At 49.5% G+C, this 70,336-nt stretch overlaps 1 protein-coding gene, 2 long non-coding RNA genes and 3 pseudogenes across 5 annotated transcripts; 3 read left to right on the forward strand and 3 right to left on the reverse strand.

The window, feature by feature from the left end:
- The first annotated feature begins 7,573 nt into the window (after positions 1 to 7,573).
- Positions 7,574 to 7,967, forward strand: LOC112317369 (RNA transcription, translation and transport factor protein pseudogene; annotated as a pseudogene).
- A 3,185-nt stretch (positions 7,968 to 11,152) lies between these two features.
- Positions 11,153 to 13,613, reverse strand: LOC112317034 (uncharacterized). The gene is made up of 3 exons (XR_011651187.1): positions 12,889 to 13,613; positions 12,479 to 12,621; positions 11,153 to 11,243 (listed from the first exon to the last, which is right to left on the reverse strand). It is a non-coding gene; the product is annotated as an uncharacterized lncRNA (long non-coding RNA).
- Positions 13,614 to 15,755: 2,142 nt separating this feature from the next.
- LOC128780869 (catenin alpha-1-like) lies at positions 15,756 to 19,913 on the forward strand (annotated as a pseudogene).
- Positions 19,612 to 37,128, reverse strand: LOC112317349 (uncharacterized). 2 transcript variants are annotated; one of them, XR_011651189.1, is made up of 6 exons: positions 36,340 to 37,128; positions 26,158 to 26,261; positions 25,593 to 25,705; positions 24,679 to 24,814; positions 23,175 to 23,308; positions 19,612 to 19,711 (listed from the first exon to the last, which is right to left on the reverse strand). It is a non-coding gene; the product is annotated as an uncharacterized lncRNA (long non-coding RNA). The 2 variants fall into 2 exon arrangements; XR_011651188.1 differs by having other exon boundaries at positions 26,158 to 26,311.
- LOC112317367 (catenin alpha-1-like) lies at positions 19,904 to 21,514 on the forward strand (annotated as a pseudogene).
- Positions 37,129 to 37,221: 93 nt separating the features above from the next.
- Positions 37,222 to 60,488, reverse strand: INCENP (inner centromere protein). 2 transcript variants are annotated; one of them, XM_045183495.2, is made up of 19 exons: positions 60,330 to 60,488; positions 57,258 to 57,408; positions 56,731 to 56,844; positions 54,848 to 55,644; positions 52,151 to 52,202; positions 51,277 to 51,331; positions 51,056 to 51,173; positions 49,898 to 49,949; positions 49,367 to 49,487; positions 49,161 to 49,295; positions 48,641 to 48,652; positions 45,175 to 45,284; positions 44,980 to 45,100; positions 44,491 to 44,613; positions 43,503 to 43,684; positions 41,849 to 41,927; positions 41,603 to 41,695; positions 40,277 to 40,427; positions 37,222 to 38,781 (listed from the first exon to the last, which is right to left on the reverse strand). In XM_045183495.2, exons 2-19 carry the CDS (start codon positions 57,395 to 57,397, stop codon positions 38,567 to 38,569), a joined length of 2,670 nt encoding a protein of 889 aa, XP_045039430.2. In that variant the 5' UTR covers positions 57,398 to 57,408; positions 60,330 to 60,488; the 3' UTR covers positions 37,222 to 38,566. The 2 variants fall into 2 exon arrangements, with proteins under 2 accessions (XP_045039430.2, XP_024429946.2); XM_024574178.3 differs by lacking the exon at positions 48,641 to 48,652.
- Between the last annotated feature and the right edge of the window lie 9,848 nt (positions 60,489 to 70,336).

Raw genomic sequence — 70,336 nt, forward strand, 5'->3', positions numbered from 1 at the left:
GTGAGAGGGCCTGAAAGATGCATCAACAGTCAATCACCTGTGGATGCATTGTTCTCTGTCGGGGTTGTTGGAGACTCATGTCTTTACACCAGTCAGCTGATCCTAAGGTGCTACAAACAGTATTGATTTAGGAAGAATATAGAAATGGAAGTCATGTTCTTACATGTGCACTTTCTCCCCGTTGACTCTTGTGGGCCATCTTCTTGACAAAGGGAAGGGAAAGACTTCCGTAAAGAAATGGAGCCTAACTCACTGAACAGGCCTTAGTGAGTGCTCTTCCCGTTGCTCAGTGGTCATGGACCTGACCTGCTGTCTGCTGTAACACTGGACCCTGTACAGGTTTAGTGCTGAGCAAAAGCAATCCCATGCATGTACAATGAAGTGTGTGTTTCTTCATCTGCGTGTCTTCTGCATAGTACACGGTGACCATTCCTGGTGCATCAAAGGACCATTACCCCACTTAGAAAACACACATTTAAAAGCAAGTGTTCTTAAGCAGAAACAAAAGAATCTGAGGGGTCTTCATGCTGGTACTGCTGGCCTAATATTTTCTCCTCCCAGAGGTATTTTGATTGAGATTCACAAATTAAATTCAGAAACGGAGGAATAAGGTAGCCTTTGGTTTCCAGGTTGGTGTGACATTTACTGACCACCTGCTATGACAAACCATGCTGTAGAGGAGAACTATTCAGATTTCACCCTGGATAGCTTGTGTCATAGGGGACAGGTACATGTGTGGTAAGTGAGAATTATATTGGGCCTGTCCCTCAGCTCATTGAAGACCTGAAGTATACTCACGGTACTACTTTGTCATTGGAGGTCATGCCAGGTGGAATAAAAGTAATAACATGAACTGAAAGCTATTTTTCCTTAGTGATTTATGCACTGGCACAAAGCCTGTGAAAGAGTTCTGAAGATGAGATGATATCTGACTTTTGTTCCTTGTAAATAGTTCCTACAAATCAGCCCCAGAGTCTTTGGGCACAAGATACTTCATGCTTTTCTTTTTCACTCATTCCGTAAACCTGGTTCTGCACATCACATCCAGGGCTGACATTAGCCTCCAGATTGGTCTTTGGACAGGAACCTCTCTATCCTTCTGATTGAGCCAACATCTAGAAGATGGGTGGGGTAGTACTTTCCCGGGCCGGAAACTGCAGGAATGGCCCTGGTCTTGGAGACATCTTGAGGGCAGAGAGATGTTTACTGATCACAGTTCCCTGTCCACTCCTAGACCAGGTGCCTCCCAGGCCTCAGGCCAATGCTGCTGTGGAGCTGTCTCAGCTGAGTCTCCTTATACAATGTGAATCACTCTGGGGTTGTGGTGAGGCCAGAGTGAGTTACAACAGGTAAGTCCTCACATGGGGGCTGAGCACAGGGCAGGCACTGCCTCCATGTCAGCTGCAAGCTATTAATTTGTAACATTGAGGAAGTTGTTCTGATCCTCGGTAGAGGACTGCTCAGACCACTAGAGACAGCTGGAACTTGCTGCTACTTCACATTTTCTACGAATCTAGAGATATTCTTGTAACATTAGGAGGAAAAACATGACCGATTAAAAGAAGCCCTACATTTTGATCCATTCTTACTTGATATTTGCCTTACCTTTTCTTGAAGAGTTTTATTGAGGAATCGTTTACACATTGCTTTTGAACATACTCTACCTGCTGGTGGCCTGTTAATCTTCTCAGATTGTAGCTCCTACCTGTGCTTCTTACTTCGAGATTTAGTAAAACACAGATGGCAAACCATTAAAGAGTAATTACTCGATGCCAGGCCTTGTGACCACCAATTTTACTCTTCACAACAACCCATTGGGCAGAGTAATGAAGATTTTATTGGCCAAACTGAGGGCACTATAGACAGTAGAAGTGGTCACAGAATGGATGGAATGCCAGGACAGTAACACAAACCAGGTGTCTCCTGTGCAAAGGGAGATGTGTGGTTTCTGACCTTTGAGGCAGGTGTATCATTTCCCACCAGTTGTACAAGGTAGGATGGAAGGGCCAAGTAACATGAGCAATAGCACACACCTAGTGGGTGGCAGAGCCGCCTAAGAAGCCAGGTGTTCTGGCCTTGGAGAGAGCTCTCAACACTATTGACCGCCTTAGTCTGACCTCTGTAAGCCTTCACTTTATGAGTCAGGTGGACTCTTGTGACCTTGAATTGCATAACTGCCCTTGTGGACCTCAGGTATATCTCTGTGCAGGTCCCACAATCTTCTGCTGAGACCACTGGTGCACCTGAAGTCTTCTCTTCCACTGTCCTTGCCTGAGTCCCTTAAGGTTAAAACTCCTCATGTTTTCTCGAGGCCACATCAGAAACTGCCTATGTCCTGTGTTGTGTTGTGGCCTTGAATCTCTGGGGATCTCTCTTCCACGACCCCATGGTTTTGTGTGTGTACCTTTCTCCTCGTGAGTGGGGCCTGACATTATGGCTCTCCTCTCTCTGTGAAGCTCCTAGAGGGCATGACCTGTGCTCTTCTGCATTTTGTGTGGCAAAGGTCACAGAGTTGGCATCTAAGTAGTTGTTGTATAACTGGTTTTCAGGACATATTTTGAGATTCTACAAAGAATTTTCTGATTACATAACATGTGTTATTTTGCAGTGTTCTTAGAAAGAGAAGCTCATTTAAAATAGAAACTTGAATAAAGGCAAGACTCCCACCCAACCCTAATCCTGGGCATGAGCCTGACGTCCTGGTGCTACTACCACGTTCTTTGTGTTTCTGGAGAGAGCTTGGACTCAGCCACCACAGGCAGGGCCAGGTGAGGAGAGAAGAGGCTGGAGCCCTGGCATCCAGGGACTGGGCCACCTCAACCCTTCTGTTCCCCAGAAGAGAACATTCACTTCATCCAACTTAACCCGGATCCAGCTGATGACTAGGGACAAGGAGCCGGATTTGGAAGCTGATTCTGGATCTGGTGTCTCTTGTAGCTATTTTCCTTGGCTCAGTCACCAAAACCCTGAACTTTACACAACTCGACGTTTCTACAAATTGCATGGTTAAATATTGAATCGGCACACACTCATGACATTCTCAGATTCATTAGATTTCTACACCAAGTCTTCTCTGTTCAGTTACTCATTTTCCCTCTGCTCATGCTCACAATTTCTTGCTAACTGTGGGCCTCCAGAGTGTGCCCTTGTGGCTGGTAGGGGCATTAACATGGAGAATATGGGAGATCTAACAATGCGTTTCCACTCTACTAGAACTGCAGTTCTCTCCTGGAGTGGATCTTCTTCCTCGTTGCACTCACCCCTGTGGACATTTGTCCATGTCCAGAGGTATTTTGGTGTCCTGACAGGGGGGATGGTGTGCTATTTGCATCAAAAGGGTGAGACCAAATGTGCCGCTAAACAAGCTGGGATGCTCAGGGATTCCACTGAACGAGAGTCTCACCTCCAATGGCAAAGAAGCCATGGTGGAGACTCCCAGAGAAGGAGAAATCTCTGTTGACTTTGTGGTGAAAGATGAGGATTGCGAGGGGGCCTCAGTGGACACTCAGTGGGCAGTGAGTGGAGCCCCAGTGCTGACTGATGCCACAGCCCAGTCAATACCTATGTTCAATACCATACCTATGCGAAAATTAATTGCTGTTTTAAGCTCCCCAACTTGGAGTAGTTTGTTACAGAAGCTATGGGAAACTAATACTTGAAAACATCTGTTTCCCTGAGCTCCCTTCACATCAGCTCAATCTGTTTCAATTTCCTCCTAGCACTTACCTCTTGTCCTCTGACTTGTTCCACACTATTCTTGACTCCTTCCCACGCACCTCCCTGGACTGCAAATTCCATCAGAGTCGTCCCTGGGTCTGTCTCACCCACTGCTGCATTTCCTGTGCCTGACCCCATACCTGCCACACAACACAGACCGATACATGAGTTATTTAGCAATTTAAATGTTGTTCTTTCCTTCCACATTGCTTATCATTATTGTACTCCAGGCAAGCATAAAAAGAAAAGGAAGAACAAAAGTCTTCTTCCCTGATGTCCTTTTACCAAATACAGCAAATGTGGTGCAGCATAGATTCCTGGTTGACCTGAGATGATGTGCAGCCTCGTAACCTCTTTTTTGCCAAATTTTATCTCCACAAATTTCAATCCTGTCCTTCCCTGCCACTTCCATCTTAAACTTCCTGTCACATATCAACATTTTTATTTAAAAGGTAATGATACAGGAGCATTGTTCCCAAAATGAAATAATGAGAAAGAACTTCCAATGAGAAGCACTAGACACCTCTCCAATCTGGTCCACCTCTGCTGCACCTGCCTCACCTGCCGCTTCTTTCATGAAGTCTCCTGGGGTTGAGCGTAGGAAAATTTTATACTCTTCTCTGTGGATTCATTATAAACGCCCATGTTCTGTCCTGTGCTGACAGGATTGCATGCCTCATCGGTCTTCATTTAGGCCTTTTTGTAGAGCATAATTCCCGCTGCCTTCTGAGAAGATCATTGGATATAAAACTATTGAAGCTTTGCAATTCTGAAACATATTTTTCTTCATGCTTAATGGCTAGCTGACTGTATAAGAATTCTACTTGTATTCAATTATAGGTCAGAGCCTCTGGATTTTCAGTATTACTTTGTGTTTTTCAGTCTTGTGTTGATTCAACTTTTATTGTCCACCGTTGCATGTGACTTGGAGTTTCCGATAGAGATAGACCTGTAAGAGACTGGGCTAGACGTGTCAAGGAGGGGCTGAGTCAGGGATGGGTTGCAGAAAACATGGTAGGTGGAAAGCGTAAATATGCTAGTGTGGCATGTGACAGATTTCCCTCCACTCAGGCTGAGACTCAGTGAGAAGGAGGCCCTGCCTGGAGTTGGCGCAGGCTGGCCATGGTGATTGACAGAGGGAGAAGCCCACCAACTCCTTTCCAGAACATGGTGGCAGGGGCTGGTGATGACCTGCCAGTCTGGCTTGGGAAAAGACTGGGATTGGCCTGGGAAGCAGAACCTTCCAGGAGCGCACAAAACATTTTGCCTGAAGATGGAAAACAGAGGGTAGGGAGAAACATGCTGGTTTTCTCCCCCTTGCTCCCTGCGTTGGGAGTCCAGAGGGCCTGCCGGCCAGTGGGCACTGCAAGCCACATGGCCAGGGGACAGGACCTGCCTCCCTGTCCCCTCAGAAGGAAGGGGCAGCTGAGCCGGTGATGGGTGCTGCCCTGTCCTACTCTTCTGGTTGCACTGATGGACCTGAGAGCTGACAGCCAGAGGGATGGGGCACAGGTGCTGCTGGGCCGCAGGGCAGCGAGTGGAAGAAGGGGCAGTGTGCTGCATGCAGGACGCTGATGACCGCCAGGCTCTAGGAGAAGACTGAGGCCCAACAGCGAAGGCGAAAGAAGCCACGTTGCCTGGAGGATTGTGCAGTGGCCACATGCAGTTTCCCAAAGGATGGTATTTTTACATGGGAGAAGGAACTCAGCGTGTACCTTGTCTCTGTCTGGCAGAGGGAAGTGGGGGTATTTCTGGGTGTTCCAGAGGGAATAGGCACTGAGGTGGATGCTTGTCATTCTTTCAATATTTCGCAGCTTTTGAATAAATGACCTCTTCACATTTTACCAAACCTCTGCCTCTGGATTTTTACCTAGAGGATGGCAGCGTGCAGCAGAACCCCTGATACTGTTCAGTGACATTTCTTCTTGAAAGAATCGCTTTTGTTTGGGGTGATGTTCCAGAAAGTCACAAAAATGTGTGGAAAGTGACCGAGCTACTCCATTTCAAAGTTTTCACTGTGGGGAAATTTTCTTAGTATATTTCTTTGGTGACTTTCTTCCCACCACAATCTGTCTCATTTCTGAATTTTTTAGTTTGATATGGTTTTCTTTTCTTCCATATTCCAGTCTTTTATATATAGGAATGTAGAAAAGTCAGCATTTGTGCTGCCTGTCACCTACCAGAAGCAATAACAGAGGCAGGGATTGAATGTTTATGGGCACTTTATTCATGATGGCGGATGAACTGAGAAGACAGTGAGTTTGTACCCTAACAGACCCTCTTCATTTCCATTTTCACCGACCTTTTCAATGAAGAGAGAAAAGTGTAAGTAAGGGGATTGGAATTCAGGGAAAATGTTAATTAGATAAAAGTTGCAGCATTCTTTCATCTGTGTTTGGTGGTGGTCTTTCCTCTGTGTCCCGGGCCATGGGCATCTCACCCAGGAGCACAAGGGCTCAGATACCATCTTCAGTGCTTGCAGTCCTCCTGTGGCACAAAGGTGGAACTGCTGATGGTCTCCTGGAGTCAGAGTGAGTCCTACCTTCAGTTCCTGGAACAATAGCTTTTTACATACATTGATTACTAAGCTTATTAGCTATCACCTGAAACTGAAATTTTCCAACATTTGAGTCCTCCATCATGTATACTGTTGTCACACTATTTTGCTTTATCTTCCATATCTATTGTGACACTTTCCTGCTGTCATGTTTTTAACTTTTCCACAACACTCTGTTTTACTGTAAATGTTTATTAACCATGAGAGAAGAACAGATGATTGTAATATGAACTTTCTGAAGATCCATAAGAGAAAGTTCTGTTCGGACCAGAGAACTTGGAATAGTGTTAAAGGAGTATATGTCAATTAAGATCTTGCTTGGCTCTCTCATCCTCACCTTGCCTTCATGGCTGAGCCTGGGAGACCAGAGCAAGAAGGCAGGCCAGGTATAGAGGCAAGCTGATGGCCCTCAACTACCATAACCCTGACCACTTCCTCTGCAAAGATGAAAAAGAACATAGAAACTCTACTGTTTGGCTTCCAGACTAGAAAACCAGACATTAAAAGATTGAAATCATGGTAATTTAAGCAATATCCAACACAATGACTGGCCCACATTTTTCAAAATTATCTCATAGGTGTCAGCTGACCTTTCAAATTTCAAGATCGACAAGAAGCAATGGAATGGTTACACTTGAATATGGACATAATGCTGAATAATATAAGGACTCAGCATCTGAAAATACAAAAAAGACCAACAGTGCAGTTAAAAATGTGGAACCATGATTCGGATCCTGGCCTGCAGGATCTTGGGTTGTGGCAGCAATAGACAAATACACATGGACTACAGAAATCCTGGGGAGAAAAACGGACGGCATGGCCACTTGAGGTGAGAGAAGGCAAGAGGGCTAGAGAGAGCCCAAGAGAGAGAGCTGACCCCTGCCTGGACAGGCTTTTATTGCTTTTCTAGGCGCCTTACATCAAGTATGGTCCTCATTTATTATGCATAGGTTGGTTTTGGGTGGTTATTTTTTACAGACAACAAAGGAGAGGATGTTGCTAAATACATCAAAGAAGGGTATTTGCAAATGTAAAGGGAGAAGTGGTTGAAACCGGTTATGCTCCATACTTGGGAGGTCTAGCTCAGATTTTAGGAAGTTAAAAGTACTCAGTAAACATTTGCTGCCTCCATTCAGGGTGAGGGAGTTTTAGCAAGAGCAAGTCTCATAGCAGTCTTGGTACAATGCAGGCCTGATTTCTTACGGGAGAACCTATCCGTGGGCGTGGGTCCTGCCTACCAACCTCCCTCTCCACTGGCTTTTCCGAGTGGGAGCTGGGCTATATTTCCCAGGCTTGTAACGGATCCCCATAGAACCACTCATCATTGTGGATGTAGATAATGCTGATTTTAAGGCTGGCATAACGACCCTGGCTGACCTTCAGATTCAAAGTCATCAGGATCACCTGGTAATGCTGAAGGCCACATGCTGGTTGATCCAGGAGCACCTGACACAGGCGCAGTTACGAAAGCAAACCAGACAACAGAAGGGTTGATTGCCAGTTGTTTACAGGAGCACAGCCTTCATTTGTCACAGGTGATGCAGTTCTTGATGAAGCTGCTCACATTCTGCAATTGCTGCACATGGAAGAGATCAGAGAGACGCAGACCAGAATTATTGCAGCCATTGTAGCTGTTCAGGCAACTGCTGCTGATCCAAAGAGAGACCAGAGCCGGGGGAAAGCAGGAAGGTGAACATTTTAGGATTCTAGCCTCTCACCCTCCCAGCACAAATGGGAACAACGTACGCCCTGGCAAGTGTTTAGAAATCCAACTTCACACTTTCAAGGAAAGTATCCCAGAAAATAGACTATGTTTTAGAGATTTACCATCCTTCCTTTTTCTTTAATAAAAAATATTGGGGAAGAACTTTCTTGTCTTCTCATCTCTCCCCATCTGAATGCCCTAATCTGTCAGAAAGGAAGGTTAGCGTCTGGGACAGTGAAGATTGAAGCAAAGGAGAGAGAAGAAGAAGTTAGTTTGGCCGCAGGTGAAGTGTGAGGGTCACACAGGCCTGAGCACACTCATTTCTGAGTGCAGACATGAGTCTCATGTCCTCTGGGGCCTCTCAGACCCAGAGGCTGTTTAGGGGACCTGGGCACAGTGGCGGAGGGCTGGGACTGGACTGTGATGACTGCCGTGCAGATGTGAAGGCCTAGATGTTGGAGGGATGCTCGGCTGTGGAAGGGGCAGACCTTAGTGGACTCTTAGGTGTCAGGAAGTAGATGAGCTGAAGTAGGGTCATAATGCCCCGCCCCACCCACCACCCTCTGCCAAATCCATTCCCTAAACTCAGAGCCTGTCTTTTACCCACCATGGCACAAGGGCTTTGCAGATGTGATGTGGGTGCAGGTTGTGAAATAGGGAGAAATTCTGAATTTATTGGTGGCCTCCAAATGCCTACCCATGTATCGTAAAGGAAAGAGGCAGAGAGAGATTTGCAAACACACACAAATGGAGATGGTAAGGTCCCCTCCTGGGGCAGAGACTGTAGTGATGTGGGCAGCAGACGAAGACTGCCATCAGCCTTCAAAGGTGAAAGCAGCCAGGAACAGATTTTCACCTCACCTGTCCAGGGCCAGCATGGCCTTCCTGACGCTGTGATTCGGTCAGAGCATTCCAGATGTGAGACTTTTGTTCTCCACACCTGGAGAAAATACCTTCCATGAAGCCACCAAGCGTGTGGTGATGAGTTCCAGCAGCCCCTGGAACCTGATCCCTGAGCCTAAGGTTCACCCAGTGCTCTGAGTCAGTTGCCTCACTGGAGGGAGGGCCCATCAGCCTGGGTGGGGCTCCCAGTCGAGGGGTAGGGTGGGCACAGACACTGCTCTTGGAATGTTCCTCCTGCAGGAAGTATGCACTGTGTGCATGGGGTTGCCCAGATTGCTGCAGAGTGCTTGTTTCTGGGGCTTTGGTGGGGATTTGAGGGAAGAAGAGTTGCCGAGGGTGGTGAGCTATGTGAGTGTGCAGAGAGCAAAGAGTTCCCTGAAGGCTGAGCCCAGAGATTCACTACAAAGTGAGAAGTGGACAGAAAACAAATTACCCTGCATCCTCCCAGATGGAAACCCATGGAGGGGTGAGGACCAGGCAGGCTGTTTGTGCTTCTGACGGGGATGGAACGGCAGTGGAGCTGTTAGTTGGGAACCGTGTGACTTCTCAGGGAGGCAGGGGTTCCCTCAGCAAAGTCCAGGGGTGGGACACTTTGGAGTGATTTTGACCCCTCACCCCCTCTTTCTCTCCCAGCCCTGTGACTGGGCAGCTGTGCAGGGATGGAGATGGGTCCTGAGCCAGCAGTCTCTCTGAGATCCCTCCCTCAGGCCACAATGGTCACTGGACACTGTGTCTCTAGAATGTACTATGGACACCCCCCAAGGGCCACTTCATGACGAGAACCACCCCAACTCCAGGGACAGACTGTTGGACAAAAACAAGGCAGGTAGAGAAGTGCAGGGCAAGTACTTTATTGAAGCAAGATGTTGAAACCTTCACATCTTCTGGAGGTGATCAGGTCACCCTTGAATGACAGAAGCACTCGTGTGTAAGATTCTTAAAGTCTAACTGTTACATATGAACTCTACGCGTTTCTGAAAGAGAGAGAGAGACAGGGGGCGGCAGTCATGCTGACCCTGGAGATGACACGTTCAGAGGGGATACCATTCACACCAACATGTGAGGACGTTACACCCACTAGAGGCACTGGAGCCACCAGGCTGGAGAGCTGAGGGGGCGGAGTATTCCATAGTCCTGGTGGAGCCATGACAAACTGCACAGGACAGGGAAGAACATGTGCATAGAGAGACAGATAAACCCCGAGTGACCCAGGCGTGGAACTTTGGTTTCTAACAGAGCCAGTAGAAGGTCAAGGGTTAGGCTGAGCAGCCTAGGATTTCCTCTCTCAGAGTCCCAGGTCTGAGGGATCTACATTTTCATGCCAAGAGGGTGCAGGGTGAGAGAACAGGACAGGAGCGGGAGATGGGGGAGGGGATGTGGGACATTCTGCCTGCAGGAGATGTCCTGTCTCCTGTGTGGAGATCAACCTCACAGCACGTGGACTTCCCCACACTCAGCATCCAGCCTGTGTGGAGGTTTGTGCCAAACCCAACCTCATTCCAGGGGTGGACCAGCTGGGAAATGGTTGTAAATATCTGATTTCTTCCCCAACACATAACAGAAGTGTCTCAGATCCACCTGAGTCTGCTTAGGATGTAACAGGGAGGGTCTGGGCCCACTGGCTGTGATAGGTGAGGGCTGGCAAAGTAGGGCAGAGGGACAGGGAGGGACTTTCTCTGTGAGAGCTGGTGGAGCCCCAGCCAGTCATCCCTCCATCCTGACAGAGAGCTTGGGCCAATGCCCACCATTACCCCATTTCCCACACTGTGCCTGCCCTCCAACACTCCCCACTCTCCATGAGACTCCCCAAGGACTGTGCCACTTGGTGATTAATCTGGCCCTCTAACCTCTGAAACCTCCCATGCAGGCAAGCAGCAGTCTCTGCCCTTCAGCATCACCACCTGGGCCCTGGTTGTCCTCCCCAGGACACTGTAGGTACACATGCCCTAAGAGGTGGTGACCTGAGAAGGAGGAACATGCCAGATGTACTGTGCCACCTTAGTCTAGCTCAGTAGGTGTCATGTCATCATTCACCCTGTAGCCACAGGCTACTCTCACAGGTGAGAAGAAGGGCAGGTGCTTCCCCACCCAGTGCCCACAGTGTAGCACCCTGACCTCCCTCCTGGCCAAGCAGCTGAGCAGAAGCCCCTACAGAAAAGGAGAAACAATTTACCACAATCTCGAAAGCCTTCTCTCTGTACTCTCTGGGGATTTGGTCTATGCATGCCTTCACTTTCATTTTGGCGTCAACTGCTACTCTAGGTGGAAGAAATCTCTGAAGATTTAAGTTGTAGAGAGCTGCAGGTTCCAAAAACAAGCTTTTACCTTCAGACATCAAGGCTGGACAGACTTTTGCATTTGCTGGAGGAAAAGAAGAAGAAATACGATTGATGAAAGGAAGTCAATTTTCCCCCATAACACCCTGACCTTAGACAGGAAAGCCAGGGGGTTCTATGGTCCCATCCCATAATTGTCCCAGTGACAATGGAAAATCCTAGAAGTCGTAACTTGCTCAAATCACAGAGCCGCAACAGGGCTGGTTCTGGAAAAAAAAACATTCACCGACCCCAGTTCAGCTGTTCTCTTGTGTAATGTATACGCACGCTTTTCCAAGACTCTCCTGCTTCCCTGGATTTCAGAAATTAAGGTTTGGTCTGTCGTTACAGTGACATGTTCTTTTGTCTTGGATGTCTGGGGAGAGGAGCTCTTAGTGATTAGTCTTTCCAGTGCAGTGGGTGAGGAGGATCTCACAGAAATCAAGAGGATGCACCAGGTCTGGAGAGGAGCTGGGACTATGATGGAATGTTGGAAGATGCTCTTTTGAGAGTAAATTAAACAGTGGAATTATGTCATTGGGTGAAGACAGCTAAATAGATTAGAAAGGAATCTGAGGCTCACACAGGAACCACAACTAGTTCTTCTGGTCGGCACTGAATAGAGAATTCCTTTGAGATGGTGGCAGGTGGCAACTGGAGCCTGCTTTTGGCTCCAAAGGGATTGTGATGAGACCTGAAGTCCCCACTCTTCCTGGTCTGGATTCTCCATCCCCACCACCCACTCTGCTTCCACATCTTTACAACCACCTGCATCAGGGAATGTGCCCTGCTAGGCTCTCATGTGACGTGATCAGAGAACAACTATGCAGAGACGGGGAGAGTTTATATCAGAGGCAACATGGGGAAGGGGAGGAGTTCAGAAAGTCAGAGGAAAGAGAAAGAGACAAAAGCACTTGGGTCAGAGTCGAGGGCATGACGACACCACAAAGTATGGCTGCATGAGTGGCTGGAAAACACCAAGAACCCCCAGCCAGTGTGGCCCTAAGATTGCACTGGTTCTTCTGTTCCTGGTCACACTCACAGAAAAGGAGCAGGGTGTGTAGGTGTGTTGAGTGCTGCTGCTCCTGACTGACTCCTGGGGAGGCCATACCATGCTGGCATGTCTTGAACCAAGAACTCTCCTAAAACCCTCCCAGTTGGAACATTCTATGAGTCTGAGAGACAGAGTTGGGGAGCCATGGACTAAACTGGCACCAAAGACTCTGGGAAGGAGATCAGCTGATGAGACCCAGAGCAGGCCTCTGACGCCCTTGGTCTCACTCTGTGGTCAGAGATGCTCCTGCTGGTGACTGTGGGAATCGAGGATGAGAGGAGACTTGGGAAGCTGAGCATCTTGTTCAAGTCACAGAGCTACTGAGTGGCAGAACCTTGATGCGCAACCAAATCTTATCCAGTCCTGCTGCCTGTAAACATAGACTTGAGACGGGGAGTGAGGCTTCAGATGGGAAGCTCCTCAAAGTAGCCTGAAAGGTTTTTTCTAAAGTTCCAGAGTGTTGGGAATTGGTACAGGAGCCCTTGGTGTTTGGCGGGGGGAGGGGGGGCGCTATTCCTCAAGTAGCAAGACTGGTTTGGATTCTGATCCGTTCACCCACCCTCCCCAAATAAGTTACCTACTTTGGAGAAGGTTACTTATCTGGGCTGGTGGTAGTCTTATTAGGAGTGATACTCACCCTCATAGCAGCAAAGGGCCAGAGTGACCAGCAAGACAGTAAGGGACAGTCTCATGGTCAATGTTGCTCTGAGGTCAGCTTTGGCAAACAATGAGCAGTTAGAAGCTGGACTCAGCAGCCTGGGGAGCCCAGGGCTATTTGTACCCAGTGAGTCTCACAGGTCCTGCCCACTCGGACGTGGCAGGTCACAAGGCTAGGCTTCCAGTTCTCCCTTCCACAGTGAGGCCTGATACTAACCGCCATGGCCAAAACCCTGGTGACTTGGCCAACAATAGGCATTGCTGGCACACTCACATCTCCTTTGGTGCCTAAACAGAAGCTAAAGTTTTACAAAACTACGATCACTTGATTAGCAGGTGCCCACTAGGACTCAGCTCCTTAACTGGAGTTTCAGAAATGTACAATCAGTTGACTGATGGGAGCCCCCTTAGAATATAGCTCCCTAAGTGCAGACAGTGACCAGTTTTGCTCATCTGTCTAAGCCTAGCATCTGGCACAGAGAAGAGGATCGGCACATAGTCCTGGAATGTTTGCTTCGGGTGCATCTCAGTGCAGAAGGAAGCCTGCGGGGACAGGGTCACCCTGGGCCGTTGAGGGAGAAAGGTCAGTGTGGGAACACTTGTGAAGATACCAGTGGTGTTTGGGTCTCGAGAGAACGCTGTGCCAAGAGGAAGACTTCCTGGCCATCTCCCTCCCTCCAACACTCATCTAATGGTTGAATCTCGGTGTAGCGAGGGTTCCACCAAATCAAGCAGGAAACTTACCTGACTGACAGTTCCATTGTCAGTTAGGAGGGTGGCACCTGCTGGATCCTCAGGGTCCCAGCATCAGCAGTGAGCACAGGGCCCGTCCTCCTCCTGTCCCCAGACATTCATAGGCACCCTGTGGAAGACCGCGAGCACGGACCGTTCGGAAGCAAGGCGTTAGGAAGCAGTGTGGGGACAGAGGAGCATGCTTGAGAGCCTCTCAGGAGAGACAGGGCTGGACATGGGTGGTGCAGGAGGAAGGAGCCAATGGGAACTGCACCAGGGAAGACCAGACACTGTGAACCAGGTGGCTGGTAAGGAACACAGGAACCCGTGCATGTTACTCTCAAACGCCAGTACCCAGTAGGATAGGAACGGCTTTGTGACTGGAGACAGACTGGGCCAGGTCAGACAGAGAGCCCCTGTGCCCTGGCTACCCTGGGGACTGAGGGATGGCTGAGGGGACACCACTCCACTTGCCCCAGTGCTTTCTTCTGTGGAGCAACAGGAACTTCTCCTCTTGGCTGCTGGGAAGGCCAAAAATGCCACAATTCTGGAGGACAGTGTAGCCATATCATGTCAACTACACATCTGCTGTCCCCACCACCCAGGAATTGCACTCTGTGGGGACAAAGGTGCCACCAGGCTTTCGACGCTGAGTGCAGGGAAGCTGTGTCCATGTGGAAATAAGCGTAGTTGGGAGCCCTGTGAACTTTCTGCTCCATGTTTATGTGAACCTAAAACTGGCCTAACACTAAAGACAAAGAAAAAATGCAGGGAAACAACCCGTCGGCGTCATTTTCTACAAACAAGAGGAAAAATCAGACAACAAAGCAAATCAGTGACTGGTCATGGTATGTAGAGGGTTGATGGCCTCTCCAATAAATCTAAGATGACCTCCTGAGAAAAACTGTGAGAACAGATGAAAGCTCGTGATGCAGCTGAATGCAGGACGGCCTGTGAGGGACACTCTCTTCCCATAAACCTGTATCACCATGGGATGCAATAGAGATACGGGCACCTCTTCCAACAGCAACTCCAACAGCAACACAAATACATTGAGGTTCACACAGTTCACACACACACACCTTGAAAGATAAAGTCGTGAAAATTTCCTCACAGATATAACAAGGAATCTGAAAACACCAAGGCACACACCTTGTTCCTGAAGAAATATAAGAAAATGTAAAGTCAACTCTTCTCAAATTACTGTAGAGTTTCAATCCTGCCCACATCAGAATGCTAACGGGGCAGTTTTACACATTGTTTTGAATTAGGCAGTGTTGTTTGAGTCTTTCAAATTTAGGATGTATTCCCTTACTGAGTTGTGAGGAAGAACCCAAATACAGCCTACCTAGGTTCGAGCTCAGCTCTGGAACTTTCTACTTGTGGGGTCTTCGGCAAGGTGCTGACGCTCTCAGCCTCACTTTCATCATCTGTACGATAAGGCTGAGAGCAAAGCATTTGTGCGAGATAAATAAATTAATTCAGGAGCGATGGTCACCACAGTACCTGGCAGTAAGAGTCAGCTGTTCCGATTATGCAACAAAAACAAAGAACGTAAGTCCTAAGTCAAACAGAATAAACCACCTCACCCCCAAAGGCAAATCTCAGACTGAATCTAATCAACTTTGCCAAGGAACAATGTTGATTTATCCTAAATGCTAATTGAGTGTGCTTCTGAATTTGGCTCTGGTTCCAGTGGGATTTCTCTTAGTTAAAATAAGATCATCACTTTTCAGTCACTTCCTATCCTGTTATTGTTATTTTCTAATCCTAAGTCTTGTGTCTTGCAACTAAGGGTATAGGAGGGTGGAGACTGGGGTAGGTACTGTTTATCCCAAGACACACAGAATCCCTTGACTATGGTCCTCAGCAGGATGGGCTGCTGACAGGTGTCCTTCAGCAGCTGTTGAAATGCCAGGGCTCCTTCAGCTCTCTGTGTCTAACTTGGGAAGAGAATCATGGGGGATGGGAACATTTGAGTCATCATCATTTCTGGATCCTGATGTCCATGTTTACTTTGTGATACAATTTATGTATCATCTGGTGACACTGGTTGTCATGTGCCACCTCCCTGACATAATCATCCTTGCTCCCTTTTACCAAGATGGATGATGTACACGTCGTCTGTCAGATCCTACCTGGCACTGAGTCTGCATGTGCAAGTCCAGACTCTGAAGGGCTCCGTGTGAGCAGTATTTTGCAGGACACAACTTATGTCTACAGAGAGGGGTCCCTGTGTCCTGGCTTTGAGTAACATCAAAGAAGAGCCCAATGTGCTGTGGCTGATCAATCATTAAAATAATTTTGAGTGGCAGATCCCACTGTCAGTCTTGGCCCATTCTCCAAAGGAACACATGGACTCCAGTGACATTGGTGCCCCAGACTTATGCTTTTCACAGGTGCACAACCAAGTGACAAGTGCTTCAGAGTCAAGACCTCTGAGGATGAACACCGTGACCAAAAGGGCCCCATTTTTACCTATACATGATGCTCTCCAGGGATATGTAACATCAAAAGCAGGCCTCATCCAGCTCATTAGGAAATGTATTGATCAATAACATTTTACTGTGATAAGCAGTATCTAAAATGGAAAGAGATAGATTGGGCTTTCCCCAAGGCTGCAGGGATCTGTGACTGTGCCCACATCACCCACGTGCCTGAGCTGACAAACTCTGTAAGGCATGTTACCACTTCCTCCCCTGACTTGTGCAGGGATGAGCCCCTGAGATGTACATCCTGAGGCTTCAGGGACACGTGTGCTAGGCTGCACCTCCCCTCCCTCTCCCTCTGGCCCCTGTGCACAGCCATTTGACCCCTAACCATGACCTGACTGTTTGCTGCAAGCGGTGAGCTACTAAAGGAGACCCTTGACCAGGAAAGGGTTGGAGCATCAGACAGTGCTCCCTTCCTCTTGTTCAGCAAATCTTGCTACAGCTCCATTGTCTTAGGGTGGCTGTATATTCTTTTCCATCGTAGCCAAGAATCTCAACTTAGGAAGAATGTTCTCCAACAGATGTGCAAAATCGTACACGTCAAATTACAAGGACATACCCCGCCCCAATCCCAGAGCTCTGGAAGGTCACAGAGATCCCGTGACAAGGTAAAGTCTGAGTAAATTAGAAAACAAGAACTCAAAAGTGGCTTCAGGTCCTATCAGTGTCATATATACCATCCAGTCTGTGTGCAAAGAAAGGTACTTGGGTGCTCTGGTCATGTGACCTGTCCTGGGCCCAGGAGATTACCAAGTAAGACCCAGTGGTCTTCTTCACCAGGAGAAGACACTCAGTTGTCAAGAACTCTACTTCCATCCTGAGCTCCTTTCTAGCAGGCGCTGAGGTTACTGGGCCAAAGGGAGGCTCTGTCACAATGCACGAGTTTTACCTGGGGACCTGACATCACACACAGCCATGCCGAGGAAAACTGTCTCAAAGCCACAAAGGCCACCTCCTCACTCAGCTCTTCTGGACCCTCCCCACACGGGGCAGGTGTGCTGGCCACCCTTGAGGTCTCTGATCCTCAGTGTAGGTCAGCCCACAGGTGAACATGAAGTGGGAGGACAGCAAGTCATAACCCCACAAACCTTTGACCTCTCAGTCATGGGAGTTTGAGACCTCTGCACATACAGGTGCCATTTAGGCCGATGAAAATAAGCAGGTGTCCTACGTCCTCACCCTAGAGAAGAAAGGCACTATGTTGGGGCTACTGTGGGAGGCTGAAGGAATTGGTCAGGGATTCTGGAGGATCTCCTTGGGGAAAGTGGCCAAAAGGCCTCAGGACGTGTCAGATGGACCAGGAAACTGATGAGCTGACACTCACTAGAGGATCCTCCAGACTATTTACTTTGCTTAACTTCATCCCCTGCTCACCACAAAGACCTTTCTTCTTGAACAGGCTTTTGCAGTGAAGGGGACAATAGGAGTCTTCTGTTCCTGGTGGATATTGGTCCTCATTAATCCCTAAGCATCTGACATTCATGTACACGTAGCCTTGGCATCTTCTGTAAGTCCCTCTCATTGTAGATCTGCCGCTCTTTGGTGTATGACGTGAGAGATGAGACTGTACAGGGATATTTCTTACCAAACATTGCCCAGTATGCAGGGATTGACCAATAAAGTTCCTGTGTCGGTTAGTTGATGTGTTTATTGTGCTAATGAAGTGATTGCTATCTTCTTATAGGCCATTATCTTCACCTGCTATGAACCTTCTACAGGTCAGAGAAATGGCCTCCGTCAGGTGTGAAGTAAAACCAAGCGCCTGTAGATTAGGTCAGTGTGTGCCAGAGTGGGTGTGGGTGTGTGTATCACAAGACATGGGAGTGTTCACTGTGTCACATTCCAGTGGCTGGTCCCACTGCTCACCTCCAATCTGCTCTCGTCCCCATGTAACCATTTCCCTGAAATTCCAATCCCAACCATTTCACTGAAATTCCTCCCTTCTGACATGTCAGTCTTGAAGCCAGCTCTGATTTTGTACATTGTAAGAGGTAGAAATCTTGGTTTCTCTCTTGCTGATGGGTAGTAGCGATGTCTGACCATAAAATGAGTCTTTTACTGTTGAGTTGTGACACCATTTATGCCACATATTAAGTTGTCTCTGTGTGTGCATCCATTTTTGAGTTACCTTTCATGTTCCACAGTATAGCGGTCTATTTCTAAGGCTACACTAATCTGGATGAAGAGGAATTTTTTATTAATTCACTTTAAATATCTGAGTGAAAAGTAACCACTCAGTGTTCTTCCTAATATTCTTGGCCATTTTCAGACAGGAATTGTTTTGTGTGCATTTTTAAATTATTTCATCCAGTTCCTCATTAATCTCCAGTAGCATTCATGTAAAAAGTAATTTGAATTTATGTATCAACTTTGGAAAGATTGACATTTTTATAATTAGTCTTCCAAATCACAGCATATACCTTACTCATTAGATTTGTTCCCAGGTATTTTATGGTTTGTCACTTTTGCCAATGAGACATGTTCCATTTCTAATTCTCTCTGTCCTACAGCATACTCAAGCTGTTGTGTTTGTATATATGGAACATGTATTCAGGACTTACAATGTATCTCCTCCTACTATTTTAATACTGTTAGTGGTTCTCTGTGAGCCTGTTTCATGGCTCCTGGAAAAAGAATCATATTGTTGGCAAGCTGAAGAATTTAATCTCATCTTTGCAAATATTTACAATTATTTCACATTCTTATTTGCGTGTGACACAGAGAATTAGCAGACCCATGTTGACTAATGTTGTGGGTTCATCAGGTATTTCCCCCCCCTATTGTAACAGAAACACCTTCAGCATTCACTGATTCACAGTGATGTTTGCTGTTGACTTTGAAGATTGATTTTATTGGTTGTAAAGATTTTTCTTCTATTCCTACTTTCTTTAGAATTTTTACCAAGAAAGTTCACCAGGATTTGTTCCTTGGAGCTGCATGGGAGGAACAAGTGGCGACTGTTGGCTCCGGGCCTTGGGAAAATTGCTGTGCTTGCTCCCTTCCCCACAGAAGTGCCTGCTGTGCTCACAGGCAACGTAGACTTCAGATGGGAAACCTGTGAAGTCTAGACATTCCGACTCTGGCAGTTGAGAGACTATTGGAGACTCTTGTTGCACAGTTTATGACTGGTGAACACCAATAGGAAGGGTCCCCCTAAAGAGAAGAGAGGCCATTTCAAGAAAGTCCCAGTTTTGGCTGCATCTGGGGAACAAGCAAGTGAGAATTCTTGGAGAATGGGATAAAAATTGGAAGGAGAGTAAGTGTCTCAAGGAGAATCTTGTGTCTGCTGCAGAAGATGTTGGGAAAGAAGGTAATTTGATGCACAGGCTGTGGGAGAATTTGTGGATGACCCCATTCTTCTGTGACGTGTGGCAATGTGGTTCAGGCAGCCCAGCTTTGCTCTCTGCAGTTACCTGGCTTCTTGTTTTGGCTGACATGGCAGGTGTCTCCAAATTACTTGTTCAGCTGAAAGTCGTGGAGTCTGGCTTCTGAAACTGAGGACTGATGGCTCTGGACAAGACTTGGGAATACAGCATAAAGCCCAGGAACCTCAGGTGGAGAAACTCAACATCGCGGTAGCTAAAAGGCAACAAGAAGTGAAAGTTGTGGGCCATCGTGATCATGTGGGGGCACATACGCATCAATGTTTGTCTTACACATCGATCTTTCTCCCCCTCTCTTTCTCTCTCTGTTCCCCTCTCTGTAATAAGTACAGAAATAAACAAGCAAATGAGTCAATAAATCTTTAAAAAGAGGAAGTATGTGCTCAGTTCTGCAATAGGTAAAATGATGAAGAAGAACAGAGACCTGCGTAGTCACCTTCCCAAACTGTCACAGACCCCTGGTCAGGTTCATTCCTGGAAACCAACGTTCCCCTGTTAGTACTGATTGAAGCTGCAAAGAGCAGACATGAGAAAGAAGTTAAAGAGGCTGCCCAAGTTTCTGGGAACATGCCAACATATTGACTGGTCACCAACTTGGCCTGTTGCATATCAAACAATAAGGAATATATCAAGCTTGTTCAGACATCTGCATGCCTGCTAGAAACTCTGTGTCCTGAGGATAGCAATGCCGCATTGTCTATAGCAGCTAAAGCACAGAGTAAACTGTCCCAAGAGTATGAGGATATTTTGAAAGAAGAGTGGGAAAAAACAGTCCATGTTCTCACAGGTGATGTCGATGATGTTATCTCCACTGATGACTTCTTGGCTGTCTCAGAGAGTCACATATTGGAACATATGAACAAATGTGTCATTGTTCCCCATGAGAAAGATGTGGTAGCTGGACCACACAGCTGTCAAAATTGAGGCTGAGCAACCTGGGTTATCCTGCAGTCACCTGAGCCATAGACAACTATAAGCCAGGGGACCACATGAGAGAAAGTGCTGGAAGCTACCAAGCTTTTCTCCAACAAGTGTGATGCTGCATTTTACTGAGCCAGTGGATGCAGCAGTGGAAGCCCTCAGCTCAGATCCTGATTGCCCATGGATGAGAATGATTGATTGAAGCCTCCTGCCTGGTATGCAGTGGCATGGGGGACACCAGGAAAGTGGTGCTAGAGATAGGGACTCCCAAGGAGATGCATGATTCTGACTTGGAGACAGAAGACAAGTCAGTAGGACAAGTGCCCAGACAGGAGCTGATCAGCCTATAGTGGGCCAGAGTGCCCAGGCCATCCTGGCTAGTTCCCCGAGAGCAAAAAGAAAACACTGAGGGACAGGCAGTCAGTTCCAGGAGAAAAGAGAAACTTGTATACTGAGGTGTTCAAAAAGACGTCAGTGGGAACCACACAATTGTGCTGCCCAGGCAGAGGAGCGTGATCGTTGTGGAGGTGAGGGACTTTGCCCGACGTCTGGGACACTCAAAAAATACATTGGCTGTGCAGCGCTGCTAAGAAAATTACCAAGGCAATTTTCAGGTGACACAAGGGTGGCCATACCAGTGCAGACCATTGCCCACACATGCCTGCAAGCAGGTCCTGCTGGTCTCGAAGCAGCACATTGTCCTCTATTGTCACCAGCTCAACATCTGCAGCAAGGTCAAGGCTGGGGTGCATATGCATGGTGGGGAGCTCACCACCTCTGGGCTAGACAGTGCCATGTCCCTCATGAGCAGTGTGAAGAACTTGAGGAATGCCATAGTGGGGATGGTGAAGGCATGCTATGGTGCCTCCTCCAAATACCAGAGGTCTCACAGTATGGCTTTGTCCAACCTGTTGGCTATGTCATGGAAGATGAAGGCACCTGAGAAAATGCCTTGGTGAAGACAGAGAAACAGGACAAGACACAGGCCAACAGTGAAAGGGCATCTCCAAAGATGCAGGTGAACCCTGGGCAGGCTCTCGGAGAATTCAGAACCATGGACAGCATCCAAGGCTGCTGAGGCTTGAAGCCCCTTCCCTGGGGTCCCTTAATGTCAGTCCCTGTTCTACAGGGGAGTGTTTTTGCTGAATGGAACACTGAAGTTAGATTGTGCAGCTGATTAAACCTCGGTAGGTGGGGAATTTTGCACGGGCACACTTGTGTTTAAGTTGGTCACAAATACTCTCAGAATTCAGGAACATATTTCTAGCTATATTTTTAATAAGCTTAAATAAAAATAAAAATTTCATAACCAAACAGAATCCTACATTAACTTGTAAATAATGCCCTGACATGTGACATTGCAAGTGTGACATCCATTGTCTTAGTGTGGCATCAGGGTTTGAACGAAGGGGAGAGCTGACTCACCCTGGGTTCAGGGAGGGGCCTTTAAACAGCCCTGCTTCCGGGCATTTTAGCTCCTATTCAATGACCTAATTGAGTCAGGGAAACAAAGTGGGTATCTCAGGAAGCTGTCCCCAGAGGACAAATGTCCCTAGAAGCAGTTCTGAGAGGGAGAAACCACATGCAACTCAGTAAAACAATATCTATCATGAAGGAAACTGATTACGCTCTTAATGACAGAAATGAGAATTTTAATGCACGGGTACAGTTACTAACGTACACTCCACTGCAGGACATATCAGCTGAGTTACTTTCGTTCAGGCTACAGTGTTGTGATGATGTAATCAGAACATGCCCTTCACCCCTTCTGCAGCCTCACACACATACAACATTGGGCTCCCTTCTCATAACTGCAGGGTCCTGCCTGGGCTTGCAATAGAGCCTAAGAGAAGAGTGTTTGCTTGGGCAGTAATTGAGACTTTACCTTATTTGTGATTAAAAAGTGATTACTGTAGCTACAAAGTATGCTTTTACTATCTTCTCTGAATTTTATGAACTTGAATGTTTTTTACACTAACTTTTCCTGATAAGCTTCAACTTGAAACAAAAGAAAGTTTGCAACATCGTACATTAGTTGAGGTAAGGATGTCGATTAATGCCTTAGAAGTTGAGGTGGACACTTACTTCTGGAATCCACGCCATATGTTCAACTTGGTAAGGCAAGTCTGCTGTCTGGCCTTCGCCTAATGGGCACACAGCACAAATGTCACCACATACACACACACACACACACACTTACGTGCCACTGCTGATGGGACCCTCCTACTCCAGGCATCTGGGACAAAACTACTATAATAAGAACATTAAGGTTCATGCTCCCAAGTCAATCCCATCGTCTCACAGGTGTGCAGGGGAGTTTTCTGGAGACTACCTGACATGTGATACTGCAACAGAGTGAGGAGTGAAGCAAATGCGTGAATGCCCCTGTCTTCCACTGAGCCAGACATTAGGAGACCTGGGCCAATCTAAACAGTGCTCCTCTCCCCACTGAGAACAGACATTTGAATAAACACCAAGGAACTAAGGGAAGTAGAGGAGAGAGTAGAACAGGATTGAGGCACTACGGCACACTGAGTGTGCAATAAAATAATAACTACTTCAAGTATGTCATTTTGTGTAATTTGGAAAACACGCTCAGAGACAGGATGAAGGCGGCAATCCATTGGATTTGTTGTGTGCATTCTTCTGAGTCCCCCATCTTCCTTTTCTCCAGAACACACATCTAGCATCATCTTGCTACCTTTTTCCTTGCAGTGGATGTGAAAACAGTGGCTTACATTGTGACATCTGGGCTCGGTGCAGTTCAGAGGCCAGCAGAGGGGTCAGCTGCAGGATGTGCTGAGGTCAGAGGGTGGGGCAGTGGTAGTGCCCCCAGGGGTGTGGGCCATGAAGGTGCACTGTCTGTGGAGAACTGAGAAACGATAATAAAATGGATATAACACCATTGCCTTTGATTATCACCATTGTCCAATTTTCTCAACAGTATCACCAATAACACAGTCTTCCATGATGGACTCTCTGAGCAACTGTTTCTTTGACCTGGACCTACTGCTCCCAGATGCCTGTCCAGGATAAAGTTGTCTTCTGACCTCAAGGGTTCATCAGGAACCCAGGTTTCTCCCACTGAGTGGCTCCAGAATCTCGCAGGCCCTTAGGGCTTATAAGATCCCTGATGCAATGGCAGGTTAGGGAGAGGTCAAAACCATGGAGACATGGAAAGATCAGTCAGTGGTCTCCAGGGGTTTGGGAGAGGGAGGGAAAACAGGCAGAGCACAGGTACTGGGGGGCAGGAAAGCTCTCTGTACTGTGAGGGTGGGTACGCCTAGTTGTACATTTCACCAAACACATAGAATGTACAGCACACGTGCGAACCCTAATTGTAACTATGGGCCATATGTGATACTGATGTGTCAAAGGGGGTTTGCTAATTGTGACACATGTCCCAGTCTGGTGTGGCTGTAGATGGGGGGCGGGGAGGTTGAGTATGGTCGTGAGTGGGATGCCTGGGGGAATGCTGCACTTGCTGTTCAATTTCTCTGTGAACCTAAACTGCTCTAAAAATTTGTCTATTGAAAAAGGAAAGTAAGCCTTAGCTGGTGTACCTCAGCGGACTGAGCGCTGGCTGCGAACCAAAGGGTTGCCAGTTCGATTCCCAGTCAGGGCACATGCCTTGGTTGCAGACCAGGTCACCAGTGGGGGCCACGTGAGAGTCAAGCACACATTGATGCTTCTGTCCCTCTCTTTCTCCCTCTGTTACCCTCTCTCTAAAAATAAAGAAAGAAAACCTTTAAAAAATAAAAAAAGTAGGAAACTATAAAAAATACTCTCTTCAGGCAAGGAAAAACATCTATACGAAAACGATTTGAGCCCTAGCCAGTGTGGCTCAGAGGGTTGGAGGGATATCCCATAAACACAAAGATAGCATGCCCAGAGCACATGCCTAGGTTGGGGGTTCAATCCCTGTTTGGGGTGTATGCACGACACCTCCAATCCGTGTTTTTCTCTCACACTGATGTTTTTCTCCCATTGTCTTCCCCTGCCACCCCCTCTCTCGAAATTTAATAAGCACGTCCTCCAGTGAGGATTTTTCAAAAATTAATTGATGAGGACTCATGAACATGGGCAACCGAGTGGTGATTGCTGGGGGGAGATGGGAATAAGGGGACTAAATGGTAAGAGGAAAAATACAATAAACATTAAATTCAAATGGAATTGTTGAATTAAACGTTTAAGATAATCTACTAAAAAAAAGAAACTGTTGGAACTGATAAGAATTCCTACCATTAGCTGAACTCACGTTCAGCACAGAACCAGGGACTCCTGTTCTGTAGACCAGCCATTCCCATCCCGTGACGTCACGGGAAAATCAGGACTGTGGCATCAGGAACAGTAGCAGCAGCACCATACTGAAATGGACCTGCAGAAATGCCAAGTGTGTTCAGGAAAAATTGTGAAACTTTACTCACAGAGCCACACACCTTGTTCTTCAAGGGTACATTTATAATTTTACAGGTGTCAACTATTCTCAAATTGTACAGATTCAATGCTCCCCAACCAGTGCCCTCCCAGGGCAGGTGTGCTCTGTTTTGAATTCTGAAATGTGTCTGCATGACTGAAAATTAGAACATTTGCATTTCTTGGATAGTGGGGAGAAGCGTGACTTTGGACACAGACTAGTGGTTTCAAGGTCAGCTCTGCAACTCTCTACCCATGGGTCTTCAGCTGGTGCTGACCCTCTTAGCCTCACTTTCCTCACCTGTAAAATAAGTGTGACATTTGAGTGCTGACCTCAGAGGACTTGTGTTGGGAGGAAAGGATAAATGGAGCAAACGTGCTCCCCACAGTGTCTGGGGGTAAATGTCAGCTCTTACTCCTCCTTCAGGAAGGATCAAATGTAAACACTAAGTCACACAGACTAACTCACCTCATTCCCAAGTCCAACAGCAGGTTGGGTCTCTCTGACTCTGCCTACAGGAGTGTGTGTTTCTCCTGAGTGCTGACAGAGAGTGCTTCTGAATCTGGCTCTGGCCCCACTGAGATTTCCATCAGTTAAGATGAGATCATTACTTTTCAGTCACTTCCTTCACTGTTCATGATCACCTGGGAGTCACTGTTACTGTGAAGGTCAAACCCTAATACGGGATATTGGAACTAAGGGTAGAGGAGGGTGGTGGGTGGGGGTGGGTGTTACTTACACAGGGCACACAGGGTCTTCAGACTCTGTCCTCAGCAGGATGTGCTGGCACATGTGTCCTTCAGGTCACACAGGATGACATCCGAGGAGTTGCTTAGGGTTTTTGTCTTCAAACTGGTAAACACACACCAGGGGGATGAAAACTTCTGAGGGACTTGCTGAGCTAATAATGTAGCATCTCATCTTTAAGACTATATATTTTTAAGTTAATTAAATTTGTTTATCATGTTCTGGGCAACAAACTACTAGCTATAACTCTTGTAAGGATCAGATAAATGGTCTCCAAATAGCTGAAAATAAGGAAAGTCTATAGAGGAACCTTTTGCAACATTGTCTGCCAGCATACATCATAAGTTTGACTCAGTCAAGCTCATAAAGAAAACTGGAAAAAAAGAAGGAGAAGCAGGAAGAAGAAGAATGAGAAGAGTAAGAATAATAATAAGGAGAGGATGAAGAAGAAGAAAGAAGAAGGTGATAGAGAAGGAGAAGGGTAGTCCGTGGGTCCCCGTCACTGGGCCAGACAGGGTCTCTCCTGCCTCCACCCCAGAGCTGTCTGTCCTACTCACCTCTCTGTTGCAGGAGCTGAAGTCCCCGAGTTCTACATCCCAGGCCCCCCTCCAGCTGCCTTCTTGTTAGCATCTGCGTGGACGGCTCTGGTGGGAGACTGAAGCTGGGAAGAGGGCAGGCACACGCGATAGTTCTCAGCATTGCCATCGCCTCCTGCAGGGGTCACAGGAGTGGTGTGTGCGGTACCCACAGCAGCCCAGGGAGGCCATGCCACAGCGGTGGCTTCATGGGTGGGCTCCTGGGTTCTTGCTCAGTCAGTTCAGTCACAAGAGCAGCAGCCTCAGCTTCACCTGCAGCCATGGGGTCTGGGCAACACCACTTGTCTTTCTCCCTTGCACTTCCAGAAACTGTCTTTCTGCCATCTGCAGTCAACAGCCAGCCTGTGTAGTCTTTTTTTTTTTTTTTTGCTTCTCCAGCCCTGCAAACACCTTTCTTACCAACTCCGTGTTAAGCTTCTCCCTGTTCAATAGACCTACAGTGTTTTTCATTTTCCTTATTGGACACAAGCTGATAAACAGCAGGGAAAACTGCTTATGGCTAACTCGATTGTATGCATGGAAATGCATAACTTGTAGAGTCACAAAGGGAAGAGAGGAGCCCCATCCTGGACAGGACTGTGGGTTGCACTGACTGCCAGCTAGAGGGAAAAATTAAAGCGCCCACATTCGGTAAGGCCCCAGTGTTCTCCCTTCTCTGAACCAACACTCCTGACGTCTTCAAAGCACCATTACCAGTACTTCAGAAACTGGGCTAATCTGTGGCTCACCTGATAATTGACACTATACAACGTTTTGTGACTCAGGGTCGTTTTGTCATTTTGGTGTCATCAGCTGACCTGTAACTTACTGCACCTACAGGAAGTCAGTTGTACAACCTTTGACTTCTGTCTTCTATGGTGAAACGCAGCATCCTGAGCAAACCCAGGGAACGGGAGAGAGGCAGCTGCCCGGTGCTGGTCATGTGCTTCTACTCTCATCCTCCCCTCTTTTCAGCGTTAACGATTATTCAAGTCCCACCCTGACCCTGCATTCCTCCTCTGCACAAAAATCTGCTCACTCTGAAGGAGTGCTCTCCAGCACACGCTTGGACTTCTCTTCCTCCAGATTTATTTCTCCGTGGGCCTCTTCCTGCCCGCTCTCTATCTGCATGAAAAACACTTCTAGTCAAGTGTTGTCAGTTTCTTTTCCCACCACACTGCTGAGTTTACCACTTTGTTCTTTCACTGTGTTAATATCATATTGTGGTTTTTTGGTGGGAGGGGAAATTCACAGGAGGATGGCAGAGAGCAAACCCATGGTGGGTCAGTGTTGGCTGTTGAATCCAGAAACAAAGCTGAAAGCCTCCTCCTGGTGACTGATGGAAGGCTTCCAGTGCTCAGGGAGATCCCAGACTCCACAGGAAATGGTGCCCCCTGCAGGTTCAGGCCTCACAGTTGTGCTCAGCTTAAGAACACCTCACTGCACATTTCCTTCTATGTGCCAGTCCTGCTGGTGATCTACCTGTGCCACGCCTCACTCCACCATCAAGTTAAAAGGTCCAATGCAGGAAAAATGAGAACCCACAAAGGAAATAAGTGAAACTAATGGGATAATAAATATTTGAAGTGATAACCCACGAGAAAATTCCAAAATCATGAAAGACATCCAGTGCCAGGTGAAGATGCCCCAGAAACCTCCACTTCTGCCTGTGATCACATAGCTTTATATGAGACCAACATTTCCTCCAAGGACAAGTGGAAAATCTAAATGAAATACAAAAGTCAGAGGTCTGAAAGTGTTGATGAGCAACCAGGCAGTATGGACTCGAGGGGTCAAGATTCTGGAAAAGAGGGCAGCCACAGAGAAGTGTGCGCACCACTCTGCTCCATGTCTTCCCCTCGAGCACCTGCCAGGCCCCAGGAAGACATGGCACAGGATGTTGAGAAGCCAAGCCCACGAGGTGAGGAAAGCCACTGTGAAGGCAAAGGTAATGTTGGCACACTCCACTGAATGGGTTTACAGAATCCAGTGTGTGTGATGAGTTTAAAAGTGTAGGGAGACCTGCCCTGGAGCCTCATGAGTAAAATCGAGTGGGCTTCTGCTTGAAGATTCATGAATTCTATGCCCTTTTTGCATGTGCTCTTGACCATGTATGTGTTAGAAAAAAACTGCTTCCTCTGCAGCGATGTGTAACCAATTTTTTTCAATCCCATGTCACCACGGGATGTGGTGACCAAACCTCCTATTAGTCACCAACCCTCATTAAAAAGTAAGTTTGGGCCCTGGCTGGGTAGCTCAGTTGGTTAGAGCCTTGTCTCTATATGCCAAGGTTGTGGGTTCAATCCCCAGTCAGGACACACACAATGATCATCCAATGAATGCGTAGATAAGTGGAACAACAAGTTGATGTTTCTCTCTCTCTGTGTCTCTCAAATATCAATCAATCAATAAAACTCTTTTTAAAAAGTTGGGTTGGTCTTTTTTGGGAATGGTTTATCAATGTGCTAGTCCTCCATTTTTCTCATTTCTCAAGGTGAATAGCCACCTACCCAGCGAGCGGTCACATGACCAAGAAGTTAGCATCGGGCAGTGTGCATGGTAGTTAGAGAAAAAAGTGTGGCTGTAACTAATATTAGAAATAATGAGTATCTCCAGAGACTTTATGGACACCATGAAGGCTGCCCACATGGTAAACGTAACTTTAAGAAACTTTAATGGTTGGGCTCCAATGGGAGACACCCACAGAGAAAGATGTCCCAGTGACAGGTCAACTGTTTAGTGTGCATTGAAGTGTCCACATTTTTTACTAGGTTACAGCTGGCCTGCTCTTAAACATGCACCGGTTTCATGTGTAACCCCTGTGCCATGCTCCTTTCATCAAGGTTCATTCTGAAGCACACTGAAACCTCATTCGCTGCTCCACACAAAACCTGACATGATTTGAAAGAAACAAAAAAGGAAGGAAAATCAGCAACTAAAGAGCTAAAGGCACCCCTTGGCCTCTCATAGTGTTGGTGGACAGATGTTTGCCTTTGGTTTCCTTACAGGAGGAGAGCTTTTGATACCTCCAACTCTCTGCTGAGACCCATGGATGGCCCTGGCTTTAGGGTAAGGAGAGGGACCAGCAGTAACAAAACCCGAAGCCCAGGGATAACTGTGTGAAAGCTCGAGTGGAGCTCCATCTTTGTGCTAATGAAGACAGGTGCTTTCCTAAAGGGCAGGATGGTTTTTATGGTCTCATTGCTAATGATCATGCACCATGTGAGCATCGGGTCTCAGGTTGAAGCCTCACCTCCCTCGTAGGTGATATCATAAAGTCACTGCAAAGAAGTTTTTGGTGAATCTACTTGTGTCTGAAAGTGGGCTTGCCTTGGCAATCTGGAGATACTTGCTAGGTCAGAGGTATACCAATCAAGGGTTGCTGTTACGTAAGAAAAACCACCATCTAATATGTTCTTCATTCTGTGCTGTCTAGCTGGGAATCAATAGCATGGAAAGGAAAAGCCAAGAAACTGACAAGTGGCCTGGCCATGAACTGTGTTGCAAATTTTCTGATCTATTTCTGCCATTGACCCTCACAGCAAAGAAGTGTCAGTGTGTGTCAAGGTAGTCATATGACTTGTCCGGCATCATAGAGCAAGGCAGCGGCACAATCAGGATTCTGACCCAGGCATGTCTCACTTCAGTGCTAGAGGCAATGCCCCTGCCACCACCCCCCTCGGCTGGGCCGGTTCTTGGAAGGTTCTTGGCCCCTGAGAACAGTGTCAAGCTGCTGGCCATGAAGCAGAGGAGGAGGGCCACAATGCTCACTCTGTCTAGCGTGGGCTTGGGCGTTAGGAGTAGGAGGAGCGTGTCCTGAGGCCCTGGCGTCCTCAAGACCAGACCCCGCTGGTGCTTTAACAGTGTTGTCTGGCATTTTGCTAGAACATACGTAGAGAAAACAACGCAGGAGAGAGGCTCACATGGCAGTCACTCCTGTCACAGCAGGACCAAGGACATGAGGACATTCATGCCAGTTCATCATCTACTTCTTCAAGATGACACCCCTGTTTGTAGAGCATGTCAAGGGCATTGGAAGTGGTCGCTGCTTCAGAGAAGTGGATGTCAAGTTGACTGACGCTATTTGTAGAGGCTCAGGACCAGCTCCTTCCAGCCCTGGCCTGGGTTCCTTGAATCCACCTGCAGGAATCCTCTCCAGAAATGTCTTCAAACTGTCTTTAGGGATACCTTATTCCATTCCCTTATTTGTCCCTTCCCTAGAAAAGAGAAGCGGGGATCAGAACCCCACTTTCTGTTGACCATGTAGGAAAAAAAGAGTAGTTAGTGAGAGAGAGAGGTAAACCATTCCAGTTAGAAAGTGCTACTTCTCCATCTCTCCCAGCAGAGCCAACGAGCCTGCACTCCGGTTCTCTTCATTCACCCTGCGTGAGCACGTGCACTGTGTTGGCACAGGGCAGCAGGGAAAGGGGCAGACACATTGTACTTGCTATTCTCACAATATGCAGGTGGAGAAGAGTTAAAGCAAATGAAAAGAGGCCAACTTGTGCAAATCAGATACATTTTAGTAAAATCAATGTGGTTTGAACAAACAGGAAGCCACTTGTTTGGAAGGGAAGGATGACAGGTCCTTCATGAAACGGCCTCCCTCTCAGCCCGGCAAACACACTCAGAATGGAGGAGAATGGGCATCAGCACTCCACTGAGCTTTGAATACGGTGATAAAGGAGAAGCAATTTCTTTAGGCCATCCGCATCCCCCAGTCCCAGTCTAAGTCCCAGCCTCAGGCACGGAGCTGAACCCTGGGACTCCCAGGGCACATGTTAGGGAAATCCGAGGGTTGCCTTCTTCTCAGAGTACGTCCCCCACCAGCAACCCTAGCACCACCTGGGAACTGGTCTGAAAGGCAACTTCCTGGACCTCTACTCAGATCTATAGATGAGGAAGTCTGGGGGTGGGCCCAAAAGCTGTCCTATCAGACCTGCAGATGATACGGAGAACCATAGTCCTTTAGCATCTCACCTATATTGGCTTTTGGTCTCTGGAATAATTTTCAACCACACATATTCATGTAAAAACTAAAGAGAACTGTATGACTAGATCCTGGAGGGTCCCTTCACCTGAAATTCTGCTCTTCCTTCCTAAACCTTCTGTAAGAACGTTTGCATTATGGAAGCCCAGAGGGAACAGAGGCTACCACGGCTCTTGCCAAAGCAGAGTTTACCCAGCATTCACTGTTCAGCTCAGCTGACTAAGCTGCCCACAACCCAGGTGGAGCAAGAAAGAGGCTGTACGTTGGTCTACCTGAGGGAGACAGGAAAAGCCTTGTGGGGCAGGTCACTAGCCGGGGCCTAATAAGAAGAGTGTCAGGTAGGTAAGGGGGTGGGCTGCAGTTAGGGGTGGGGCCGGCACACGTGGATGGGTCTTACAGAAACAAGACAGCCTAGATGAACTCTTTCGGGTAGCTTCACTCTGGCCAGGAGCTGAGTGACCATTACCAGCTCTCTTCCTGGAATATGGTAGGGTAGTTCCATGCACCATCCCACAAATGGGGTAGGGGGGATGGGGGTGGAGATTCTGACTAGCAGTGACTTTTAAAGAGCAAAAAGTTTTTAATTTTGATTTTTTTTTTCTTTTACCCTCAGCCAAGGACATGCTTATTGATTTTTGAGAGAGGGGAGGGAGAGGGAGGGAGACAGAAGCATCAATGTGAGAAACATCAATTGGTTGCCTCTTGTATGCACCAACGGGGGATTGACCCTGAAACCTAGGTATGTGTTCTGACCAGGAATCAAACCCATGACCTTTCTGTGTACGGAATGACACTCCAACCGACCGAGCCACCCAGCCAGGGCTAGTGCATACTTTTTTTAACATGTTTAAGAAATCTGTGCCGAACATAAAAACACTAAGATTTTGTCCTGTTCTTCTAGGAGTTTTCTATTCTTAGCTTTTACATTTAGTCCTATGATCCATCATGAAGTAAATCTAATACAGGGTCCAGCAGAAGTAACGCCTGCTTGAGTGTGGTTGGTAAGGTGCGTGAATGTCTCGCATGAGATGGACGGCAATTTGAACATTTCACCTAAACTGTCCTATGGTGTGCTTAAGTGTGATATTGTTATGCTACAGAATTACATGCTTACAATTGTGTAATAAAAAAAGGGGAGTTATTTGTGCCAGACCCTGTATATGGTGGAGTTGGAGACTTTTTTATATCCAGTTGTTCCAAGACAATTTGTTGAAAACTTACCCTTCCCACACTAGACTGCCTTCCCACCTCTGTGAGAAGCCAAGTGACCACGTGCACACAGTTAGATTTCTGGGCTCTACAGGTCCTTGGACCTATTTGTCCATCTTTACATCGACTCTACTACCCTGACTGCTGTAGCTTTATAGTTGCTGTGTTGCCCCTCCAAATTTCTTCTTGTTTTTTCAAAATAGTTTTGGTTATTGTAGGTTCTTTGCAGTGAAATATAAATTTTGAAACCAGATTTTTCATAAACTTACCCTCCAAAAAGCCTATTTGGACTCTGACTGACATTGCATTGTGTTAACTATAAATCAATTTGAAGGCAACTGACATCTTAAGAATACTGTTTCCAGCCCATGAACAGTCTGTGTGCCTGTTTAGGTCTTCATTAATTTTTCTCAGCAATGTTTTATAGTTTCTACTGCACAGGTCTTTCACATCTCTTATCAAGCTTATTCCTAAGAGTTTGATAATTTTGGACATTGATGTAAATTGCATTGTTTCTTAACTTCTGATGGTGCAAGGTGAGTATATAGAAACACAATTAATTTTTGCATATTGATCTCATACCCTGCAACCATGCTGAACTCACTTATTAAGCCTTTGGTAGACACTGTCGGATTTTCTACGCGTCATCTCTGAATATAGTTTGAATTCTTCCCTTCTGGTGCCTTTTCCTTTTTGCCCCCCTGCACTAGCTGGAAGCCTCTGTAAACTGTTCAGAAGCAATGACAGTGGACATCCTTGCGTGGGACCTGTTAGGACAAGTGCGTTCAGACATCACCGTGATGTGTGCTGGAGATTTTCTTTTTGTAAATGGGCCTTATCAAACCAAGGAAATTCCCTTTAAATTCTAACTTGCTTAGAGCCTTTATCATAACTTAGTGATGAATTGTCAAACACACCTTCAGCATCCATTAATCATATGGTTTTCCTCCTGCATTAACATGGTGAATTGTATTCATAGACTTTCAAGTATTAAACCTACTTTTTTTGATAAACCCTATTTGGTTAAGGTGTATTATCCCTTTTCATCGAGGATCATTTGTTGGATCTGATTTGCTAAGAATTTATTTTAAAATCTTATGCCTATGTCCATGAGAAGTAGTTGTCTAGTTTTCCTGTCTCACAATACCTTTGGTCTGGATTTCACAATGTCGGCCTATAGACGGAGTGGGAAAACACTCTTTCCTCTTCAACTTCCTGGGAGGGGCAGTGTAGGACTGGTATTATTTCTTCCTTGTGATTTAGGCCTAGAGGATTCCTTGTGAGATTTTAAACTACAAATGCGACTTCTTTCATAAAGAGGACTATTGAGGTTGTCTATTTCTTCTTGAGTGAACTAAGAGATTTTGTATCTCCCCAAGAATTTGTGCTCGTTTTATCCAAACTTTCCAATTTACTGCCGCAAGGTGTTTGTATTATAGACCCTGTACTGGTGTCACTTCTCTCGTTCTTGGCTTCGGTCCTTTCTTTCGCTCTTTCTCCCAAGCAGTCTAGATAGAGGCGTGTGGATTGTTTTTGAGCTTCTCCAAGAACCAACTTTGGGTTTAATTATTTTTTTTCTATTACTTTTTTCTTTCCGATGTCATTGATTTCTGCTCTGCCTTTGTTATTTCCCTTCTGCTGATACTTTTATTTGCTCTTTTTCAGTGAAAGCTGGGACACTGATTTGACACTGTCGTTCTTAACCTATCACCTGGTGCTGTAACTTTCCCTCTAAGTACTGTTTTTGTTGTACTTCCCTCTAAGTATTTGCATCACAAGACGCAAGGTTAACACACTAAAATCAACTGTACGTCCATTTTTGCAACAGCACCAAGAAAATAAATACTCGACTCTAAATCCAACTTGTACAGATCTGTAGGCTGAAACTACGCAATGCTGATGAAAGAAACCAAAAATGGAAATAAATGGAGACACGCCATGTGCATGGTTTAGAAGATTCACCATCATAAATATGTGAATTCTCCCCAAAATTATCTATAGATTTAATGTAATTCCAGTGAAAATCACAGCAGGGTTTTTGTACAGATAAGCTGATTCTAAAATTTATATAGGAAGGCAAAACTGATAGAAAAGCCAAAATAATTTGAAAGAATAAAGTTGTAGGAATCACACTACCAGATCTTTAAGACTGAAACAAAAAGCTACAATAACCTTGACCATACGGTATTGGTAGAAGGACTCACAGATCAATGGAAGAGAATTCAAAGTCCAGGAATAAATCCATACTAAAATGGCTAATTGATTCTTGACAAAGATACAAGAAAAATTCAGTGGAAAAAGAATAATCTTTTCAACAAATGGTCCTGTAACAACCAGACACCCATCCATATGCCTCCAAAACCAGACAAGGAACCTAAACGTCACACTTTAAAAAATGAACTCAAAATAGATCATAAGTCTAAATTTAATGTTAAACTGTAAAACATTTAGAAGAAAATCTTCAGGAATTGAGGCTAGACAAAGATTTTTTAGAGATGACACCAAAAGGCACGATTCATATACAAAAATTGATAAACTGGACTTCAAAGAAAAATTGTCGCTCTATGAAAACCAGTTAAGTGAGTGAAGAGACATGCTGCAGACTAGAAGATATTGCAAAGCACATCACTGCCAACAGATTTGTATCCATAATACATAGACTCTAAGCTCAACAGTAAGAAAACTACCCAATTTAAAAATGAACCAAAAAAAATTAGAAAAATAAAAATAATAAAAAAGAAAAAAAAGGCAAAAAAAGATAAAAACCAAAAAATTTAAATGAACAAAAGGTTTGAAAGACACTGCATCAGAGAAGATACACAGATGGCAAATAAGCACATGAAAACATATTCACCATCATTCCATTAGGGAAATATAAATTAAAACCAGGGTGAGATTGCACAACACATCTATTAAAATGGCTAAAATAAATACTGATAATTCCAAGTGCTGATGAAGACATAGAACAACCGGAACTCTGCCAAGTAACGACTTTTTCTCAAACACACTATATAAATATGCTTACAAGAAGTACTATTTTAGCCTCTTCAACAAATGGTGTTGGGAGAGCTGGACAGCTACATGCAAAAAAATTAAACTCAATCACCAATTTACACCATACACAAAAATAAATTCAAGGTGGATAAAAGACTTAAATATAAGTCGTGACACCATTAAAGTCCTAGAGAACAGAGGCAGGAAAATCTCAGATATTTCATGCAACAGTATTTTCACTGATATGTCCCCTAGAGCAAGGGACATAAAGGAAAGAATAAACAAATGGGATCTCATCAAAATAAAAAGCTTCTACATGGCTCAAGAAAACAGTATTAAAGTAAAAAGAGAACTAACTGTATGGGAAAACATATTTGCCAATGATACCTCAGACAAGGGTTTAATCACCCAAATATATAAAGAACTCACACAATTCCACTCTAAGAAGACAAGTAACCCAATTAAAAAAATGGGCAAAGGACTTGAACAGACACTTCTCCAAGGGAACATACAGAGGTCCCAGAGACATATGAAAAGATGCTCAGCATCACTAGCCATCAGAGACGCAAATTAAAACCACAATGAGATACCACTTCACACCGTTGAGAATGGCCATCGTAAACAAAACAACAAGTGCTGGAGAGAATGTGGAGAAAAGGGAACCCTAATGCACTGTTGGTGGGATTGCAGACTGGTGCCACCACTATGGAAAATAGTAAGGAATTTCCTCAGAAAACTAAAAGTGGAACTGCCTTTTGACCTGGCAATTCCACTGTTAGGATTATATCCTAAGAACCCTGAAACACCAATCCAAGAGAACCTATGCACCCCAATGTTTATAGCAGCACAGTTTACAATAGCCACGTGCTGGAAGCAAACCAGGTGCCCATCAGTAAATGAATGAATCAAAAAACTATGGTACATTTACACAATGGAATTCTATGCAGCAGAGAGAAAGAAGGAGCTCTTACCCTTTGTGACAGCATGGATGGAACTGGAGAGCATTATGCTAAGCAAAATACGCCAGGCAGTATGGGGAACTGTTCCACGAGTGGGAAATGTGGCCCAGCCCCCACTTGGAAAAGCCAGTGGGAAGCGAGGTTCGGCTGGCAGGACCCACGCCCATGGATAGGTTCTCCCATGGGGAATGAGGCCTGCATTGTACCTAGACTGCTATGAGGCTTGCTCTTGCTAAATTCCCTCACCCTGAATTGAGGCAGCAAATGTTTACCGAAGTGTCTTTAACTTCATAAAGTCTGTGCTAAACCACCCAAGTATGGAGTATAACCAGTTCTACCACTTTTCCCTTTACATTTGCAAATATCCTTCTTTGACGTATTTAGCAACATCCTCTCCTTTGTTGTCTGTAAAAGATAACCACCCAAAACAAATCTATGCATAGTAAATGAGGACCATCCTTGAAGTAATGTGCCTAAAAAAACAATAAAAGCCTGTCTAGGCGGGGGTCTCGGGGCCCTCTCTCTGACTTAGAGAGTGGCCATGCCGTCCTTTTCCTCCACAGGATTTCCGAAGTGCGTTTGTATTTGTCTGTTGCAGCCACAACACAGGATCCTGCTGGGCGGGATCCGCATCAAGGCGGCGAAAGACAAATACCACACGATCTCACCTTTAACAGGAACCTAATCAACAAAACGAACAAACAAGCAAAATATAACCAAAGACACTAAAATTGAGAACAGGCTGACAGTGAACAGGGGGAGAGGGGAGGGAATATAAGGGGAAAAGGGTGAAGGGTTTGCAGGAACAATTATAAAGGGCACACAGACAATAATGGGGGGGGGCGGGGAGGTAGAAACGGGAGGGAGGTGGAAGGGCTGGGGGGTTGGGCTGGGGTAGGGGGAGAAGGCAGAAAACTGTACTTGAACAATAGTAAAAAAATTAAAGAATAATTTTTAAAAAGTACTATTTGACATTGTGACTTCAGGCAAAGATGCTTGTCAGTTGAGCCAACACAGGTTTCCAGGCAGACGACATATGGAACAAATTTGAATTACGCACCACTTTTGAAAGTAAAATGTTTTGAGTGTAAAATGTTTTGGTTGGCATGTGTGGAATCTAGATTTCAGCCCACTGTAGGTTCACCGTATCCTCACTTCTTAAAGCACTCTTGAATTTGGCCTGTATTTTGTCCTAAAGCAGAAGTTGGCAAACTTTTCCTGTAAAGGGTCGTAGTAAATACTTTCAGCTCTGTGGGCCTTATGCCCTCTGTTGCAACTACTTAACTCTGCCCTCAGCAGAGCAGCCAATGGGCATTTGATCCTGTTGGGTGGGTTTTAATAAAGCTATTCAGAAACTGGCTGTAGCTCGACTGGGCCCCCTGACGCCATCCAGCGGCTGGAGCAGCAGAGGCCAAGGAGCCGGCAGCTTGCGAGCAGGACCAGGGCCAGCTTCTATTAGCGCTGAGCATTTAGTTAGCAGCTGCCTGGTTTTATTGGAGAAACATCTCAACTGCTTGTAAGCATTGGCCCCAGGGTAGTTTGAAGAGACATCTCCTTTCTAATCATCCTTTTCTAGTCCTGCTTAAGCAGTTCAACCCCTGTCACCATCCGCAGCAAGGGGCTGAGGGCCTGCCCTAAGGCAGAGCTGTGTCAAAAGCCCAGTTCTCCTGACCACTGAAGCCCCAGCCCCTTTACAAACAGGAAGCTCCCCAGAAAAACAGGAAGTATCTTCACCTGCCCCATCACAAGAGTAGCAGAAGTGTTTCTCAGGGTCGCCCAGGGATGGCATCATCATCTCTGTGGGTGGGGCCCACGTGACCTAGAAGTGCACCCCGGGACAAGCAACAGCACCTTGCTCCTCCAGCTCATCTGAGACACACGGCCACAGGGCCGAGGCCCCTGGTCTTCACAAAACCCCCAGCAGGCTTGAAGGAATAGACTTTATTAACCTAGCTCTCAAACACTAGAGGCTAAAATTGTAACAACCCATCAGTATTTACAGAGTGCCGCCTGCAGGCCAGGCAGGGCTGGGCCTGGCACCTCCCCAAACACCCGAGAGTAGCCTCCGAGCAGGCCGGGGCCACTTCCCACCTGCAGCACACAGAGAACGTTTATGTTTATGTACATGTGACCAACACCACAGGAACGGACTAGCAGGCAGGAGGACACCGGACCAAGAGAGATGGACACACAGACACAGACAGGAGGCTGTGACTGCCGAGAGGGCTGGCAGCCTGCCTCAGTACTTCTTCAGGCTGTAGGTCAGGCTGCTGGGGACCCTGGTGCTCTGCAGGGGCGGTGAGTGCCAGACGGCAGAGCTGGTGCGCTTGTGGTAGCGAGGCTTGCTTTTCTTGAAGATGTCCTCCAGGTCCAACTGGAGGATGGTTCCAAAGAGCTCGAGCACGTTTGGGGGGTGGTAGTACTGGTGGATGATGGCCTGGCTGAGCTGGGTGCCTACAGGGGAACAGAGGGCCACATCACTGTCTTAGGGCTCCCCAAGAGCCCCGCCCTGAGCCCTTGTCACCCTCTGCATGCCAGCATGCCCCCACCTCCTGCTGTACCAGCTCCTCCCACCCTGCCACCAAACACTGATAATGCTCACTGTACATCCCTACTGCCCCCATCTGGCAGCCTGGTCTGAACCCAGGTCCTTGGGAGCTCACAGGGCCAGGCACTCAGCTGAGTCCACATGGCCTGGTCTCCTTATCCCTGCACCCACCTGGGAGCCAGGTCCTCTATTCTCCCTGTTTTACATTGGTGAGATTTGCCCAAAGGCACATAGCTAGGAACTGGCAGAGCCGGGGTTTTAAGCCAAGTCTAGCTCCAGAACTTAGGCCCATGATGCCACCCTCGACTGCAGTGATCAGCAATTTATCTCATAAGCCAGCCACACCCACCCTGAGGTGGAAGATGCCGGAGGGAGGGGGCCTCTGGGCTGAGGCTGTGGGTGGTACACCCCTGCCAACAGGGAGGATCAGGGGGAATGGGCAGCCAGCTTGCTCTGCAGGCCTTGGCCAGGCCTTGTGTGTACTCACTTCATCCTCAATGACCCTTCTCAGCTGGGTCCTACTATCATGCCCATTTCACAGATGAAAAAACTGAGCTGGCAAAAGTCAACTACAGTTAGGTGGCTTTGCCAGTCACCTGGCTCCCTGGCCACACTGACACCTCCCAGTGACTTGATGCTGGTAGTTACGGAGACTCAGTCAGATTCTGGTTGCTGTGGGCTTCAAATGAGGTGACAACTCATAAGAGCAAGTGTCTTCGGCAGAGCACTGGCCCCTGGGGAGGGAGACTACAGCCCACCCTGACCCCCGGCCCTGAGAACTCTGTGAAGCACCCACTGTATGCACGGCCCCACTCCACTGCCCGCAGGCTTCACACCCAGGCCTAGGGCCACAGGCTTGCTTGTCTCCGCTCCTGGCTAAACGCTGGGGGCCTGTTAACTTCAGGGTCAAATCTCGCTGAAGTGCCCTGTCTCCACCATAGGGTTTTCCTGTCTCCCCCAGCTGGCTGGAGCTCCCAGCCCAAACTCTTAGTGCACTGCTAGACCCTGGTATCCCTCTTAGCTCTATTCCCACCCTAGGCTCCTTATTTGGATCCAAGTCCCATCTGGCCTTCTGGGCAGGACTCCAAGGATGGGCCTAAGGAGCTGGAGCCAGAACACCCAGCACCGGGGTGCCCACAGCCAGCCGCAATTTAACACATTGTTTTAGAACAAAGGCGTCCAACGCCTGTTCCAAAGATGAGCCCACTGGCCCCAGAGTGGCCACCCTTCCCTGAGCGTGTCCCAAGGCCCAAAGCAGGCTCGTCAGGGCAGCACATCAAGTGTCTAGCCCATGAGCACAACAGCCTCCCGACACCTGCACCTACCAAGCCACTCCCTCCAGGGACCCCTGAAGTCACAAGTGAGGACCCAAGGGTCCAGGGAGCTCTGGACCCTGCTTACCTCTGGCCCAGGCGGGGATGGGCTTCCGGGGATGGGCCTCGTCGTCAGTGGAGTCATCACTATTCAGATCCATCCCATAGTTATCCGGGTTGATCTTGGGGGGACCCCTGGGACCTTGTGGAGTCATTTGGTACGAGGTACAAGCTGGAGACTGGAAAGGATAAGGCCGTCAGCTTCCCCTCCCCACATTCCTGCATCTGCCACCGCTGGGAGCACAGGGGCTTAGGCACCTCCCCTCACTTCACAGGAAAACTCAAAAGGCTTGGGTCCCTTAAAAAAGTCACACCACATACACACCTCTGTCTCTTCCTTTCTTGTGTTGGAGTCGGTTGCAAACGCAAGCCCAGGTCAGCAGCCTGCTGTGAACGGCAACCCGGGACTCCACCGCGAACCCATCGTTTGCAACTTAAACATCACAGAGATGAACGTCCAGCTAACTCCTGACTTTCCCACATCTCCACCCACGCTGCACCGCAGACCCTTCCTCGCAGCACATCCTCTTTGTAGAGCAGTAAACTGCAAGTCACCTGAACATGTGTCCACAGGCACTGGCTAAAGGGATTCTGGAACTAGCTGGTACACGACTGTCAAAATTAAGAGGTTTCCAAGTGCTGAAATAGGTAACTGCCTACAGTATACTAAAAGAAAGGCGGAGAAAAAACTCAAGCTGCCAAGTGATATGTGTGTTACAGAGTAGAGGCGTGTCCCCACAAATTCCCATGTTAAATCCCACCCCTCAACACCATGGTGTTCGGAGGCGGGCCTTTGGGAGGTGCTCGGGTCAGAGGGCAGAGCCCTCCTGAATTGGGATTAGTGTCCTTAAAAAGGAGACCCCAGAGAGCTCCGTCTCCCCTTCCACTGGGTGAGGACACAGCAAGAAGTCAGCTGTCTGTGAACCAGGGAAAGGGCTCCCAAAAGACATGGAATCTGCCGGCACCTTGACCTTGGAGCTCCCAGTCTCAGAGAGTGTGTTTAAGCCACCCAGTCGATGGCAGCCTGAGCAGACTGGACAGTACGTGCAGGCTGCGTCCACTTCCACTCTGTGTGGGATGTTTACATATGTAAGGTGTAGACACATACACCAGAGTTTTCACCTGAGGCACCTTCCTTTTACTTTATACTCCTTTATAAAGTTTAGTCTCTTCTGTTTCTAACAAATTCTATTTTGAGAATAAGAAAGAATATACCTATGAAAACCAGTAAAAACTATTGGGCCAACTGTATCCTTCCTCTTTCTTGTGGTCCGTAGATATGATACGTGCCTCCAGTTATGGGGAGAGAATGAGCAGAGCGGGGGCCCTCTCTGCTCTGGTGCCCAGGCCTCACCTGCACGTCCACGGTCGTGTTCAGACCTCTGTTGGCCGCTGCAGCCTCCTTGGCTTTCTTCTCCTGTTCTTCCTGTAGGCGCTGCTGCTCTTCCTGGGACCAGCAGACAGCCGGGCGTTAGAGACCATGGGGACGTGCTCTCCCCGACCCCAGGCCAACCCCGTATGGCCAGGCAAGCAACCAGGCAGGAGCCACCAGGTCAGGGCTCCCCAGTCCCAAAGCCCCACACACCAGCTACTCCCGTACCTTTTTTTTCTTCTCCTCCAGTTCCCTCTGTAGCTTCTCCTTCTGGAGCCGCAGGGCCTTTTCTCTCTCCTGCAGCTCCCTGGAAACCAAGCAAGAGCCTGTCAGGACGGCAAGCTGAGCCCTGGCTGTTTCCATCCATGCCAGGCCCATCGGCACTGGCCATAGAAGATGGAATGGCAGAATGGGCACAGCAGCCAAGAGCCCGCAGCGGCGCCTGTGCCCAAGGGGCCGGAAAGTTCTTGCACAGGGTGCAGGGGGCACTCAGCTTTGGAGAGCACCAAATTTGGCCCCCACGCTTCCACACAACTTAGGTCTCAGCTTCAGTCTCGTCTGTTATTCAGTGAGGACCATAACCCCTCTCCTCCAGAGTCGCCATGACAATTAGATGGGATAGCCTGAGTCATCTCCAATCGTCCTGGCCCGCAGGGTGGACGCTGAGCTCCAAGCCTGGCGTGGGCTTTGGAGCCACCTCCACTAACTATCTTGTGACTTGAACAAGTCATGTAACCTCTCAGCCTGTTTCCCCTCTGGGAAGTGGGGCTGCTGGTTCCTATGCCGCAGGGGCCTTCAGTGAGGATTCACTGAGGCAACGTGTGAAGTGTGTAGCTCAGGACCCACCAAAGCTGCCAACCATTAGGACCATCACGCCGTCACCCCCTCCAAGTACCCTGGCATTGCCTAACACACATGTGATTCTGAAGCCACATCATCTGTCACCAACCCACAATGTCCCCCTCCCAGAGCCCTGTCTTCGACTCTGCCACAAAACCAGGACAGCTTTGTGCCCATCAAGAAACACAGGGAGATGGCCCTGATGCAGTCAACCCTCTGGCTTCCACTCCTCCCTTTCCACTGGGCTGGCAGCCACCCAAAGACGGACGTGGGAAGTGTTGCCTCCTGTTCCCCAGGAAGTGGAGGCAGCAGAGAGGCAGTCGCTAGGCCTGTGCTTGGGTGTTCCCACCTGTCCTTACACACACCTGGGCACAGTTCTCCATGTCCGCACACAAGTGGGTTCATCATAGGCGTGGATCCCACCTATCCTGGCCAACAGTGACTGGGGCTTGCCCTCCTTGGCATCCCCAGGACCCCGCACAACCAAGCACAGGGTGGCGCCAGGTAAAGGCTTGCAGAACTCAACGTGGGGATCCTGCCTGCTGCATAGAGACCCCTGCTTCTGAGAGATGCAGGACCTCGGGGCTCTCCGGCCGTGGTTCCCAAGGAAGGCAGCCCAAAAGTGCTGGGATGTGGGGCGGGGGTGGGGATCTGCGTCCTCATCACCCCAGAGGAGGCACATTTAGTGGGCAGGGGCCAAGGGTGCTGAAGGCCCTGCAGTGCAGCAAAGAACCCCTGCACAAACGCCCGGTGGGGTCCCGGTGAGAAAGACTGGCTGACCCTACAGCAGCACCCACCCCACTCCCCACCACGTCAGCAGAGGACACAAAGAGTAAGACGGGGCACCACACCAGATGGAGACAGAACTGAGAGAGTCCCAAGGGACCCTGCCAGTTATAGCTTCGACCTCCCCAGGCCCTGCTGGCTGTAGGCCTCCAGGTTTGGGGCTGAGGAGGTGTGTCCCTCCTTTGCGAATGCCAAGTGGAAGTGGGAGCTGCTTCTGGAGGACGGCTCCATCTTTCTGGCCCAGGGGCTCCCTCACCTCTCAGCCTGGAGCCGCTCCTGCTCCCTCCGCCGCTCCTGCTCCCGCTGCTCCGCCAGCTGCCGCTCCTGCTCCCGCTGTTCCGCCAGCCTCTTGGCCTCCACTGCCTTTCGCAGACGCTCCTGCTCCTCCTCCTCCTTTTTCTTTTGCAGCAGCTCCTGGTGTCGCCGCTCTTCCTCCTCCTGTGAATGCAGAGCAAGGTCAGGGCCTCAGACCAGGCCCGGGCTGGGGGGGATGGCGGGAGGCTGCTCCCTCCCTGCAGCCCGGGGGTCCTGAAGGATCAGAAACTGTCAGGGGCTCAGCCAGGGTCACCCCACGCCACGCCCCACTAAATCACTACCATCTGCCTGAAAAGGCATCTTGTGACAACTTGGTAGGGTACAGACTGGAGCCAAACGCACTTGCAGGGTGACACTGCGCTATCCCTCAGCCCTCTGGCCTTGGTTTCCTCACGGAGCAATGGGAACAACAGTAATACCTGACATGCGTGGAACTGTGCCTGGCACACAGCAAACACTATGTACAGTTTAGCCATTAATATGACAACCCCTGCGACAGACTTGTGCTCCCTGAGTCAGAAGACCGACAGCTCCAAGGGAGAGGCAGGCCCTCCCTTGTGAAGGCAGAACTGCTCACCCTTAAGACGCCCTGTCAGGCCGACACCGCTGCTACCTGGAGGACCCAAAGCACCGAGAGGTCCAGTAACCTGTCCAAGGTCACACAGCTAACAACCAGCAGAGCTGAGACTGGACGTCTGGCTTAGAGTCCGTGTGCTTAACCCTCTAAGTGCCACCTCTACAGCAAATGGAAAGCAGGTCACTGTCACCATCCCTTCCTCCAAGGCACTTGTTGAAACTCCTCAGGGTTTGGAGCCACACGGTCCACCGGGACCCAACAAAGTGGGGTGTGCCCAGCAGTGGCTGAGGCAGCCTGTCCTGCCCCACCTCTTCCTGGGTGCCCAGGCCCCTCTGTCCACCTGCACCCGTACCTGTTGCAGCCACTTCAGCCTCCGTGCCTCCTCCTCCTGCTTCCTGCGCACCTCCATCTCCTCCATCTTCTTGGCCGCTGCCTTTTTCTTGGCCTTCTCCTCCGCCAGTCGCTCCTCCTTGGCCTGTGGAGCCCACACACACGTGCCCATGAGAGACACCATCTCCCTCAGCACTACCGAGTGGGCCCCAGAGCTGGGACAGGCACCCCATGCCCCCGCAAACCCAGCCCTACCTAGGAGCATCAGCCCACCCACTTGAAGAGGGCTGCTGCTTGGTCCAGAGCAGAGACCATCCACCCTCAGCTGGGCTCAGGTGAGGACCCCTGAACTGCAGGACCCCTGAACAGACAGGAGAGGGGCCCAGGGTGTCAAACCCACAACTTCCTGAGGGATACAGTCCTAACCCTTGGGCCATCAGGTGTTAGCAGCTTGGGCCCCAGCAGGAAACAGCCCCTGAAACCTGGCTGCCCACCAGCCCCCGGCTCACACCTTCTCATTCTTCTCATCCAGCTGAGCAAACTTCTGCTCGATCTGCTTCTTCTTCTCCTCCTTCATCTGCTCCACCCGCTCCCGGGCCTGCATCACCTTGCGGAGGCGCTCCTCACGCTTCCTGTGAGCACAGGGCAATTAGGGGGAGCCTGTGGCAGCCTGGGGTGACCAGGGGCTGGGAGCTAGGCCACTTACAGCTTCACCTCCTCCAGCCGCCGCCGCTTGTCCTCCTCTACCTTCTGCCTACGAAGCTGCTCTGCCTCCTCTTTCCGCCGCAGGTTCTCCAGGCGCTGCCGCTCCTTCTCCTGAGTGGGAGGGGGGAGTGAGCAAGGACAGCCCAGTGCTGGGCCAGGGACCTGGCTGATCCCAGACCTGGCTGGCCCCGGACAGTCCACCAAGACCACAGGCTCTGGCCAGACGGGCAGCAACATCAGACTGCTTCTGGGGGCAGAGTCACCTCCGAAGACCCTCCGTTCCCACCCTGATTGAGGCCTGGGCCTTCCATCTTTCTTCTCAGGGGACCCTAAGGCCTCCCAAGGGCCTGCGTCACAAATGTCCTCAACTCGGCCCTGCCGAGTCGTGGGCAGAACGAACCCTAGGTTCCCAACTGGACGCAGGCGCTGACGATGACTGTGTGCCCGTGCATTTGAAAGGAGAATGAAGAGTGAGACTGGGAATTTGGTTGTGCTTTGTAACTTTCTTACTCTGCGTGTGTGCTTTGACGAGCAGTCACACACATTCTTCAGACAACTGGACAAGTGGAAAACCTCACAAAGTAAAGGATCTAAAGAATGAAATGGAAATTTTAGGATGAATAATACGATAACTGAAATAAATTCAGCGGATAGGTCTGAGAGATGACGGAGAAGACAGACGTCAGCAACACGTGAAGATACATCAGTGACACGCACCCAATCTAAACACCGAGAAGAGACACTGGAGAGAACTGACAGCGCCCGAGGCAACTGTGAGACAGCACCTTTCCCAGGCCTATCATTGGTGCCATTGTCACCCCACCATGGGAAGAGAGTGATGCAGGGAAAAAACCGTGGAAAAAATAATGGCTTGGAAATACTCCAAATTTGGTAAAAGATATAAATTTACAGATTCAAGATCATCAGAACCCAAGCAGGATAAACCCAAGGAAACCCATGCCTAGCCACATCATAAGCACACTGTTGAAAACTTAATACAAAGGGGGAAATTCTCAAAAGCAGCCACGGAAAGAGACACATCACCTAGAGGGGTGGGGCGGGGTGAACGATGACTTGAAGGACTGAAAACCTCTCAGCCAGAAGGAAGTGGCCCGACATTTGTAAAGGGCTGAAAGGAAAGAACTGTTAACCCAGAACTCTGTCTGTGTTCAGTGGAAATATCCCTCAGAAATGAAGTAGAGAGGTTTTCTCAAATGAAGAGAAACTAGAGAACGTGTTGCCAGCAGACTCCTTTGCAGAGAGTTGCTAAAGGACGTTCTCCAGACTAAAAGAAAGGATACCAGGCGAGCGAAACATCAAAAACGAAAGAAGAATAAAAATGACAAATATCTGGGTGAGTATCAATCGACTATTCTCCTCTTGAGTTCTTCACTGCGTTCGACAGTTGAAAGCAAAAATTACGACACTGTGACGAGGTAGCCAGTGTAGGAAGATGCCACATGTAAGACAGGAAGAGCACACGGCCGGGGGTGGGGGTGAGATTTCTACATTACAACTAACTGATGATGCCCATTCTACAGTGAGTGTGAAAGTTAAGTAAGTAATGCCTAGAGGAACCAGAAGAACTGCAAAATGCAATAGTCAAAATGACAATAAAAAAACTAAAATGGAATACTAAAATGTTCAAGTGAACATTTACAAAGTATAGATTTTACTGTACAATTTTCAACATAAACTCTACTGTATAATCGTTTAACATAAAAGTGCTTTTTTTTTTTAAGACAGAGAAAGAAATAGAAGGAAAGAGAGACGGCCATGAGCCATTGAGGCAGAGCTGAGTCCAGGAAGGACCTGGGGGACGCTGGACTTTGGGAGGCTTCCATGAGGGACTTAGGTGGTCTTTGGCTGGCTCCCACTCCCCCGTGGCCCAAACCCAGAGAAGACCAGCAGGAGGCCAGGCCTCCGTCCACTGCATCCACCTGCACATCTGTGAGGAAAGCACCATGGAAGCAAAAGCCAGGTGGCCCAGAGGGCGCCCACCACCACGTCTTCCTGCACCGAGGGCCCAACAGACTCCTGCTTTCAACAGGGCTTTTGTCCCAAGACCTGAGCGCTGAATTTCCCCAGCACAGGTCAGAGAACTGACCCCACTGCATTGCGAACTTCACAGAAGACAAGAGCTGTGTGTGTCACAGAAAGTGCTTCCTCTTTGCCCCCCCCCAGTAAAGGCAGGCTGGCTTGTCCCTGCGCCCCAGAGACCACCATCCAGGCCAAAGCAGAAGGTGGGAGGAACCCAAAGCTTGTGCAGCCCTTTCTGCCTCCAGGGGCTTCCCCCGAGCAGTCTTCCTGCACGCCAAGCCCCGTGCTGGATGCTTGACACCCTTATTCTCTGGTTCACCCCACCTCTATGATGGGCCCAGGAAACATATGCCCAATGGGTAGGAAACTAGTCTTAAGGCCCCAAGGCCTGTATGACCTACCGAGGCTCCCTGAGGACTGTCTCACCCACCCCCGACAAATGCCCTGGGCAGGGACCTGGGCTCCCTAAAGCAGGAAAAGGATGGACCTCTTGGTCGTCCGCGTGAGCCCTGCTAGGCTCCGACCTGTCTCAATGGGGCACAGGAGTTCCCCTACGGGTGGACACATCTAAGTCTGGTTCACTGCTGTGGGCCCAGATGCCTAGCAGGCGCCTGGCAGAAAAACAGGTACATAAGGCTTCCCAGCCTACCGACCGGCGTGTTGTAAGGTAAGCCGTTGCCGTGGCCACCCAGAGGGGACCAGCCACCTTGCAGAGAGGCAAGTTCAGGTCCCACCTGTCTGCTGCTGGGAAGCCTTTGATCTGCCAGGCCCCAGGGAAGTGCTGCCGAGGCCTTCGGGCTCCCGGTGGAGGCAGAAACCCTCCTGCAGGCCCTTCGGAGCACCAGGGGGAACTTGAAGAATGAAGCAGCTGCAGCCTTGCAACTCAGGAACCCCCAGAGAGCCAGGCCTGCAGCCCCAGCAGATCCCAGCTCTCTGTGGCTCCTTGCTCATGGCTGGTGGCCCAGCTTAGCTCTGAGGTGTCTGAGAAGAGGACAGCTTCTGTGGCCTCCTTTCCAGAGGTCACTGCTGACAGTCCACCCTCAGTCACCTGCCCAGCCTTCAACCGCCCATTGCTCTGCCCTCCCCTCAAGGCAGTAGCTCAGGTGTGTGACCCAATAAATCTCAGCTTCAGACCCTGGGCAAAAGCTACAGGTCACACACCCTTTGCTTCCTTCTAGCTCAGGGAGGCTCCGAGACTCCTCCTGCTGGTAGCGGAATCAAAGGCAGCGGGGCAGGGAGGAGGCCTGGTCCAGCAAGGCCAACGCCCCCAGCTGCCCCCCAGCGCCTCGGGTCCACCTCCCACCTGCCTCCAGCTCCTGCTCAGCATGTTAGTGCCACTGCAGGTGCTGTCAGCTCTGCAAGGACGGCTACAGCAGCTAAGTGCCAGGTGGAGTGAGGTTACAAGGACAGGAAAAGGTTTTACTTACAACGAAGCTGCACTGTGGAGGAGAGGAGACAAGGAAGAAGCCAAGAGTTAATGTGAGGCCAGGGGAAACCCTAGAAAGCTGGCTAGGCTCCCGTGATGCCAGCGAGTCTGCTCAGGCCCACAGCCCTCATCTCGCCCAACCATCATATCCGACGAGAGAAAGCATCACAAGTGTGTCCCTCACCTTAATCCTTAAGGCACTGGGGGTATGGGATGGGTGGATAGGGTTAGGGTCTGCTAGGCCACTTCTGCAACTGCACAGACCCAGGGCCAAGACCCAGGGGTCACGCTGAGATGGCCAAGACTCTAGGCCGCAATACAGAGCCCAAGAGGTCAGGACAGGTCCCAGATGTCGAGGCAGCCTGTGGCCGGAGAGGCCTGAGCTGGCCTTTGACCAGTACCAGGTCACAGCTGCCTAGGCCCAGACGCACACTGCTCTTAGCAGCCTTGGGGACATCCAGGAGCCTCCAGCCACGCCGCCCAACCCTAGCCAAGCTCAGCCTGGGCACGAGCCCCCTCACCTTGGGGTCCACGCGCAGGGGAGTGTTGCGCTTAATGAAGGACTTCATGACGCTGCTGCGCGAGGCCGAGGTCGGGGTCATGAGCATCTGGTTCCTCTGCACGGTGTGCAGGAAGGTGCGCAGAGGCCGTACCACCTGCAGGCGGGGACCAGGGTCAGGGCCACCGGCAGGGCGGAGGCACTGAAGGAGGGCAGGTGCCTGCTCACCTTGCTGGCTGGACAGGGCGGGGAAGGGGTCTTGTTCCGGGGGGGCTGCAGCTCCTCATCCTCCAGGGGCTGCTCTTCGTCCTCCAGCTCGCTCACAGCCTGCTTGTAGCTGCGCTTCCTCCTGCAGGAGCGTGGGGGATAGCAGCATTGCAGGGCTGCCCCTGGGAGCCCCCTCCAGAGCCCGAGCCACACCCCATGAAAGGGCACCCCTATGAAGAAGACTGGGACCAGCCCACAGGCCTCACTGCTACTGAGAAAGGGAAGGGACCAGCCCAAAGTCATGTGACTAGGAGGACACAGAAGGACAGGGCCCAGGATCTGGTCACTCACTCCCAGGGCAGGCCCGTCCCGCAGCATCAAGCTGCCTCCTTCCTTAAGTCAGAGCACCAGGCCCCCCTCCTGCTGGGAGGAAACAGTGGCCCCTGACCAACCGCCACCCCCCCCCCCCCGCCCCCCAAGAGAGGACTTGAGCTTCATGCCCCTCTGGACCCTTCCTCATAGTGGCCTACACACCCCTTCCCAAATACAAACCTGACACTCTGGGGTGGCTCCTTGGGGCCATCTGCTGGACCAGTCCTGGCCTCTGTGAAGACAGCCATTTCAGTGAGGGCATGGTGCAGCAGGGAGAAGTCAAGGGAAGGCGCCCCCTGGTGGCAGCTGTGGCAGGGGTAAGTACAGCGGGGCAAGGCTCTCTTCCAAGCAGACCCCAGAGTGGCCAGTGGCAGAAACATCAGCCTTAGCACCGACTGGCCTTGACAGATCTGTGGCCATGCTGAGTCCAGCATGCTACCCCTGGTGCATAGAACTCTCCTCCCCACTCCTCTGTGACAAGAACAGCAGGGGGCCCCAACCATGACCTGGCCGCTGCTAAGAGAAAGGCAGGGGAGTGTGGGGTGGGAGTCTTTCCGGAGTGGAAGCCTATGGAACAGACACCTTGACCAGCTTTGAAATCCCACCCCTCCTGGCCCTTTCAGCTGTAGCTGATGGGACGAGAGGCAGAGGTGGTGGGGGTTGGGGGGCGCTCCTCAGCAGGGTCCACATGGGGGTGTGGGGTCAGTACATTTTGTTTCACTGCCAGGAGAAAGTGCTAATCTCTCCCCTGCCCTCTGACACTCTTTATTCCAAAGGGTCCTTATTCCAAGGGGCCACAGGGCTGGCAGGGCCATTGTCCCTGACCCGGGTTCGCGGGGGAAGCCGTGTTCAAGACTTCACAACTACAGTGCTCTTCCCACCAGGGGGATGTGAGCTGGACCCCAGGGTACCTCTGGCAGACTGGGGGTGCCGGAGGCCAGAGCCTACAGCTCTCCCATTCTCTGAAGACAGGAGACCCACAAAGGTGAGAAAGAGCCAGCGACCAAGAACAAAGCAAGGCCCCAACACACAGTTCCTCCTGCTGCTCCCTCGAGTGGAGCTCAAGGCCATGCACCAGTTCAAGCCCTTCCCCCCACCTCTCCTTGTTCCCTGCACCAGCCAGCCTTGGCCACTCACACAGGCACTCGGCAGCAGCTCCAGCCAAAGGCAGGAGATGAAACCTGCAGACTCAAAGGAGACCTACACACCCTGGGTCTCATTACCTTCAGCCTTTCAGCCCAGAAAATGCGATTCCCTCTCCCCAGAGAAAGTCAAGTCGAGGCCACCAAGGCCCGTGTGGCCCAGCGTATCTATATATGGCAGGTCAGGAAGACTCACCTTGTTGCCCTACAGAGGGCGTTTCCTGGCCACCAGCCGCAGGCTGTGAGTGGGGTGTGCTAATGGCAATCTTGGTGGCACCGCGGGGCGACAATGTACTCCCTTCATTCTTGGGGACCTGGGGAAAGAACCAAGACTTTAGGGGTCTGGACCTGGGACTCAGCACAGAGCACAAGCCCCAAGGTCCTCCAGCCCTGCCCTCCCTGGCTTGCCTGCCTTACCTCCGGCTCGGCCTCCTCCATAGGCTCAGCCTCCTTGCTGGGGTCCTCCTTAGGGCTGAAAGCAGAGCAGGAGATGCCATGGGACCCACCCAGCCCAGATCATCCCCATAGGAGCTCCACCCCCAACCCTGGCATGGGTCAAGAACCCACAGCCCCAGGCAGGCCAACAGCCAGAGCCAGTGGCCCCGTGGAGCATCTGCTGCCAGGTAGATGAGGGGTGTCCTCTTCTGACTCTGGCTTCATCTCACTCCCATCAGGGCCTCGATTCAGGATGGAAGCCCTTTCCCAGCTCCACCTCAACCCCTTGGGCCTGGATGAGCCACAGCTCTTTGGAGGTCTGCTCCCCATTCGCCATGGAGCCAGCAAAGCCAGCAGCTCTGCCCAGTCTCCCTGTCTCACCATCCCAAGCACTGATTCTCTTCCAAAGCAAGGGTGTGGCCTATAGGCCAGGGAGCACTGGCCCAAAGCAGTGCTGGGATGTGACCCCGGAGCAGGGAGCAGCTGAAGCCCCATGCCGCCCCCCGTTCCATCCACCGGATTTGAATGTGGCTCCTCATGGCTGCCCTGGCTCGTCCGCGGGCCTTTGATCTGACAAACTACAGACCCCGTGTCCCAGGATAAGTCTCGGAGGGCTCAAGGTTAGGCCGGGGCAGACATGGGACACTGACAAACAATGTAGGGAGGCTTGACATTGTGCCACTTGCTGCCTGGTTAGACTGGGGAGGGGGCAGGGCTGCCGCAGTAGGTAGTCCCAGTAGGAAGAAAGGGTTGCGCGTAGGAAATGCTTCCATTCCTGGGACGCACCTGGACCACTTGGCCCCAGTGTGTCCTGCCCAGCCCTGGGAAGGTCCCCAAGCCCTGGAACTGAACTCACCTGACTTTCTGGGGCACCTCAACATTCAGGAGCCTCTCCAGGTAACTGTGACCTGGGGGGGAAACAAAGGAATAAAAGATAAGCTCGAAAACTGGCCAGGTGCCACTCTAAGGGGCCCAGGGAACCAGGCTGGTGGGGGCCTGGCCACTCCTGGTCTGAAGTCAGACCCTCTCAGAGACCCCTCCCTCCACCAGACAGGCCCTCTCCACACAGGACAGAAATGTCCAGTTTCACTTAAGAATGTCCTTGATGCAAGTAGAGACCAGTCACTTTATTAAATTTAAGCTGAAGTGTGCGTCTTTCCAAGGCTGTGTGATGAGACAGGAAACACGCGGGATGCCCGAGTCTCCAGGAAAAGCACTCCCGTGGGAGTCCCCAGCTAAATGAGCCGCTCTTCTCACGGAACACCTGTTAACTGAAGGAGCGACTGACAAGCTGTGGTTACTCCAGCTTGGGTATTTGACAGGCATTTTCTTCAAAACGAACAAGGCGACACAGTCACTTAAAAAAACCAACTGTATTTGTGGCCAATAATAAAAACTGAGCCCTGGCCAGCGTGGCTCAGCTGGTTGGGCGTTGTCCCATGAACTGAAAGGTCACCAGTTCGATTCCGGGTCGGGGCACACACCTGGGTTGCAGGCTCTGTGCTCCGCCCCCAGTCAGGGTGCTTGCAAAGGCAGCCAATCGATGTCTCTCACATTGATGTTTCTCTCCCTCTCTTTCTCCCTCCCTTCGCCTCTCTCCAAAGTAAAGTGAAAACATTAAAAATAAATAAATAAATAATTGGGGGACACCAAAACCAGAATTTTGGATCACGGGTACCCACCACCATGAACTTCATGGCTTCCCAATCCCTAAAGATTTTTCTGATGAGACCAGAGCTGCCTCTCTCCTTACCCTCGTCCTCCCTCCCACCTCAAGGTGTAGAGAAGTCAGACAGGCCTGGGTCCAACGCAAGTCGAATGCGAGGGATGAAGGGGAGGAGCCCCTAGAATGGCTTAAGTGCGGAGAATCTGGATTCAGATCCCAAAGCAAAAGCGGGCTCTGGAGTCTCTCCTGCCCTCTCCCTAGAGCTCCGGGCTCGCCCGCCCCTGGGGTCTCTTCCCAGAGCCAGAGCCAGGCCTGAGGACATCTCCAAGGCAGGTCAGAACCACCTGGGTCCTTCTGAAGATCCAAGAACAGCCAGTGGGTCACCCCACACATGTGCATCTGCCCCAGATTTAGTATCCTGAGCCCCACGGCCCACAGCAAGCCCTTCCCGTGTGGGGAAGGGAAGACACCCAGCAAGGCAAAGTGCCCTCGCCTGCCTGCCTGAGCCCCACCCCGGGGCTCGCCACCAGGCATCCTCAGCGAGTGGCTGCCAGACTGGAAGAGACAGAACACGTGGGCGCAATCCCCAGCCCCTCAATTTATAGACTCAGTGATCGTATTTCACCTCAGTGTCCTCCTCTGTGAAGTGGGGAAACCCTAACAGGCTAACAGATGCCGCAGAGACCAAATGAGATGACCTCGACTTTTATAAATCTCCAAGTGCCGGGCAGATGTCGACTATAACTTTAATGCGCATTCGTGTAAAACCCGGCCGTCTTCTCCATCTCTCCACTCCCGCTCTGTCCTCAGGCTGGACCCATGGAGCGGCCTCCTGCCTGGGTCTCCCTGCCTCCGTCTCTCCCTCCCTCTTTGTCACTTTTTGTACAGTGCCAGGAAGCTCCCGACAGCATTCAAGGGCCACATCCCCACATTAAAGGGACCAGGCCCAAGCCCCAATGTGGCCCATGAGCCCCAGACACCCCGGCACTTGCTACTTTGTGCCTCAGGGTCTTCGTATAAGCTGTTCCCTCTGCCAGGGATACCTTTCCCCACATCTCCTCCAGGAAGCCAGCCCTGACCCTTAGAGCTGCCTGTCCTCCTCTGTGGCTCCCACTGGGACAAAGGTCCTCTGAGCTGGGGTGCGATGCCGCAGAGACAGCTAACGTTACAGAGCGCTTTGTTACAGAGCGCTTTGTACGTAGCGGACGCCGTTCTAAACGCGGGTTTAGATGTGGGTTAGCTGAAGAAACAACGACCCTTTGAGCGATGCTGTTGTCACTCCAGTTGACAGATGAGGAACTGAGGCCCATGAAGAAGTTCCTGTAACCTGCCCAAGGTCGCAGGGGAGGTAACTGGCTGAGCTGCACTCAAACCCAGTTATCTGTTCCTTCCAGGAGGAACTGGCCGCAATGAGTATGCGCATCTCTTCTCCTCAGTGTCTCCAGACTAAACAGCCCCACCGATGGGAGCGGCCCACAAAGGTGGTGAGCCTAAGAGAGCGGCTACAGGGGGAAAGGAGGGCACACTGGCCCTGGGGGAAGGCCCAGGTTCAAGTCTCAGAAAGGCGTTTACCACAGGGAACTCAGTTTTCTCACCTTGCAACCAGAGGGCTGGCCGGAATCTGCACTGTCCACTACAGTAAACACTGGCTAAGTGTGGCTATGTAAATCTAAATCTAGCAAAATGTAATCAAAGAAAACACTCAGCTCCTCAATCACACCAGCTACATTTTGTGGCTAGCAGCTATGGAACATTTACATCATCACAGAAAGCTCTATGGACAGCTCCTTGCTAGATTATTAGATGGTGACCCAGAGCCCCTCCGGCCAAGCTGGGCATCCAGGGCCCCTCACAGCATCCCACCCGCCACTGAGCCCCTAGACTCACAGATGATGCGGGCAGAGGCAGCCGGCTCTTTGGTGGCCTTCTTGGCGAATCTTTTGCTTGACCTGCGAACGGCGCTCTCTGGTTTTGCAGCCAGGGAATATTTTTGGGCCAGAGAGTTCTGGGGATCCGGGGAGGACGGGGCGAGCAGGCTGCGCCTCACTGACTGCCGGTCCACACGGAAGCCCGCAGATGTGGAGAAGTTATCCGGCAGGACGGGAGCCAGCACCCGCTGCTGCCATGGAGAGGCTGGAGAGCCAGGTGAGTCCGGGGGGCCTGGGGAGGTCCGTGCAATCCTGAGCTTGGAGGCAGACCGGCCCGTTTTGACCCCTTGGCCCTTGGGGTCCTGGGGCGTAGCCATCAGGGAGCTCACGGCGACAGGCTCCAGTCTCCCAGCCTCTGACTTCTTGGGTGTTGATTCCTCATCTGACATCATGGTGACCTGAGAAGCTGGAGCAGCGGCTGCAGCCAGGGTTGGGGACGGAGTCCGGGCAGAACTGAGCTGGCTGAGGCACTGGTCAGCAGTGCAGCGCTCGCCAGCCCCTATCTCCACCACGGGCACCAGCTGGCCCTGGGTGACACTATTTGTGGGCTTCCTGATCAGCACTGTAGGAGACTCCGGGGTGGGCGAAGCAACAGCCATGGTGGCTGCCGCAGCTGCTGCTGCAGCTGCAGCACGGGTCACCCGCCGCGGGACAGAGCCATTCTCCCCTGCCACAACTGCCAGCTGCTCCACCTTGTCCTTGCTGCGCAGACGCCGAGAGCTCAGCTGGCTGCTCCGAGTCTTTCTGCGGGACAACCTGTCAAAGGCAGCAGAGCAGAGGCTGAGACGACACCGTGGGGCAGGGAGGCACCCCAAAATTCGAGCAGGGGTACCAGTCTCCCCAGGAGCCACCAACTCAGGTGGAATATAAAGTGGGGGGCTTGGAGGCAGAAGACCATGGCTCTAGTTCAGGCTCTGCCACCCCCTGCCACCCTGGCCACTGCTCTCTGAGCCTTACTCTTCCCACCTGTACACTGGGGATAACGCCAGTTCTCACCGAACTGCCGGGAAGAATAAATTCACAGACACCTGTCACTGGCTGAGCTCACGCTGTGCGAGAACCTTGGACAGGCTCTGCTCGTGTTGTCACTCAACCCACAAGGCGGCCCTGAGAGGCAGGGACTGCTCTCACTTTATTCATTGATTTTTTAAAGATTTGTTTATTTTTAGAGAAGGGAAATGGGGAGAGAAAAGAGAGGGACAGAAATATCAGGCAGTTGCCTCTCACCCACACCCAGACCAGGGACCTGGCCTGCAACTCAAGCTCGTGCCCCAACTGGGAATCAAACGGGTGACCCTTCAGTTTGTGGGACGATGCCCAACCCACTGAACCACACCAGTCAGGGCCAGGACCATTCTCACTTTAGATTTGAGGAAACTGAGGCTCGGGGAGGCGGAAAATTAACAAAAGGACATATAGCTACTAAGGGGCAGCGCTGGGGTCTGTGCCCAGGACCTGCTGACCCCAAGACCCAGCCTCCTTTTCTTGTGGCCTACAGCCCACAGTCATTTCCATGGGCATCTTAACAAGCAGAGCAGAGGCTGAGCAACAGACCCCTGGTCCACAACTCCAGAGGCTCTCACCCAAACAGAAGGTTGGATTCTTTCTTTTCCCACCTCTAGAAACCCTTCCCATCCTCAAGGCCCAGATCAAACACCCCTCCACCCCACCGCCCCTCCCACTCTCTCTCTGGACTCTATGGTCTCAGGTCACGCTTTGTTTCCCCGTGACATTTTGCCCTCAGCACAATGCCCAGGACATTGCTACCAGCTCATACTGGAGTCAAACTCCCCGTAGGCACCAAGCCTCCAGACCCTGCCTGCAGAGCCCCAGCTCTCCCACCTTTTCCGGACAGGGTCTCTGTTTTCATCCTGAACGTAAGAAATCCGCTTCTTCTTCCGTCGGTTCTTCTGAGAAGGTGTTTTGGGCATGAGCTCAGGCTCTTTGCTGAATTCTCTGTTTGGTACAAGAAAGGTGATATTTGTGGCTGCCTGGGAACCACTGGCCCCCTCCTCCACCCAGCCCAGCCCCTGCCCGTTTCCTGGCAGTGACAGGTCAAGCCAGGGTGAGCAGCTTCAAGGGAGCTCTCCAAGGCCACGCACGGGCAAGTCCCCTGCGAGGCGTTCGGGGCTTCCTCCCAGGGTCAGGGCAGGGGGCAAGGTTGCCAGGCAAGTGTGTGCGGCCCAACCCAACACTCTTCCTCCATCTTCTCATCATACTGGGCTGGGCCCGCAGCATGCTGGGCACTCAGGAGAGACCTCGGCAGCCCGTCTGTCTGGCCTGTCCAGTGAGGAAGTGGCCACTATGTCCCCAAGGCGGCAGCAGCCAGGCAGCCCCCGGCATCTCCTGCCGCCTGCCCCTGCCCTCACCTGGTGAACATGCGCTTGGCCTCCTCCTCGATCTCCTCGAGCCACACCATGTCCTTATTGTCCACATTGCAGACAAACTCCAAGAGTTTCTGGTCACAAAGCTCCAGCAGGTGAATGTGTCCTGGGGCTGTCGTCCCCATGGTGGCTCCCTCTGGTGAAAAAGGCAAGAGGCACAGGGGCTCAGTGCTGGGGACTGGAACCTTCTCCGGGGAAAGAACCTGCCAGGCCACAGCTCCCATCCCCCAATCACCACAAGACACCAAGTGCCTGAATCAGAGCCCCCCCCTGCTCACAGCCATTCCCCAGAGACACAGGATTCCAAATGCCAATCCACTAGCCCCATTTTTGCAAAAAGAAGGGCCATCCTACTCACACTTTTCAAAGGCCCTGCCTCTACCCCACCCACAGCACCACGCCCCGACACTTCCAAGGCGATTCTGCCATCAACAATCCTCCTTACAAATGGCCTTGGTGGGGGAGGGCTTAAAATGACAAGGCATGGCAACCGCCTTCCTGGGTCAGGGAGAGACTGGGACCACCACAGGACCCAGGCTACCTGCCCAGACACAGCCCTGCTCTCCCTCCCTGTGGGTTCTCCTCTTCCTCCCTGTGGGTGAGCAAGGGCTTAGACACAGCCACCCCGAGCTACACTGAGCTGACCCCAGGCCTCAGGCCAAAGAACATCGAATCCAACTGCCTCTTCAAGAAGCCAGTGAACGGAAGAGGTTCTGCGTTCCAAAGGAGTCGGTAAGCAAGTAGGGGGCAGAGACTTCTCCTCTCGAAGAGGCCCACAACCCTCTCTTTCCCTGGAGCTGAAATTGTCCTAGAAGTGGATGAGGAAGCATCAAGGGAACGGATAAGCAATGTTTTATTTGTGTAGAAATATTGGACAGGGGGAAATATAAAACCAGTTTTCTATTAATTTCTCAAAAACTAGCAGCGCAGGTATCCTCCTTAAGACTCAATTATATTGTCACCACCGAAGTCCCAGGCAAGGAGAAGTGTTCCATGAGGTTGTACAGAGCAGGGGCTCAGTAAATATTCCGACTGCATGAATGACAGAAAGAACAAGTGGAAGGGTGAAGGTCATAAGTAACAGACTGCATGTCTCACGCCGTGGCGGTGAGCCAGCACCCCAACCTGTACCTTCAAAACCAAGAACCATGCAAAGCTCAACCTCCCACCCAGAAGGAGGGGCTAGGCTAAGTCACCCCTTAACACCCGACAGAGCGTAACACCAGGTCAGGCTGCAGCCTCATGGGATCTGATTTCCAGGGCACACAGCCTTTGTTCCTCAGACAAGATCTGCCCTCTGTCTGGAACTTTCTGTCTCCTATTTTGTACAGTTCTCTCCTCGTTACCTGGATCTCAGCACCTCAGGGAGGACCTGACCACCAGCCACGCATCAATTTCAGCCCCACCCATCAATTTCAGTTCTCTGCATGGTACTCGGGTGACTGTGTATCTGTCTGCTTACTGCCTGTCTCTGCCCACTAAACATTAGTGGGCAAGCCCTTGTCTGTCTTGCTTATGGCCAAAAGCCCAGAGCTCAGCATAGTGCCTGGCATGAAAAACACACTTGTTGAATGAATTAATCCACCTATCAACTCTACACCTTAAAACAAACATCCTACAGGTTTCCTTCCCACCCACCCCACCCCGCACAGGGAGACCAAATAAGTTCATTCCATACAGGTTAGGGCACGCCATACTCATCCGAAGCTTCTGCTCCTAAATGCTGAGAGCAGCACTAATCAGGGTAGGGCCAAATGGGCAGGATTGTAGAAGCTTTGCATAGACAGCTCTGCAGCCAGCCAGCCATGGGCATGGTCTCTCCACCACCGTTCCTCTGGCTCTCTCCAGCCCCTCTGCTCCAGAGCTCAGCCCCAGCAAAGTGCAACAACTTGCTTTTCTTTTCTCTTAAGTATTTGTTCAAAGTGGCAAATAGGTGACAGCTCCTTTCACAAAGTGCAAAAAGAGTTGGGCTTCTTATCTTGGGGATAAGAAGTTTGTCTTAGCAGGGGAAGTTTGTTTTTAGCAGACCTCAGCTTTAAAAGGGTCACCATAAGTTTGAACCAAGGCGACCCTAAGAAAGGAGGAATCAGTGTACCGAGAATGAGGCTCCTGGGAAGAGCAGCAGAAGCGTCTTCAGCCCCTATCAAAACCTGTGCACAAACCCAGAACACCCGACATCCCACCGAGAGAGAGCCGAGCTCATCTTTCCCTCCCAATACTTCCCTCACACCGTATACCAGACTAGAGGCCCCACTGCCCTCTTTTGCAATGCCTGTTCTTTTGAGGGTGCAGAAAGTTGGGGACCTCACCCTCTACCACACTTCAGTGAAGAATGGTCATAATAGCGGCTCCATTTATGGGAGTCCTACTCCATGCCCAGGTCAGGCACCATGTCATTGAATTCTCACCTCAACCTCAAGGATATGACGTGCGGATGAGGAAATTGAGGCTAAGAGAAGTTAACACAACCACCCTGGGGCCTGGATTTAAAGTGTGCTCTTAAACAAGCTGTGCCGCCTACTCGATTTCAGCCTCTGAAAGGCAGGCGTCAGGTTTGGGCTCTGGGCACCCCCAGGGAAGGCCACGGTGGCTGGACGGGACTGTACGACTGACAGCGGACGTGCCTGGGGTGTGACAAGGGGCGGCAATGGCATCCGGAAATGGTTAGTTTAAAATGTTGCTCAGCTGGAGGTGGAAGTGTTGAGCGAAGGTTAACTGTACAGAAATACCATCTGGCATGACTCCATCACACAGCCCGGTCCGTGTGCGCTTGCTCTGCGTCCAAGTCAACAAATGGCCTCGCAGGCACACAACAAGGAGGGTAAGCAACGGGAGGGCACGAGATTATTTTCTCGGAACCTGGCGGCCTAGGTGGAAGGTGAGGGGTTATCTCAGGCCCCAGGACCAAGGAAGGTCACCTCGCCAAGTTAAAGAGATGACCCATCCATTCCCAGGCCGAAAGGGGACAGAGGGTCACGCCCCCAGCCCGAAGTTGGCGGGAGGGGTTACAAATCGCTAACCACCCCACACCCCCGCCGGCTGCCCACGCGCACTCACTCGGTTGCACCGCGTCTACTAAGCGCTGCTCCGATCCAAGTCCGGCGGTCCCCCTAGAAGAGCCCCCCGCCCGCCCAGACTCTCAGCTCCCGAACTCTGACGCTCACAGCTACTGGGAAGCACTGGGGCCAGGCAGCGCGGGCCAAACCTACGATTTTCAAAACTGAAGGCTCGACCAATCCCCGGCAACTTTGCCTGGGAGGCTGCAAAACTCTAAGCCAATCAGATAAAAGAAAATGCCAGTCAGGCTACCTATTGGCTACATTGATTGGCAGTCTGCAGGACTAATAGGCGGGGAAAGGAAGCGTTGCAACTTTAACTTGCTCAGCTTCCGGGAGCCGCTATTCGCGGCCTACAGAGGAAGTCGCCCCTCGGCGGGGCATGCGCGCGCAGGACCTCGCACGCCGGAACTACACGCCCCAGCGTGCACTGCAAAGGCACCGCGGGTCGTTGGAGGTCGAGCTTTTCCAGGGAGTCTTCTAGTTTGGCGTTTCATCCTCTACCGTTTTCTTCCCTGCAGGATGACATACTTCCGACCTCTGTCACTTTTCAGAAGTACAAAAACAAATGCTTTCTAGTCGCGCCAGAGTTTATGTAAAGTCCTCCGTCACCTTTTGGGCAGCAGCAACCTGAATCCCACCTATGATGGCCCCCGCGTGTTTCTTTGAAGCAGTGGTTTTGTCGGGGCGATTTTCTGCCCGCTCCACCCCGACCCCATATATGGCAACGTACGAGTACGTCATATTGAGGGGAGGGAGTTGCTACTGGCGTTTCATGGGTGAGGCCAGCCACGCTGCTGAACACCTTTCAGTGCACGGGGCAGCCCGTATGGCAAAGGATTACTGGGCTCAAAATGCCGGTATCGCTGCTGTTGAGAAACTGCTTCAAACAGTCACTTTACTTTGAGTCAGGATTGCTATAACGCGTCAAAGCAGTCAAATTTGGAAAAGTCGTTTGCACACCCACGCTCATTGCAGCATCATTTGTGATAGCCGAGAGGTGGACGCAACGTAAAAGTCCATCAGTAGATGAGTGGGGAAAGAAAAAGTCACATTTTTTAATCAAACTATTTGGGTTTCGTTGTCCTCGTTGAGGTGTAGGATTTCTTTATACAGGATTTTTTTTTAAATTCCCATAATGTCTATATTGATTCCCTCCATTGATGTCCCATAAATGACATAGGTTCTCTTCCCTCTTTTTCTTTTTTATCCCCTGACTGATAATTTCAAGTAAGTTGTCTTCAAATTAGCAGATTCTTCCTTTTGCTTGACTGAGTCTGCTGTTGAAGGTCTTCATTGCTTGTTTCATTTCATTCATTATACTCTTCAGCTCCAGAATTTGTTTGGTTCAGTTTTATGATTTTGACTTCTTTGCTTCATTTCTTATTTTGCCCATGTATTGCTTTCCTGACTTCATTGAGTTGTCCATGTTCTCTGGTAACTCAGTGAGCTTCTCTTCAACAGTTATTTTGAATTCTTTATCAGACAATTCATAGATCTCCATTTCTTTAGGATTGGTTACTGGAAATATATTGGGGTTTTTGGGGTAGTGTCCTATTTCCTTAATTTTTTGTGTCCCTTATAGCCTGTATCTCAGCACATTTAAAGGAGAAGTCACCTCTTCCAGACTTTTTGGACTGGCTTTTGTGACAAAAGACCTTCACCTACAGTTGGGTGTGAGGGTACCAACGGCATGGGGTATGGCAAGCCCAGGTCTCAGGGGAGTGCAGTGGCAGGGACCCCAGAAAGCTCTAGCAGCTGAGGTCAGTGTCCACAAAAACTATGGGGATCTTCAGCATCAAAGGCTGAGTGAGGGTGTCTGCACGGGTGCAGAGAGCTGCTTAGGTCCTTAGTGGCGATGACTGCGAGGGCTCTCTTGCTCTCCTTTTTTCCCATAAGGTGAAGTCACAGCAGAGGGGATTCTTCTTGGGGCCAGGGCCAGGGGCAGGTGTTCATGGTAGTGCTGGGTTGTGGCAGCTCTGGCCCCAGGGGAGGCTCAGTGGTGGCTCAGCTTCTGCTCTGGGAATGCATAGTGGCTTGGACTCTGAGCACCCACTCGGACTTGTTATTCAATCAACCACTTGGGGCTGCTGTAACAAACTACAACATCCTTGGTGGCTTAAAGCAACAGAAATGAATTCTCTCATGTTTCTGGAGTCCAGAAACCTGAGATCAAGGTGTCAGCAGGGCACCCTGCCACTGGAGGCCCTCAGGGAGAGTCTGGTCTTGTCCAGCTTCTGGTGGTCACTGACTCTCTTGGCTTGCGGCCATACCACGCCAATCTCTGCCTCCACCTTCTCTTCATCTTCCCTTGTTTCCATACGTCTCTCCTCTGTGTGTCCCATAAGGACGCCTGTCATTGGAGGTAGGACTCACTCAGGTAAGCCAGGATGATGTCGTCTCAAGATCCTGAACTGGATTATATCTGCAAAGACCCTTTTTTCCAAATGAGATCCCATTCAGAGACTCCAGGCGTTGGATGTGGATGGCTGGACATTTCGGCCGGGCGTGGTACTACTTGCTATTGCTCCCAAGCCGTCAACTCTTGGAGCGACTCTTCTCGCTAAAAGGCTAATGTTTCTAAACAAGTTTATTTTCTCTGGACACATTACTTTGCTGCAATTAAACACAATGTAGTTAACTCACCCACGTTAGTTTTCCTTGCTTGGTTAACAAATGAGGCACTAGGATACTCACTTGGGTTGCAGACAAATTTTCATTGTTTGCTTTTGTAAAGAAAGTCTGCTGTGAGGAGATAGAATGTTTTTTAATTTGCTATTTTTTTCTAATCATTGTGGATCATTGGGCATACTCCGATCACGTGCTGATGTCCACTGCATTCTTTCAGCACTGCTACTGCCATTACATAAGAAACAGTGCTTTGCCATCTAGTTAAAGAACAAAATAATTCACACTTCGCTGTGTCCTAAAAGCACAACATTCTAGCCATGGCTGGTGTGGCTCGTGGATTGAGTGCTGGCCTGTGAACTGAAGAGTCGCTGGTTCAATTCCCAGTCAGGGCCCATACCTGAGTTGCGGGCCAGGCCCTCAGTACGGGGCATGCGAGAGGCAACCACACATTGATGTTTCTCTCCCTCGTTTTCTCCCTCCCTTACCTCTCTCTAAAAATAAATAAATAAAATCCTTTTTTTTAAAAAAGCACAATATTCTAAATTTGCTTTTCTTGTTTAGGCATGATGGGTATAAATCGGCAATATTTTAAAAAGTGTGGTACAGTTATATGTGTGGCACTTGAAATGATGTTGAGTTATCACGCATCACTGTGACCTGTGGTGTGCCGGGTGGCAGTGCAGAGTGACACTGAAGTCAGCGGTGGCAGTGTGGCTGGTAGTCTGCACATCTTAAGAATTGTATGGTGCCCTTGAGGGTGGTCTTTGTACATCAAAAAGGTGATTCAGGAGTGACTGTTTTCTTAAAATATTTAATTTGTTAAAGTTAGATCTTAAAATCTTGACTCTTCCTAAAGTTTTTAAAATTTCGTTTTACATGTGTTTAAGAGGGAAGGGCTAATTTTGTACTAGTCCTTTCAACAAAGCTGGTAGCAGAAGTCCTCTGTTCTGTTTTATTTGGGCGGGGGTGGGGTGGGGTGAGAGTACTATGTGTTAACAGCTCAAAGACTCACTCTTTCTTGTTGTTGCCCTATGATAATGGCTGAGAAATTCTGATGCCAACTAAAACTGTGCAGAAAGAAGGCTGTTAAAAGTGCTTGTTTATCAACTTGCAGTGAAGAATAAAACTCACTGAACTAAAATTCTTTGTGAGTAGTTCTGTGTGATCTCCTTCATAAGCAGGGCACCAAGTGAATTCATAACAGAACCTCTTTTGTTGAGGATTTAGCATGAGGAAGCACTGAGTGGAGTAGCCAGAATTAGCCTAGAGGTAATCAAGTGGTTTCCCTATGCACCACAGAAGGTTTTCCTGAGAATGGAATCAGCATGGAGAGATGGATGGATGGATGGATGGACGGATGGACAAATGGCATCAAGCCACGATAGCCTGACACATCCAGCTTTTAACAGGGAGGGTCTTGCCAGTGGGATCAGAAATGCATGAGGTATGCCGTACTCCCTGCATCCATCGCCACCTAAGAGCGAACCTTTCCTTTGGAACAGGACATACTTGAAGTTTGCTGGCCCAGACTCACTCTTCCCTGTGCAGCCCTCGGATAAGAGGCATTTGCTGCTCTGACTTTCCTTTTGCTTTGCTTCGTGACTTTGCACATCTCCGCTCTAATCCCTTATAAGTGATCTTAGCGTTGAGCTCACAGGTGACAATCCCATTTTTCAAGGTTTGTAAGGAGCGCCGCTCTGCAGCTCCAAGTATTGGAGGTGGTGGAGCACGCTAATCTTCCACTGCACTGTAAGTCTCTGTTCTATTACAGAATCTTGTCTGACTCTGGGCTAGCCTGTCTGGCTTCTTTGCACCCTGTGGTACATCAGTCTTTGCTGCCCCTGGCTGAAGGAGACAGTGAATAAGGAATTCCTATGCAGAATGAGTACTTGGACTGCATTCCTTCCACCTCATAACTCTGAGGTTCTAAGCTCACATGGTCCTTTCCACATTCTGAAAGTTCACAGTTGCTGGCAGCCTTGAAGAAATGGCAATTTCATTTGGTTCTGCAAAATCAGTGTGATTGACAGCTGAAAGGTGTTTGACAGAGAAAGCGCTACAGAGCCTCTGTTACTTTGCTAGGGCTGCTGTAGCAAAGTGCCACAAACAGAGTGGCCGAAATGACAGAAGTATTGTCTCACAGTTCTGGAGGAGAGGAGTCCAAGATCGAGGTGTCAGCCGGACTGGTCCCTTCCGGGAGCTGTGAGGGAGAACCTGTTCCAGGCCTCTGTCCTGGCTTCTGGTGGTTTCCTGGTGACTCTGGCACATCCTGTCTCCTCCTTCAAGTCCCAGGGGTGCCATGGCGTTCTCCCTGTGTGCTTGCCTTATTAGGCCACAGGGCTGTGTCTGAGGCGTCCTCCTGCAGCCACTGGCACAGGGTGGCATCTCTATTCCCTGCCGCAGGTAAAGCATTTCCCAGCACTCAGGAAGTCTGCAGAAACAGGCGGAGCCTGAGTAGCCTAGGGAGCTGCAGTCTGATGTGGTGGGATGGGCTCGGACTTGGGACAAATGGCCCTGGGCCCCAGTGATTGTCTTTGAGCATTAAGATCCCCATCTGCAATGTAAAGGAAGGGAAACAGTTGGCTTCTTAGGTTCCCTCCAGCTCTCAACAGGAGTTGTTGCAGCAGCTGGGAAATCCTGTTTCTGTCTCTGAATTTGGAGATGAGCCCTATGCTGTGTCCACTAGGAGGCAGCAACTGTCTGCATTTGGATCCACTGCCCTAAGAAAAGATGCCTCACCTTGCTAGACGTCAGTTTAAAAAAAAAATGATGTAGGGGAGAGATAAGGAATCTCTTCTTAGGTTCCCCCTAAATACCAAGCAAGCTACTCTGGACTAATAACTTGTAAGTCCTGTCCATTTTGGCAATAAACAAAAAATGAGTGTTTTGCCGCCTTCTGCATCAGTCTGAATTTCCCCAGCCTTGACCCTTTCCTATGAAAAACCATCAATTTTCCTACTATATTGAACTTGGAGATCATTGACTTAAGTCACAGAATTTCAGAGCCAGAAGGGCTCTTCGCAGTTGAGGAAACAGACCGGAGTGGTGAGCGGCCACACCAGGACAGGAAACAACCCAGGCCAATTTCTCGGCTCAGTGATGAGAGGTGGTCTCTGAAGTTCCTTTAGGCCAACAGTCCTGTGTTCTGGTCTCAGTTATGTCTGGCCAGTGACCTCTGCCCGCTCACGGTGGCTCTAATTATGCATTAAATTATGCTTCGTAGGTTGGCTTTCTCTTTTTTTAAGTAGACTTCATGTTTTAGAGCATTTTTAGGTACACAGCAAAATTAAATGGAAGGTACAGAGATTTCCCCTATACTTCCCACCCCCACGCATGCATAGCCTTGCCTGTTATCAGCATCGACCACCACCGGAGTAGTGCATTTGCTACAGCTGATGGACTCATACTGACACCTCATGATCACCCAGAGTCCATAGCTCACAGGAGGGTTCACTCGTGGTGGTGCACATTCTATAGTTTAGATAGATTTATAATCATATGTATCTATCACAACAGCATCATACAGAGTCTGTACATGTAGGACGGAGTACAGAGCACATGTAGGATACTTGGTTCCACGGGCCTGAGAATCCTCTGTGCTCTGCCTGTTCATCCCTCCTGCTCCCCCAACGTCTGGCAACCACTGATCTTTTTACTGTCTCCAAAGTTTTGCCTATTCCAGAGTGTCATATCCTTGGATTCATACAGTATATAGACTTTCCAGATTGGCTTCTTTCACCTAGTAAATGCATTTAAGTGCCCTTCATGTCTTTTCACGGCTTGATAGCTCCTTTCTTTTTAGTGTTGAATAATATTCCCCAGTCTGGATGGACCACAGTTTATTTATCCATTCACCTACTGAAGGACAGCTTGGTTGCTTCCAAGGGGGTTGACTTTCTGAATGTGCAGGTATTCGAAACCTTCCCCCTCAGAGAGAGATGCAATTAAATCTCATTACAAAGGAGGAAGAAACTTTTCTCTACCCTCAAGCTTCTTCTGGCTGGTCTAATAGTCAAATAGAGGAGAGGCAGATTAGCCAGAGAAAAGGGCCAAATTCAATCACATATGCATACAGATCTATATGGGAACTCCGCCTGCAGGAGAGAATCAGAGTCTCTGAACATGAGAGATTCAAAGACAGAAAGCGAAAATGAGGGGCATACAGCCCCTGGGCTACAGACGGGAGAGGCTGCCCTGGGGCTTCAGAGGGGAGGAAGGTCACTGAAGGACAGTAAGAGGAGCAGATTTCAATTAGAAGTTTGCCCTGCCCTATAGATTGGTCATAGAAGTTTTGTCTGGTGGTAGCTCTTATTATGGGCTAGGCTCCATAATTTAAATTCTTTACAGGAGAGGTATTCTTTCTCATGAGCCTGCAGAGTCTTGGTCGCCTTCAGTTCAAGGTATTTCACATGCCAAAGTGGTACATCTTGGGGTGAGTCATTCTGAACCCCTACGTCATTAAATCAATTATCTCAAATTAAATCTCTGGCTAAATCCACTATAATGGTGGTTCTCTGGACTTTGGGATTTCACAAAACAGGAAAATTAACAAAAATGTTTGGGCATCTGTATTGGGTTAATGTCACTGTTTTTTTTGGGGGGGGCACACTTTTATTTTAAACCTGTCACTTTTTATAATGCTACTACTATAAAAGAAAAGACATTTCAATTCAAAAGTAGAGAGTACACAATTTCAGAATACATCACAGTGAGATAAATAAATTCCTTTTTGAAAGACTCTTGCATTGTTCTTATTTTTCGCACTTTGTACAAACCAGTAAAATCCTTGTTGCCCACTGAATCCAGCCTACGGATCATCCCGGGAACCACTGCTTTGAGGAACCAGCCAAAGCCACAAAAGTTCCTTCACAAAAGAGCTCTTCTGCTTATGAATGGCTCCCTTCAAGAGATGGTGGAGGCTGAAGATTCCCAAGCCTGATAAGAAAACAGCCAGGGAAGTAAAGTAACATCTTTTAAAGCCTAACCTCCAAAGAACTTCCTAGGAGAACATTTGTAACTTCTGTTCCTGCAGGATAAAACCTTCTCCAGGCCTAAAACGCACTAACAGTGGAAGGGGGCGGGGAGGGTGTAGAGAACACTACCCTCTGTGGATGCAGACCCACTGAGCCAGGGAGGCAGAAGTTAAGTCAGAGGGGGATAGATGGTTGGGGGCCACCGCTGTGTGGGCCCGGCCCTACGCTCACTTGGAGCAAATGCTGAAGGGAGAGGGTCATAATCCCAAAAGAGAAACTGAGAAACCAGAATTCCTGCTTTTATTTACTCAGTGGCTTTTTGGCAAACAGCCTACTCCCAGTCTACAGCTTAACGGGATCCCATACAGTTATTAGCCTTATCCACTCAGATAATGCTGCAACTTCTTTCTAAACAGTATCCCGGTTTTAACAAGCCACAGGTTCGTCACAGCAATTCGTGCACTTCACTTTATCTGTGTCTGACATCATATCGTCCGAGAAAAGATACTTAAAAAACAAAACAAACCACCTTAGCCCTTGGTGGGATTTACAGGATTGATACAACCTAGGGTATAAGTCCTATGATATTTTTGGTCATAAGACTGTTCCTGTGTTCAGTGTGATGGATAATGTTGCATTTTGCTGTCTCTTATAATACTCTCTCTTCCACTAGTCAGGTAAAAAATCAATCTAGGACTCTTCCTGGATAGTAGGGGCATTCAGCGCCCCCCCATCCCCCCTGTGTGCCCCTAACCTACAGGAAAACAGGAAACCACAGCTGCTGGAATGTAGAGAGGTTCTTGCTGCAACGTCTCTCCCGAACTTCCGATCATGCCCCAAAAGGGGAAAACATTGAAATAAGAAGAAAAGTTGAGAATCCTAAACAACTGTTTAGCTCTTTTTGCTATTAAAGCTCTAGTAGCTTAGTGCAGTTTTCCCCAAAGACGAGTGTAGCCGTGTTCACAAACGTAGGCTGTGAGGCAGGTAGGGGTGCTCCAGAGTCCTTCGGGAGACCGCCACGGACGGTTCAACGGTCCCTGCGGCTTAGACTCTCGTCCCCTTAAGTAAGAGATGCGATGTTTGACCACTAGACTTTTATGTAATTCAAACACTTTTTAACTTAAAATGGAAAGTAAAAGAAAATACTAAAATAATACATCCTCATTATAGAAACTTGGGGACAAACAGAGGTAGAAGTTGATCTCCAGGCTCTCGGCACCTGATTATACCACGACCCTATTTCTTCATGCTCCTTACCCTTCCTGTGTCCCTTTCTAGAAACAGGTGCCCCCGAACAAGCTTGCATTCTCTGGTCACTCTTGCGTGCATGCACGGCGCCACTCCATGAGCCTCACTGCCACTGGCTACGAACTTCCTTCTCACAGGTGCTCATCGTAGTGCAATGCACCCTGGAGTGGGAGGACGGGAAGGCTTTTGTTTTAGTCGCGTTACCCACTGGAAACCTATGAAAGTGCATGTTTGCCAAAACACTGCCTATGTAGCCATTGTCATGCTTCAAAGTCTTTATTAGTTGGACAGATACAACGAGTAGCTTGTGTCTAGTATACATTTCTTTGATTCCCAGAGAAGTTGAACACTCCTCCATATTCTTTTGTTTGTACCTTGTATTTTGGTGACGTCCTGGTTGAGCCTTTCAGGCAGCATCAAGTGCAATGACATTTCCCGTCAATGACCATTTAGACAGCAGGAGTACTGTTCAAGGGGAGCATTCCACAGAGAATGCGAGTGAGAAGGTGACAGTACTTGGTTGTAATTATCAGATGCACCATTTGAAATGCAATTATGAAGAGATGCAATGTTTTTTTAAATGAAAGACTAGATAGAACTCTTTCCCCTCCCGTCCGTTCCCAGTGTAGTTTTAGCTTGGTTCAACACTTCTATTTGACATTCAACTCATCTACCTGTGAACTGACCTGGTTAGTTTTTTTGTCTGCTTCGTCCTGTGGTCAGTGAAGACAAGAAAACTATTCCATATGTGGTTATTCAGTGAGGGCCCCCTGAAATAAAGATTCATACATTCCAAGATTCCGAAGTATAATCTTAGAACCTTTTCTACTACTGTTAAAAGTCCCACCTCTAGTTGAGGGGCTAACCCAAATGAGTTGCTTCCTTAAAACTACCACTTAAAAATCTCTAATGATAATTGACAACTGAGTTGCATAAGCCTTGCCTCATGGACATTAGTCTCCGTGTCTCCAACGAGCAGAAACCCTGCCTTATACTTCTGAAACTCTTAGAACATCTTACTTGCTCCTTGGCACATAGGTAGGAACGCATACATCTTTATAAACTTGACAAATTCAAGTGGTCAATCGACTTTGGAGGACTAACTCATTGGTCAATGTTCAGCCCCCCTTCGTCTGATGTTTCTGTATGTTTTGAA

Source organism: Desmodus rotundus, chromosome 5 (assembly GCF_022682495.2).
Source record: "Desmodus rotundus isolate HL8 chromosome 5, HLdesRot8A.1, whole genome shotgun sequence".
Taxonomy (NCBI): domain Eukaryota; kingdom Metazoa; phylum Chordata; class Mammalia; order Chiroptera; family Phyllostomidae; genus Desmodus; species Desmodus rotundus.

Bases quoted from the DNA above. Each gene is read 5' to 3' on its own strand.
- INCENP (XM_045183495.2), bottom strand. From the start codon at position 57,397: ATGGGGACGACAGCCCCAGGACACATTCACCTGCTGGAGCTTTGTGAC. The intron at 56,845-57,257 runs GTGAGGGCAGGG...TGTACCAAACAG, and splicing joins GCCAAGCGCATGTTCACCAG to AGAATTCAGCAAAGAGCCTG. The intron at 51,332-52,150 runs GTGAGTTCAGTT...CTCTGCTTTCAG, and splicing joins GAGGTGCCCCAGAAAGTCAG to CCCTAAGGAGGACCCCAGCA.